The following is a 72089-nucleotide window of genomic DNA, read 5'->3' on the forward strand; positions in this document are numbered from 1 at the left end:
CAATATATCTTCCACCTCCTATGAACGGTCTCTTTCTGGCAGAGCCCCCAATACAGTTAAAACAAAAAATACAGTAAAAAAACTAGAAGACAAATAAAAAACGTTAAAAAAAAAGTTTTATTGCCCGATTTTATGAAAACATAGACAAAGCACTTTGTCTAGCCAAATCGGCGAGGAAAAGATCAAGTGTACGTTTTTCATAAGGATAACGCTTGTATCCAGGCTCAAATCTTGGAAAAACTTCAGCATTGAGTTACTGAATTTGCAAAAAATTGCAAAAATCATGCAAAATGAATAAATTGCGCCATTACATAAGGATGGCCGGGTAGCTCAGTCGGTAGAGCATTCACCTTACAATCTAAGGGTTGTGGGTTCGATCCCCGGTCACCGCCAACTCAGCGGATGAGTAGCTTAGATTGGGTAATCTGCTCTAGGCGGTAAGTTACTGGGAGCTGAGAGTAGGTGTGGCGCTCCACCTCAGCATTCGATCTCCCAGGTCTAGCGCAAATAGAAAAGGGGATAGACTCCCTCACTCCCGGCTCCGCCGACAGCCACCAGATGAATATACTTACTTTACTATAAGGATGGCATAAGCATATTCTAGGCTCAAAAATTTTCCTTTGGCTTATACATAACGTGTACACAAAAACAAACAAAAAGACCGGATAAAAGTTTAAAAGAATAGACCTTATCGAAGATTTTTCTAAAAAGGCGATGCATTTTGAGATTGTTTCGAGTGTATTACAATAAAATTTCCTCGAGGAATTCCTAAGAGATTTCTATTGTAATACTCTCGGAACAATCCAACATTGCATCGCTTTTTTAAAAAAATCAAAAACTCCGATATGATCTATTATTCAAATTTGACCAAATTCCATTCTGAACATTTACAAGTGATATTGGCAGATTTTACTCATACTTAAATGTTTGTCTGCTTAAAACAAAATATTCCCACAATGCCATTCAATAATCAGGTGTTTCTTCTTTAATTTGGTCTAAAGGTATCATTCCATCAACAAAAGTTGAAATTTTTTCTACGGCGTCGCTAGGTGGGTCCGACGGCTGGGTCTCCGCACCCATATCTAAAAGCGTGTTTTCAAAATCACTCATTTGTATGTAGCGAGGGTCCCCGGACCCATCTTCACCGTCGGAAAGCGGGTCTCCGTTACTTATAGGTGACGTGACAGGGTTCTTATGTACATTATTAACATGTTTCAAATACGCCGTCCGTGTCGGGAATGTTAGAACACAGAAATTACATTCGAATACATCTTGAACGTCAAAAGTCACCGTTTCACGTTTTTCATTATCTAACATGAAACTATCTTCTAGATCCTCTTCTTTTATTTTAAACATAACTTGATCTAGATCCGTAACCGGAATTGCTTCTTTTCGTTTAAGTGGACGTCCTTTCCGTTTTGATTTGGTCGTGCTTGATTGTCCGGACGTCTCGCCTTCCGTAGCTTGATTGGCACCGTCTGTGCGCGTTTTCGTAGAATTACGCGGTTTCTTTTTGTTAGGTTCTTTACAACTAATAGGTCGATCAAAAACGCCATTTTGTATGTGTCTTTTATGGTGGGAATTCAAACCCGACTTGTGGCGGAAAGGGCGGCTGCAAAACATACATTTAAACGGAAACTCTCCAGTATGAATCAACATGTGATCGTTCAAGTGCGCCTGCGCGAGAAACTTCCTCGAGCACACGTTACAAGTGAATTTCTTCTCTTTACCCGAACGAAAGCTGCGCCCGTGTGTAACCAAAGAACCATTTTTATCCTTAGCTGCTTTCTCTTCCCTTAGGCTTTTCGCCACTGATTCTTCTATACTATTTTCCACCTCTAACGCGCCATTATGATTAATCAGCGCTTTTTCGATAACTTCTTTACCGTGTATGTCGTCCAAGATATTTTTCGATCCACCACTGGAGTCGGAGGATGGTGCCCCAGTTGCATTATAATGTCTTGGTTTGGGTCCTCTCCTGTTCTTATCATCATAACATTGTATCCGTTCCAACATAATCCCGTTCGCTATGTTATCAAGCGGAAAATCGACCCAGTCCCCACCCGGATGGTCACTGACGAAAATCCGTGCTTCCACTTGACCGACAGGGTCTAGAATATAGGCGAACTCCGACTTTTTCTCATGATCCGTATCACTAGTGCTTGTCGATATTCCCGTGGTTAGATCACCGTTATCAATGACTCTGATCATGAAAATAACACGTCCGTCCATCGTCTTCACTTTCTTGCATTGGAACTTGGCCCCCGTAGAAAATTCAGCGCTCAACGTCTTGGAGCCAGCAAATCCTTCATGTGATTTCGATATAGCGACCATTATTTTTGGGTCAATAACAGGTTCTGAAGTTGGTATAGGGCTGTTCATCATCTGGACGGTTTGAGATTGATCTGGAGATTGAGTCGGGATTAAGGAAGGTCCAGGCTGGACAAAGACGGTAGGTGTCATTTGTGCAGGTTGCAGTATCTGGATGGTCTTAGGTGGCAGGGGTCCAGCTACCGTTCCAGGAGGGGGTGGTGCTCGGATTAGTACTGTGCCTGCTGGCAGCGCGTTTTCAAGATTCTTCGGGAAGCGATCCGGAGAAAGAATAGCTGGTGACAGGGGGATAGCGCCAGCTGGGAATGAAGTCATTGGCTGCATCACGTTGATGTTGTGAGGGTACGGAGCAATGGGGACGAAACGTTGTGTAGCTACTGTCGGTGTAACTGCTAAAGGTGTGGTCGCCATAGTTGGTGCAGACGCTAGGTGGTTGTCTTCTAGTTTCTGACGTTTAACTCTGGGGTGATCACTTCGTTCAGAGTGACTGTATGGAATAGGACCTTCAAAGACTTCGTACTTGTGGTGAAGCTGTAATATGAAAATATAAAACATTTTGTATGGTAATGGCGCAAGCTGTGGATAATAGTGAAGGTTAAAGGCCGGTCTCCACTTTCGCGCGAAATGGGCGACAGTTATTTCCTTAACTTTTTTTTGCCTAAAGAAAAGATTACGTCATAAAAAAGTTTCGCACCAACAAAAAAAAAAGTTGAAGGAAGTTCTACTTTTTTCATCCGTTACGTCAACTTCGACCAATGGAATTGCTTCATTTTTAAATCGACCAGTGACGTCAAAAACGTCAAAAAGTTTTCGTCCATGTCGCGAGAAAGTGGAGACCGACCTTAAGTATCGATAGTCTTTTTGCAACGACGAATGTATGTTCCCTCTAGCCTTCGTTCGCAAAACGACACTTTTCTTCAGGCTAACTTTAATACAAGGCAGACTTACCCTACAAAAGGGCTACTTAGACTAGTAGATGTTATGTTGTTTGAGGGGCGTCACTCTCGTTGTGAGAGTCTTTGCCCAACAAAAGGGCTACTTAGACTACACAAATGACGAACAATATTCAATATGGTTTACGGACCGTAATGTACAGAGTAAACAACAGGTGCTGTATTACAAAGAGGAATTTTTTTTCTATATTGTTGGAATATTGCAAATCGAGCTGAGAATGTATTGCAGACACCTTTTTCAATATATTGCCGGCATTCAGCAATATTTCATCAATAAATTGCCTGACAATATATTGTGCATTGTTTTATTGTTTGTATTAGGATTTTATCAATCAGTCCAAGAATGAACAGAGTCTACGGGTACGCGAAGACTTCTGGATTAGCAAACTCACGACCTTTGAGCCTCAGGGGTTGAACGAGGGGGGAAGTGACGATTGATTATGGTTAGGTTTTTACCCTTTCTTTGTTTAGTTCTTTCCCTTGTGTATATAGATATAGTATATAAACCTTGTCGAATAAATCTATTTTTATGTTGAAAAAGGCCATTTGGCCGAAATATTCATTAGAAAGATGATGTTTTATCTCTGACTACGTTATGTAGTGTTGTAGTCCTTCATAATTTCTCCAAATGGTAAAAAGGTTACCTTGATGTGTCTGTTCCATCCAGATCGTTGAGCAAACCTCTTATGACAGAATTCGCATTCGTACGGCATTTCACCACTGTGTACGTTGAAATGTTCTCGATGATGGAACTTGTTGTAAAACTTCTTAGTGCACAGTTTGCATTGGTAGTAGTAACGCTCACCTGTGAATTATGAGCGGATAAAAAGGTTGTTAGTTTTCAACTACTGCAATTATAGCGTTCTAAAGGCCAGTCTCCACTTACGCGCGCTGTGATCGCACCGTTTGGCTTTAATCCTTTTTGCTTGGAAAAAAAGATTACGTCATAAAAAAATAGCGCGTGCTCAAAAAAAAAGTTGAGCCATGGCGTTCTAAATACATGAGTTGAACACATGTCAACTGTTTTCAACCGTTACGTCAGATCGCACCAATGAATTTGCTTCATTTTTCTTTTGACCAATAGCGTGGAAGCTTTGCTCGAAAAAGTGCGATCGAAGTGCGCGCAAGTGGACACCGGCCTTAAGTCTCAGGCCTAGCAAGCGTGCAACGATTTTGATTTTGTGGGGCTCAATTTTTTGAAGTCACTGCATTGATGCTAGTACAAAATGTACCACGGAGCAAAAATTTTTATTGATTTTACTGATCTTGTGACCCTGCCGATGCCTCAACGTCACCCTGGGTTTGGAGACACGGCTAAAGATCCCCGCCAACCTATTTTTTTTTCTATATATTTATGAGCCCCTGTCTCCGATCTGTCAAAAAACTTTTTTTCGAAATATCGAATCCCTGGATATCCTATTTTATTAGTAAAGACCCCCTGGATATTCACTCTTAAAAATATGCTCAACCCCTTGGATATCCTCTCTTCTAAAGATGCTTACACCCTGGATATCGTATTTTTTACTTGAAAAGACACTTTACCGCTCCCTTGCAGATATTTAATCCCCTGGATATCCACTTTTGAACAAAAATCGTTAACCCTCTGGATATCCCACCAGCCATTTCAAAGCCCCGCAAACGCCAGATTAAAAGTAAAATTCATTACCAGATTTCTAAAAATAAGCCATGCGAAAACAAAGAAAGTGCTACATTCAATCCCTCATTCTTAATGCGGCACAAATCATAAGGCTTCACTTTACTTGCTTGGGAAAGTTTAAAGATTTCTCTCTAGTCTCTTCGGGGCTTTTAAACTCAATGGTTGATAAAGCCCGAAGGGCTAGATGTCGTGCTTTTAGCCATGGCAGAAAAAAAAATGAACATCGGAAAAAATATTGTTGCTATTGTTTTCGAAAACCTGCGAAGCTTTTGATTGGTCAAGCGCTAAAAATTCTATTGTAATGTCACGTGAGCAAGGTAGGATTTCCTACCGAAATACGGCACACTTTACAGCCAAAGTAAGCCATGTAGCCCTTCGGGCTTTATAAATCTATGTTTTAAACTCAATGGTTGAACCGGTTACGCAAAAACAAAGAAAGTGCTACATTCAACGATCCCTCTCTGGTTTCTTCAGGACTTTAAACTCAATGGTTAAAATCTCTCACCTTCCTTTCCAATGATGGGTATTGATTCTTCACTTCTGTTGAGCTCCACATCAACACCGATGGTGTGTGCAGAATGTTTGATCGGTTCCTCCTGTGTCTGATTCTCTATAATCCTCCTCAAAGTGTCTTCTTTACGTCTCTTACTAACTGCTTTAATATAATGACGGGCGTTTTCTAACACCTCGGGCGTAAATTCTGACACCCCTGGTAAAGCACCCTCTTCAGGTCTTCCCGCTTCGTCTATTGGAAAATTAAGATGATTGTTACTTGGTCCAGCAGAGCCTGGATCTTTAGGGATAGGTAGTCTTTGAACAATGTCGTTTAGCCTGTGGACTATGCTAACGCTCCCTGTTTTGCGATTCTCAAAGTTCTTTTTGGAACGGTTTAGAATCTCTTTCAATGACGTCGCATTGAATCTACGTATCAAGTTGACGTGTAGTTTTGTATGTACATCTAAAGCTTCTTTAGTGGTGAATTTCCGTTGACAGATTTTACAACATAGCTCTGAATCATTGCTCACTTTATCTGTTGTAGTTGTTGTGAAGTTGAGAGAACTGGTATGAAGTTGTTTGTGTTTGTTCAACGCTTCTAAAGACGTGAATCTCTTCTTGCACGTGATACAGATGAGATGTTCCCCATTCTCTTTCTCGTGCGCACGTTGATGCAGTTTAAACGTTTTGAAGCTTTTGAATTTCATACCGCATTGCCAACACGAGTATGTGATTGTACCGGGATCTTTCCGTTTAATGCCTTCCCCGGTAGGTTTTGCGGTCCGTAATTTGACAGTGTTTGGAGAGAGAAGAAAGAATGATTTTCCGTCACGTGACTTTTTGTTTATCATGTTTGAAATTTGTTGAGCGGATGAAGCGGCCGCGTGAACGTTCGTAGTGTGTGCTTCAGGTAACGATTGAGTGTCTGGTTCAAGGTTACATAACGTACACGATTCTTGATTGACGTTATTGAGCTCCCCTGAAATCAAAAGATGATTTGGAAATAGTACTTAGTACTTAGATCATGTTCAGACGTTACGGTTCCGTATCGTTCCGAAACGAAACGGTTCCGAAACAAGTGTGAACGTCAAAATTCGAAACGTCAAAATTCGAAACGTCAAAAAAGAAGACGTTACAAAGTAAAACAGATCAAAACGGTTTTGCTCCACTTTTTTCATCGGAACGGAACACTGCTCCGTTTTTACTTGCTCCGAAATGTTCCGAATCCAATATGAACACGCTCGTTCCGTCACGAAAATTATACCGGAGCGAAACGGACCTGTAACGTGTGAACACGGTTTTATTTATCATTCTTTTGTGACAGTCCCAGGAAAGTTAATCTCTTAAAAATACGCTTTAAAATATCTATCTTTGCATAAATAAAAGCAATAAACTAAAAATCAGAAAACTTTAATTCATGATATTCATGACGTAATATTTTCTACGGAAAGACCCCGGTTTTAGCGAGTAGTGGCAAATTTAAACTGGGCAAAAGTTGCATAAAATTTGCCACTACTTGCAAAAGCCGGCGTCTTTCCGTAGAGAAAACCATTAAGTCATGAATATCACGAATAAACAAACAAAACATAAACGAAAGATAACAAAAGAATACCTGTTAATATCTCATCTGACTTTTAACAGCGTTGCTCAATTATCTTGATTGCTCTTGATCGACTTACTTCTTTCTAGCTTTTAAATTCTTCAAATTTTCAATGCAGACTTTTAGTAAGACATGGATTATGACATTATAAATAATTTAATCGTTTAAAAATTGACAACAGCACAAAATCTCATTGACTTTTACTGGCTTCTACATCTTAGTGGCTGACTAAAAATTGATAAAACAAGCAATACTTTAATGGACCTACCTATTTATAAAACGAATAATTAGAATTTAATGGAAGTAATGTATAATTTTAAATTTCGAATTATATATCTATTGGAACGGAGAAAGCAATTAAGAAACACCTTTTCGGCAGTACTAATGTGCATCTATGTGCAAAAAATCGCAAAAAACTAATGATAAAATCTCGAGAAAATCTCAAAAAACCACTTTTTTCGGGACATTTCCGGTTCTACCGGCCGGAAAAATTTATTTTTCGAAAATTGGGCTCTGTCACATTCGAGGGTTTATAGTAATGCACCTTTGTGCAAAAAATCAGAAAAATTGAATGAGCCAATCTCGAGAAAAGTTGGTAACTAACGAACGAACGAACGAACGAACTAACTAACGAACACGGGTTAATTTATAGGACCTTCACCCCACCGGGGTAGGTCCAAAAACTTGGTATATTTTTTAAAAACAACACTAAAACTTTCATGGTGATATTTTAAGCTTTATCCACCTATTATATTAATTCGAAATTAAGGGTTTTTCCCCTCTAACAGCCTCTCCACATCTCTAATAAGTTTCAGACTTATTCAATTTCCCAGACTCTTGGAGGAAAAACCAAGTATCCTTTTTCCCTTCTTTACAGATTTCTTGCGAACCATTTTTTTGAGGAGCCCTTTTCCATGGCGCTCCAGGCTTTTTCAAACCAGTGAGAACCCTGCTCTCCTAAGAATTTGTTGAATCTTTTAAATCTGAGGCAATAAGTCAAGACAAAAAAAAATTGAGCATACCATTTTCTTGTTTGACTTGTACGTTCAATTCTTGGGTCTTTAAAAAAAGCAAAATAATCAAATTAAGTTCTACATCAAAGGTTTCGTTCTTAAATAAAAGTGATATTAATTCACTGGATGTGGAGAGATTGGTCAGAAAAATGAAAAGAAAAACATTTTTTGCTTATATCAGCATAATATAACAATAGGCAGACACTGTCATCCTGATATGAAACATGTGTCTGATATGAAACAGGAACACTTATGTAAAAAAAACCTTTAAGCTGACCCTGATAATGATAATTGGAATTAATGACAGCAAAATTTAGCAACGAGATCACACTGACACTGAGTTTTCGTAAAATAATACATAATACAGAGATTTTTCTTAGCACTTTGAGTTGGGTCCGTTTTGGTGAATATAGATCGAGTTTCTAATATGTCTGAAAGGGCTTGCTGTGAATTGATGAAGCTGGGGTCTGGGGCACTTTACTAAGCTCCCGTCCCCCACAGCGGGTCCATGGCAAACTCTTGATGACGGTTAAAAGCAAAGCTCCCAAAAAACTTTGCTTGAAATTGTTTTCTTTCGGCTGGTATATTGACATAAAAGAATGCTTAAGAAGAATCCCATTGACAATAGTGGAAAAGATGACTGTGAAAACACAAGAAACAACTCATGTTCATGTTCTGAGTGAACAAATACTGTGTTACCTTTTTGTAATTTTCAATAAGTTCTTTCCAACAGGTCAAGACATCTTGGTGAAGCCAACAATCATTCCACTCCACTTTGTAAAAGTGGACGTCATCCTAACAAAAATAAAGAAGGTATAAATGGATAATTAGATGATGGGAGAACTTTGGCCAACAAATTTCTGCTATTGTATGCATAATGCGGAAAGGGGTCTGATTCCCCCCTTCTTGCCATTCCCCTAAACTTTAAAAATGCCTATCCCCCAAGGATTTTGGACAAAAATAACTAACAAATATATGTGAAAAAACTTTAGAGAGAGAAAGCCAAATAATAAACTTCATTCTTCTTTTTGACTCAGACTACTCTAACAGAAAACTTCCTTTCATGAAGACCAAATTTCTTAACAGTGCTTGAAAAGAATCTACAATATGTAAGCCCCCCTTCTTAAATTATCCCCCTTCCTTACCCCCCTTTTATTCATGAAAATTTCTGATCCTCCCTTCTTAATTTTTTCGGAAGGTGTCATCTCCCCTTAAGAAAGGGGGGAGGGCGAACTATGATAGGATTCTTAGCAAAAATCTCTGAATCTTTTTGCCTGTCCGCAAAAAACATCCATTCAATTACACATTTCAATAAGCACACAAGGAGTAAAATGAGAAAGCACTCTATGGATTGTGATAAAGTTTCTTGAGCAATTCATGATTTATATGTCACTAAAGGATGAACAACATTTAATAGACCTTTCTGGACCTTTTGCTAGTCAGGATACCATTTCAACTCTAGTATAATCAGCGATGAAAACATTACATGACCCCACACTAGGCTAGATTTAGCAAGTATCCTAAGATATTGAGAAAAAAAAGGTTCCCAATTCAAGACATTTCATAGTGTGCAAGGGGGTTCCAGGTCCTACCTAAAAATTTAGGTCCCACCTTACCCTAAAATTCCCACCCTCAATCCAAACTCCCAGATCCCAGCTAAAAATGCTAGCCACACGAAAAATTATACTAATTTGAGGAACTAAACCCCTAATCCCCACCTTAACTTGTTTCTCCCACCGAAAACCTGAAAATTTCCAATTCCCACCTGGAAATTTCTGACCCGAAACATCAAACCCCCCCCACTATTCTGGGCAGGGGGGGGCACGCAGTTACTACAAGACATGATGTGTAGTAAGTGCTTTTTCAACACTTTTTTTCAGGACCACCACCCTTTGCAGTTCCTACACCTTGGTAGTAACTGTTTTCAGAAAATATTTCCAGGTACCACCCCTGTTTTTAAGTGATATCATCAAAAACATGCTCGAAATTACCCTAAATTGCGATTATTTCTCAACCTAAAGCCATTTTTGTGCTAGATTTTCTTTTAATTAACTTGGTTAACAGCTGTTGAGAACATTTTAATGATAATTAGGGAAAGCATAATTTCAAAGTTGGGGTGAGAAAAAGTTCAAAAGTTCTTTAAAAAGAGTTAAAATATAAGCACTTACTACACCAAAAGTGTTCGTTTTAGTGTTTGGCACTGTTAATCTCTACCTTATAGATGAATAATACAAAGTGATAAACAATAATATATGATAGCCAGTGGGGCTTTATGTGTAATCTGTAAATGGTAAACGTTCATATTGATTCTTGTGTTGGTTCAAGTTGGATTGTGTTCATCAAGTCTTCTGTTGGGAAGACTTATTATATTGGTTTATATTGCATCCGGTCAAGCAAGGATCAGCAATCACTAGGTTGGTAAATACCTATTTAACATTTGGTAGCAGATGGGAACAACGATCCACTATGGCAAACAAGAATGATATCAAAAGCCCCGCGGCATTGATGGAGGATGTTCCTTACGAAAACTGGAAGAAGGAAATAACCATTTGGCAGCTCTCCACTTCGTTGGAGAAGAAGAAGCAGGGCTTGGCAATTTTATTATCTCTTGAAGGCAAAGCAAGGGAAGCTGCGCTGGAGTTAGAGGTGGACGAGTTAAATAAAGATGATGGTGTGAGCAAGGTGCTTGCACAACTAGATAAACTGTATCTCAAAGATAAGCTGCAACTCTCGTTTCAAGCATATGACAGTTTTCGGAAGTTTAAACGACCCAATGATATGCCAATTGCAGATTTTGTTGTCGAGTTTGAACGCCTGTACAACAAAGCCAAAGCTTACGAAATGATTCTTCCTGATGGTATCTTAGCTACGAGTTCCTCAATAATGCAAACATCTCAGATTCACACGAAAAGTTAATTAGAGCAACAATGACTGAGCTATCTTACAATTCAATGAAAGACCAACTACGCAAGGTTTTTGGAGATTTGAGCCTCTCGGTATCTTCAAACAAGAGCAAGGATGTAGGTGCTGTAAACAATCAGGTGAAGTTTGAGTCGCGAGATGAGATGATGACATTTGAGACAACAAGCAGAGACGAGGAAGCAGAAGAAGTTTACTATGGAAATTACCGTGATAGATCAAATCGTGGTGGAAGATCTCGACCTAATCGTGGACGATTCAATTTTAGAGGTAGAGGAGGTCGTGGACAGCATGGTGGTGCGGAAGAAGACAGCAAGATGGAAAACCAAGACGAACCCATCTGGACCAGACGGTGCTCCTTCAACTTGTATGGTTTGTGGATCAGTGTTTCATTGGGCCAGGGATTGTCCTGATTCATATGACAATCTAATGAAGCACAAGAACAAGAGCAAAGAAGATGACGAGATAGCCTTATTTAGTGACACTTTAAAGCAGTTTGTGGGAGAAACCCTTGGGACAGCAGTGTTGGACTCTGGATGTACAAAGAATGTATGTGGAAAAACGTGGCTTGGATGCTATCTAGAGACACTGGACAAAAATCAACTATCAACTGTGAAGGAATTCAAAAGCAGCACAAGCTTCAAGTTTGGCAATGGAGATAGTGTGGAATCCTTGAAGAAAGTAAAGGTACCAGCATACATTGGAGGAAAGAATGTATTTATCGAAACTGATGTCATCGATGGAGACTTAACTTTACTTTTGAGCAAAGATGCCATGAAAAAGGCTGAAATGAATATCGATTTCATCCACGACAACGTCACAATTTTTGGACAAACTCAAAAGCTTATGTTCACTTCCTCTGGTCACTATTGCATCCCACTCGGATATTGCACAAATGATCTCGACAGCAACAGAAAATCTGAATGCGATAGTTTGGCTTTATTTGGTTCTACAAACTCAGTAGAAGAGAAGAAAGGAATGATGCAAAAACTACACAGACAGTTTAGTCATGCGCCCTATCACCGAATCAAAAGTCTTTTGAAAGATGCTGGCGTTGATGATCAAGAAAATATTGACGTTCTGAAAAAGGTGTGCGAGTCTTGCAAGATATGTCAAGTGTACAAAAAGACACCCCAAAGACCTGTTGTTGGTTTGTCGATGGCACATCACTTAAACGAAAACTGTTGCTATGGACTTGAAGGAGTGGAAAGAAGGATCCTCTAAAACATGGTTTTTGCATCTAGTTGATCATGCAACTCGGTACAGTGCATCATCGGTCATCAAGAGCAAGAAGAAAGAAGTTATCGTTGGACAGTTATTTGACATCTGGATAAAGATTTTTGGTTACCCAAATAAGTTTCTTGTTGACAATGGGGGTGAGTTCGACAATCAATAGTTCCAAGATTTTTGTGAAAATCTCAATATCAAAATCAAGACTACAGCTGCTGAAAGCCCATGGAGCAATGGATTGGTTGAGCGACATAATGGAATCATTGGAGAGAATGTTACCAAGATTGTGAGGGATGTAGATTGTGAGGGATGTAGATTGTGAATTACGAATCGCATTATCGTGGGCAGTTAGCGCAAAGAATGCATTACACAATACCCATGGTTTCAGTCCTAATCAGCTTGTTTTTGGTAGAAATCCGAATTTCCCATCAGTACTTACCGACAAACTACCTGCGCTTGAAGGAAAGACAACAAGTGAAGTCGTACGTGACAACTTAAACGCCATGCACTCAGCAAGAAAGGCCTTTGTAGCTTCTGAGTACAGTAATTGGGCTAGATGGTCAACAGGTGTTGGTTAAACATGGAAGTGTGTATGTGCGTGTACACCCTTGCCGACTCATGCTCGAGAAGTCAGAAGTTCAATACAACCCACCAAGAAATCAGGAGGATGTACCAAATCCAGATGCACCATCAACTCCTAGACAGCTCCCTCAAGGTGTGGACAGCGATTCCGATGATGATGACACACAGGAAATAACACCGACAAACAATGTTGAGCAACAAACTGAAGAGAATGGTATCGCTAGATCAGTAGCTGGACAAATGCAAGATAGTGTGGTACAGAAAAATGTCACACTACCGAAACCAAAACAAAAAGTTAAATATCTTCCAAGGGGATGATACCAATTGGAAAACTGTAGAAGTCATTTCTCGGGCTGGTAAAGCAAATGGAAAATACAAACATTGGCTCAATATTAGAAATGAAGACAATACAGTCGAGTGCATTGATTGGAAGAACAGTGTTCAAGAATGGCATCCAAATGAATCAAGTGATGAGGAGGCTAATGGCACAAATGGTGCAATAATTGAGGATTCCCAAGAAGCTGAAACCGTCTTTTACTCTGTCAACGGAATGGATGTTGACCCAGTTTTGCTGAACGAATCTAAAGAAAAAGAGCTGGCAAATTGGAGAAGAAACAAACGTTTACCAAGAAGTTCCCGATGCTGGACAAAAGTGTGTTGTCAACAAGATGGGTGTTCACTGAAAAGTTTATAGATGGAAAGAAATCAATCAAATCTAGATTAGTGGCAAGAGGGTTTGAAGAAGACAGCTCGTTTCAAGTCAATTCACCAACCTGTAGTAAAGAAGCTTTGAGACTTGCTTCAACCTTGATGATGACAAATGGATGGAAATGTAACAGCATCGATGTTCGTGCAGCCTTTCTCCAAGGCAAACAAATCGATAGGGATGTGTTTTCATTAAGCCCCCACCAGAAGTTGAAAACAAAAACATCTGGAAACTGAATGTTTGTGTGTATGGACTATCAGATGCACCAAGAGCATGGTACCTTCGTGTCAAAGAGGTTTTGGCCTCACTTGGGGCTCGATGTTGCAAAACACGATGCAGGATTATTCTACTCTCACAAAAATGGAAGTCTACAAGGGATAATTGTCATTCATGTAGACGATTTCTTCTGGGGTGGCACCATGGATTTTGTGCAGAAAGTTATCCAACCATTCAAACAAACGTTCGAGATTGGAACAGAAGAAAACTGGTTCGTTCAAGTATCTTGGACTCAATATCACACAGACAAAGAATGGAATCCAAATTGAACAAACACGATACTGTCAATCAATAATAAAGCCTATTCCTGTCAGCAAAGAGAGAAAAACCCAAAGGAATCTACCACTAGGAAGTGGTGATGAAACAAAGCAGCTACGTATGCTGGTTGGTCAGATGAATTGGGCTGCTACGCAAACCAGACCAGATATTTTGTTTGATTGCTGTGAACTTGCATCAAAGATGAAGAATGCTACTGTAGCCGACATCCTAGATGCTAATAAAGTGTTGAAGAAATTGCAAAATGATGTCATGATCAAGCTCCCACCATTGAAAGACATCAATCACCTAAAATTTGTTGTGCATTCTGATGCATCCTATGCCAACCTTAATGATGGAGGATCACAAGTAGGCTATATCATACTGCTATCAGACGATATCTCAAAGAAACTGTCACCAATTGCTTGGCAGTCAAAGAGGATCAAAAGAGTGGTAAAGAGCACTCTTGCAGCTGAAATGCTGGCACTTGTAGAAGCAGCTGAATCGTGCTATTGGCTCCAAAGCATTCTCAATGAGGTTTTGGGAACTGAAGGTTGTAGAATTGAGTGTTATATTGACAGTCAATCACTGTATAATGCTGCTAATTCAACAACGTCGTTGTCTGATAAAAGACTACGAGTTGACGTTGCAATCATTCGTGAAATGTTGCAAAATAATGAGATTTCAAAACTTGTTTGGGTTCCCTCAAAATCTCAATTAGCTGATTGCTTAACGAAGAAGGGTGCTAATACCTCTTCGATTGTCAATGTGTTGACAACGAATCAGCTTTAATGTAAAAAATTTACCTGTTAATAATGATGTTGTATATACTATTCTCTTCTTTTATGAAAAACAACCAACAAAAATGAGTAAAAAAAAAAAGAAAAAGAAAAAAAGAAGAAGATATGAAGAGAAGAAACGAAAAACGAAATGGTAAAATGTTCAAAGATGTTATATAATGTATATATTGAAAACTTTGTCGTTCAACTATCCTGCCAAGACACGGTAGAAACCTGCACTTTGCAGGGGGTCACCAGGGATGGGAACGAAATTGATTTTGTTGGTTGAATATGACTTTGTCAAAAATACAAAAAGACAAAGAAAGGGGAGATTGTTAATCTCTACCTTATAGATGAATAATACAAAGTGATAAACAATAATATATGATAGCCAGTGGGGCTTTATGTGTAATCTGTAAATGGTAAACGTTCATATTGATTCTTGTGTTGGTTCAAGTTGGATTGTGTTCATCAAGTCTTCTGTTGGGAAGACTTATTATATTGGTTTATATTGCATCCGGTCAAGCAAGGATCAGCAATCACTAGGTTGGTAAATACCTATTTAACATGGCACCACCCCCAAACAGCAGTTACTACACTGTGTAGTAACTGTTTTCATAACTTCTGAATACAGTACCACCACGGTAGTAAGTGTAAGTGTGATACTGTCTTGTAGTAACTGTGCCCCCCTGTTCTGGGGGGGGGGTGCACACTATGTCATTTGCACTCTGTGAAGCCATATATTGAAATGGCAATTTTAAAGTTTGACTTCAAATTTTCTGGCATTTTTAATCCATATTAGGTAAAAATTAGAGGACTGGATCAAAAATCAAAAGGCCTTTCTCAGTGCTGCAAATAAGGAAATTTCTTTTAGCCGGTAATTTTGCGAGCGTAACGAGAATGATTTGAGCAGGGCGGAACCACCTTAGAAAGTTTTTGTCTGAAATGACCTTTACTTTGATTGACTAAACACATATTACAATTTAAAATCTATTCATCTTTTAATCAGAAGCGCTATTAAGTATTTATCTAAGCATCTAGTCTCATAGGGTCCTCCAGGCTTCAGGTACCCCCAATAAAATTAGGTACCCCCAACGATTTAGGTACCCCCAAAGTTGTTTGGATTCTTAGGTAGCCCCCAGGATTTGGTACCCCCATTAAATTATGTTTTTTAGGTACCCCCTTTTATTACGTAGCCGATTAGAAAAATTTCTTTTTTTTGCATTCTATTCTCTGTAATGATAATTTTGTGTCAGTTGTTGAAAGTATTCAAAGAACACACAAGAGAAAGACATGTCTTTTCCCACAAATCCATGTGAAGAAAGAAATATCCAAAATAGGTTAAAATTATTAATATGAAAACAAATTAAAAAATAATACTAAATTACATACAATCAAATAACGTACACGTTTTTTTTTTTTATAAGGAACCTTAACTTTGCTCTGAGCCTGGAGTTCCTTATTTTTACATAGAATTTCAGTCTCAAAGTTCCTTATCGAGTTCCTTACTACATAGGAAATTTTGAACTTTTTGCCCCTTGAAAGATCAAAATTTGGTCAAATTAGTCCCAATAAGGTACATTATTTTCAAATCCACTTATTCTCAGCCTGAGCAGTTCTTTTACAATTCCTTATTTTCTGAACCATTTTCAGCCTCGAGTTCCTTATAAATGTGTTCCTTATAAAAAAAACGTGTATATGGAACTGCATCCAAAAGATTTTCGCAAGTTATAAATAAATATAACAACTTCAAGCTACCATGTTTGTTATGATAGAAACGCTTGGTCAGCAAAAATACAATATTGTTATTTATTTATTTATTTATTCAAATTGAACCACTCCACGTCCGTGGGCAAACTACAAATTTCAATTTATAAAAAAAAACAAAAACAAAAAAATCGTTGAATTTTAATCTCCTTCACTGGGGTTACTGTAAAATGTAAAGGACACAAGAAAGAAAGAGTAAAACGAAGGTAAAAACGAGGGTTGGTTGGTTTGAAAATTGAGAAATTGAGTAAAGTTAAGAAAAATATCTCACACAGAAAAAACAGCTCCCACCCTCACTGACGAGATTACAGGTCCCCCCAAACATATCAGGTACCCCCTGAAAGTGGGAATACTTCCAGGTACCTGGCTTTTTTAACACCTTTTTTTTTTAGGTACCCCCACTTAAAGTGGGGGGGGGGGGGGACACCATGAGTCTTCAGATTTTAACTGGATAAAATTAAAAGCTTCAATGGCCAGTAGAAACTACGAAATCACTGGTATTTGCCGGTTACCGGCCGTTATTTGCAGCACTGCCTTTTATGGTATATAAATCCTCTCATGTGCCTAGTTGTTGATCATACTAAAATAATCAAGCTCAACTACAGGTCTCCTTCTAGCCTGCTGTCAATGATTTAGTTTGATGACCAGCTGGTATGAGCAGAAGTTTTCCAAATTCAAATTTCTCATGTTTATATATGGCTTCCACAGAGTGCAGATGTCTAGAATTTGGAACTTTGGATGGTGATATCTTGGAATAGAAACCTTGACAAAGTTTTATTTTTCATGCCAGAATCCCTTTAAGATAATCGCTCTTTTTGCATTTTGGCAATTATTTCTGAAGACAGCAATTTTTTCAACAAGGTGTTTGAAAATTGTAAAATTGCATTGAGAAAAAGGTTTTTCGGATTTTTAAAAGTGAATTTTTCAATTTTTCAATTTTTCGTTGCTCACTAACATGAAAAGTTTGAAAATAATATTTAAAAAAATTAAAGTATTAAATAAAAACTTGCATGCATAATTTGCATTATATTAAAGTGTAATCTTGTAGAAAAAAGATTAAATTTGCTTACTCTTGAAAACTAAAAACAAGCAACATGCTGAATGGACCTACCTGATGATGAAAGTTAGTTAGCAATGCGAAAAGAAAAATGAAAAAAATCGGTCAGAAAATATAGCATTTAGCAAAAATACACAACGCAATAAATTCATCATTGATTGTTGATGGGGGGAGAGGGAAGGGTTGTAGGGAAAAATTAATAGAAAGTTCTGGTCGCAAAAATCAGTTTTATTGACAATTGAATCATGCTTGATGGTGAGCATTGTTATCAATAATGTTTTTGTGTGAAAAACATAGAAATACAAGGAAAAAATCCAATGAAAATCTGCAAAAACGGCGATTTTCAGCAACCGGAAAAATTTTTTTCTCAAAAATCGAACTCGGCCATTTTTTGAGCATTGCTAATACGCATCTTTCTGCAAAAAATCAGAAAAAACTAAAAATGAAAATTCGAGAAAAAGTCAAAAAACCGGTTTTCCGGCATATTTCCGGCATTTTCGGCCGGAAAAAAATGTTTTTCGAAAATCGGGCTCCGTCACATTTTAGGTATTGTCATATTGCATCAGTGTGAAAATTTCATAAAAATATATAAGTACAGCTCGAGAAATTCAAGAAATACTGTCTTTCCGGCGAAAAAAGGTTGTTCCGGCGACTTTTAAAATAGTTCCGGCTTCAAAAATCAATTTTATTGAAAATTGAAACATTTGATGGTGGGCATTGCTATTGATAAATGTTTTTGAATGAAAAAACAACCAATTATATGGAAAAAGTCTAATGAAATCTAGAAAAAACGGCGATTTCCGGCATATTTCAGGCATTTTCCGCAGGAAAAATTTTTTTTTTTTCTTAAAAATCGGACTCGGCCATGTTTTGGGCATTGTTAATACATCTTTGAGCAAAAAATCAGAAAAAAACTAATGATGAAATCTCGAGAAAATGTCGGAAAAACCAGTTTTTCCGGCAATATTTCCGGCATTTTCGGACGGAAATGATTTTTTTGAAATCGGGCTCCGTCACAATTTAGGTATGACATTTTGCATCAGTGTGCAAAATTCATGAAAGATATAAAGTACAGCTCAAGAAATTCAAGAAATACCGTTTTTCCGGCGGCGAAAATCGGCTGTTCCGGCGATTTTTAGAAAGTTCCGGCTTCAAAAACAATTTTATTGAAAATGAAACATGCTTGATGGTGGGCATTGCTATTGATAATCTTTTTGAATGAAAAAAAAAAACAACCAATTATATGGAAAAGTCCAATGAAAATCCAGAAAAACGGCGATTTCCGGCGTATTTTCCGCATTTTTCGGCCGGAAAAAATTTTTTCCAAAAATCGGACTAGACCATGTTTTGGGCATTGTTAATACGCATCTTTGAGCAAAAAATCAGAAAAAACTAATGATGAAATCTCGAGAAAATGCCGAAAACCAGTTTTTTCGGCATATTTCCGCCATTTTCGGCCGGAAAAAATTTTTTTTGAAAATCGGCTCCGTCACATTTGGGCATTGCCATTTGCATCATTGTGCAAAAAATTAGAAAAAAACTAATGAGCCGATCCCGAGAAAAGCTGGCACAGACGAACGAACGAACGAACGAACGAACGAACGAACGAACGAACGCACGAACGAACGAACGAACGAACGAACGAACGAACGACGAAACGAACGACGAACGAACGAACGAACGAACGAACGAACGAACGAACGAACGAACGAACGAACGAACGAACGAACGAACGAACGAACGAACGAACGAACGAACGAACGACGAACGAACGAAACGAACGAACGAACGAACGAACGAATGATACGAACGAACGACGAACGGAACGAAAGGAATTTAAGGTAGGTCCAACGGTATTTATTCACTCATCTCTTAGAACAAGCACTTCAAAAGACCATAACATTAGACAGAAACTCAAACTGAAAAATCACCCGCGAAGGTAAAAAACAATCCTTATTCGGCTGACGGCAAATTATTCTCCTGGGAATAGAGCCGCCAAATGATCAAATCAAAACATTGATAAAATGTGACGTCATAATTATTGCTTTCAGTTTGCTTGTTTTGAAAGTTTGATGTGTGTACTCCGTCTTCGTGGAATTTTTTAATGGCATGAAAACAGAATATGCAATGTTTTTAAGAACAAATTCCTAAAAGGCTTTTGTTGCTCTGTAAGTATTTCCTTTTGGATTAAGAAATTCCATCTTTAATGATTATAATATTTATTTATAACAGTGTAGCTGGAACCTCGATATTCCAGGATTAGAAAAAGCTATACCTGTTATCTTTTTTCTTCAAAGAATCAACAAGCCATCAACATCGATAAATTACACACATTTCCTCAGAAACTTTTAAAATTTATCTGCCATTATGACTTTCTTGAAGCCGTTCCGAAATTAACCAATCGGGTTATGTATCGGAATTCCTATGGGAGTTCTTTTCCGAGATTTGTAAAATAGCTAAGTCGGCAAAGGAAATTTTCCCGGGGGTTTGAGGAATAAACAGAACTGCTATCATTTGTTTTTATTTAACCATATATTTAAATTTGCACTCAAAAATACTTAAATAAATAAGTTAATAATATTCAATATACTATTTGTATCTCTCAGAAAATAAACACTTACAGAACGACATAGTTTATCATTTGGAATACCCCCGTATTTGGACCATTCTATCGTGGGCGCAAAATAGGGCGGAAGCTAAGTAACTCCCTCAGTGCAAGATTGCCGCCTCATCTTTATTCGCCCGCACGAGAACGCGAGCTAATCATTTTTTCTCGCGCGCTCAAGGGGAAAAGGAAAGTGATTGATATTCTTTGAAGGAAAAACGTCAGAAACAAACCCAAAGACCAAAAGATGTATTTTGTTGTTGAAAATCGATCCTGTGAAGATGAAAAAATTTCTGCTATGCGTTTTTTTCGGAACGCTGAAAAACTCTAATTTCGATCTTCCTTAAGGTAAAGAGGTTGCGAGATTTGGGTTAGCAAGGCAAAAATCGCTAAAAAGCTGGTAAAATTGTAATCCTCAAAAATCGAAGTTCCAGCCTCACTGTATAAGATGCTTCGTTGTCTTTTTAATCTTTGTGTAAACTTGCATATGTTTTGCATACATTTCAACTAAATCCACCCACGTTCCTGTATTTTTGCATACAATTCAAGATAGCGGACGGAAAGGCGAAAAGGTCTATTGATGCACTCAAAGTCATGCGAAAACCATAATCATTACTTATTGACCAATGGGCCAAAATGACGTCAGGGCTCGAAATAACGATATTTAGGTGGTCGGACACACTGTCCGATCAAAAATTGATTTGGGTCGGACATGTCCTAAGGCTTTTAAAGTAAAATGGGTCGGACATGTCCGATTGATTTTTATGTGGGGTATACTTCAAGTCTAATACAAGCTTCTGATAGAATTTTACATTGATCACGAATAAGCTAAACAAATGTCAATTAATGGTCAGAAGCCAATGATTTTTACTTGAAGCATGCTTTCATTTGTTGAGAAAAAGCATCACACAAAATGAATATCTAACACTAATGATCGTAACTTTGAGAGTTTTTGTGTGTAAATATAAAAGAAGTTACTAATTCTATGTAAATTACAATTTCTTTTGGAAATTTCACAACGCATCTGACAAATTTTTCGAAGGCACCGAAAGTAATTGGGTCGGACATGATGTCTGACTAGAACCGATTTGGGTCGGACATTTCAGCAATTGGGTCGGACAATGTCCGATGTCTGACCATTATTTCGAGCCCTGGACGTCATCATCACAAGATTCGCAGTATTTTGAGCTTCGTGCATAACCCCTTTTACGATTGATGTTTTGAACTAGCCATGTCAATAGACCTTTTCGCCTTTCCGTCCGCCATCTTGAATTGTATGCAAAAATACAGGAACGAAAATGCCGTGGTTGGATTTAGTTGGAATGTATGCAAAACATATGCAAGTTTACACAAAGATTAAAAAGACAACAAAGCATCTTATAAATAAATATTATAATCATTAGAACCATAAAAGACGGAATTTCTTAATCCAAAAGGAAATATTTACAGAACAACAAAAGCCTTTTAGGAATTTGTTCTTAAAGACATTGCATATTCTGTTTTCATGCCATTAAAAAATTCCACGAAGACGGAGTACACACATCAAACTTTCAAAACACGCAAACTGAAAGCAGTAATTATGACGTCACACTTTATCAATGTTTTGATTTGTTCATTTGGCGGCTCTATTCCCAGGAGAATAATTTCCCGTCAGCCGAATAAGGATTGTTTTTTACCTTCGCGGGTGATTTTTCAGTTTGAGTTTTAGTAGGGGGAATTTTGTTCGATTTTTTGGAATCGCTTGACCATAGTGTCCTCCTGGGTTGGTTCCCCCCACTAAAAATCAAAATTTTTCTCCATTCCCCCCTCTTTTATTTCCCCCACCATATTTCAAAATTTTTCGGTTCCCCCCTCTTTTTGGATTCCCCCAGCTATTTGAAGATTTTGCGGTTCCCCCATTATGGTTAACATAAAAATGCCTTAAATCAAGTTTGAAATTTTGGAAAGCTTGAAAAAATAGCCTTGAAAGTGCTGGAAAAATGAAATTGTATTGAAAAGTTGGTTTATCCCAAAAGATTTGCTGATTATTGCTTAAACAGGTTTTGCAACAAGATCACCTTGAGATCAGTGAAGTTTCCCCCAGTCAAAATCTCCTAAGTTTATGGTTTTCCCCCCTCTTTATTTTCCCCCAGCAAATTTCAAATTTTTCATTTTCCCCCATACTTTAAAAAAAGGGCCAAAATCAGAATCCCCCCCCCCTTTATAAAGGGGGGGGGAGGACACTATGTTGACTGTTTTGCTAGAAGCACTTGTTATACATTTTTGGAAAGCTAAGGGGTAGGGGAATCGAAATTACTATGTTTCCAATTTTTTTTCGGACACTTTGGTGTGATTTTCGGACAAATATGACGGTCTCAGGCAAAAATCATAGGGTTAAAAATTAATGAAAATTTTAGCTCGAGAAAACGGAGACCTGTTGTATATTTTTGGAAAGCTCTCAAAAAATTAAGATTAGAGATATATTGCAAGTATAGGTGATTTCTGTACTTAACTCGNGGTCGGACATGATGTCCGACTAGAACCGATTTGGGTCAGACATTTCAGCAATTGGGTCGGACAATGTCCGATGTCCGACCATTATTTCGAGCCCTGGACGTCATCATCACAAGATTCGCAGTATTTTGAGTTTCGTGCATAACCCCTTTTACGATTGATGTTTTGAACTAGCCATGTCAATTTCTACAAAGTTTCTACAAAAATTTCTACAAAAAAGAAGAGAAGAAAATACTGTGTTCAAAATTAAAAAAAATTTACCTTGCTTTTGCAGGAATCAATTATCCTTTTGATGCCTAATTTTACACTCATGTCCTTTAAATCACGTTTTAAATCATTTTGATATCAAATGGTAAGTCAATGTCAAAGTGAGTTTCAGGAAGACTATCACAAAAACTCACTAAAATTCAAGTCTTTGGCTTCCATCCATTTTTTCCATTTCCTTGAATAGAGTAGCCCGTGTGCTTATTTCAAAGTTTATTTAAAGCTTGATGGAATAAAGCCTAGATAATAGAATGTTATTGGAGCGCCAAAACAGTTTTTAAGCAATCGGCGCATGGCGGATCATAATGGCGGAATGAGTAATCAGATCCAGAAAATAAAACAATGTGGTGGCGGAGTGAAGATCAAAAGCTGAAAAAAAGTGAAGAAGTTTATTCTGTAAAGATTTCTGGATTTATAAATAGCTATATCTTCAGGTAAAGTACTGACTTACCCAAAAAAAACAATACAAAAGTTCCCTTCACAATCAAAATCCCAAAAATTTGGATAGTGCTGTTGTATTGCCGTTTTGTGAATGCTTTTTTAATAATTGTTTTAGCTCTAGAGCTAGGAGGGAACTTTTGGATAGACCTTTTTTTAAAGAGGCTACCCTGTTGAATAATTATGTACTCCAGCAGATAAACAATGCATTAATTATTACAATATGCATGTACAGTAATTATGCATGGCTGTATCATTGTTTTTCTGCTGGAGTACATAATTATTCAACAGAGTGGCCTCTTTAAAAAAAGGTCTATTGTTTTGGCAGTTTAGTCACACTAGGAAAAAAGCTTTTAAAAAAAGGAACATCAGTCATCTACAGGATGTATTTGCATCAGCAAGTATGAGAGTTACCTGAATCAAGTTCAAGTTCCCAAGACAATTAATTAATTAAAGGACCATCCTGTCTGTGTGGCGCTCCGGAAACGTCCGGAGCAAAAAGTGCAATTTTTTTCATGCTACGGAACACTGGAAGAACACATTTGCCATATTGAATTGCATGCAAAAATTATGGTGGCCGCTGAATTGCCGTGGTGAAATTCCCTTAGGCGGCTTCCAAACTAGAGATTTTTAAGATTTTACCAGTTTTTTAGCAATTCTTGCCTCGCTAACCCAAATCTTGCAACCTCTTTACCTATAGGAAGATCGAAATTAGAGTTTTTCAGTGTTCGGAAAAAAACACATAGCAGAAATTTTTTCATCTTCACAGGATCGATTGTCAACAACAAAATACATCTTTTTGGTCTTTGGGTTTATTTCTGACGTTTTTCCTTCAAAGAATATCAATCACTTTCCTTTTCCCCTTGAGCGCGCAAGAAAAAAATGATTAGCTCCCTTTCTCGCGCCGGCAAATAAAGATGAGGCGGCAATCTACTTAGTTTTCGCCCCATTTTGCGCCCACGATAGAATGGTCCAAATACGGGGGTATTTCAAATGATAAACTATGTCGTTCTGTAAGTGTTTATTTTCTGAGAGATACAAATAGTATATTGAATATTATTAACTTATTTATTTAAGTATTTTTGAGCGCAAATTTAGATATATGGTTAAATAAAAAACAAATGATAGCAGTTCTGTTTTTTTTCCTCAAACCCCTGGGAAAATTTTTTTTGCTGACTTAGCTATTTTACAAATCTCGGAAAAGAACTCCCATATGAATTTTGATACATAACCCAATTGGTTCATTCCGGAACGGCTTCAAGAAAGTCATAATGGCAGATAATTTTAAAAGTTTCTGAGGAAATGTGTGTAATTTATCTATGTCGGTGGCTTGTTGATATGATTCTTTAAAAAAAAAAAAAGATAACAGGTACCTTAAGTGGTCCTAAATCCGACAGCCCTGCCTAAATCCGATGGGGTTTTTCAAAGATACAAACTAAAATAAAAACAAACCTTCGCTGTGATGCAATGAAGATACCAAAGTGTCAACTAAACTGAGAGATTTGATACACTATACCGTGAGTAGTCCTAAATCTGACAGCCCTGCCTAAATCCGACCCTCCAAATAACTGCTATGAAAAAAATTCTATGTTTACAAACATTTCCTTCTCCAAGTTGAACAATAAACTATTGCAAGAACTCTCCAAACAAAACATCTAATAAGACAGAATAAGATGACCATAATGTCAAGGTGTCAATAAATGTGATAAAAAATGTGTGAGTTGTAAAAGTAATTACCTCCTATTATTCTGAATTTGTTGCTCGTGTTTAAAACGTTAACAATTTTGTAATAAAAAATTATGTTTTGTATTAGAAGCAATTATTGTCATTTTGGTTCAATTGGTTCAGCTTTTCTAATCTTGGAATATCGAGGTTCCAGCTACACTGCAAATGAATGACCTGGCTGGTCATTAAAATACAAAGTTAAATCAAAACAAAAATGGTAGAGTAGAGCTGCGAGCAGAGCTGCATAGTTTATTTGTTTTGAAATTTTGCTGCTTTGATTGGTCAGTCATTTGATGCCTATGCAAGTTTTCCTCCACTGATGCAAGTTACCCGACTTCACTATGAGTTACCCAACTTTACAGTATTAAAGTGTAATCTTGTAGAAGAAAGATTAAATTTACTTCTCTTGAAAACTAAAAATAATTACATTCGCTCATCTCTTAGAACAAGCATTTAAAAAAAACCATAACATTAGACATATAAACTCAAGCTGAAAAATCACCAGCAAAGGTACAAAAATAATCCTTATTCGGCTAATGGTAAATTATTCTCCTGGGAATAGAACCACCAAATGATCAGATTAAAGCATTGATCTGAACCCCCTGATTTACAACGGTTTTTACTAACTTGTTGCAGTTGACCTTGTATATCAAAACGGGGGTTTTAATATTTTCTTGCACAGGAAAGAATGTGTGACGTCATAATTACTGCTTTCAGTTTGCGTGTTTTCAAAGTTTGATGTGTGTACTCCTTTTTTGTGGAATTTTTTAATGGCCTGAAAACAGAATATGCTATGTCTTTAAGAACAATTTTTCCAGGCTTTTGTTGTTCTGTAAATATTTATTTTTGGATTAAGAATTAAGAAACTCCATTTTGTATTGTTCTAATGATTACAATATTTTTGTTTTGATTTCAAAAAATGTCTCGTCACAACATTCTATAAATTTTTTAGTGTTTTGTTTCTTTATTCAAACGTTTTGAAGAGATTTGAATTTTACGATAAACATTCAAACTATATTCTCGATATTCTCGACAGTCAATAAAAAGAATAGACACTAGATAATAAAACTTTTTGCTGTCATACATAATGCCAGCAAACGAAAACAGATTAAAAGCGGCCAGCAAAAAACAGCAGCAGGGATCGAATTAGTGTATCGCATTTCGCAATTCGCGATGCGTTTTCTTACAAGCTAAAAATTGAAAATTATTGATCCATTTTAGGATGCAAAATCATGCTTATCAAAAAATTGTGATATACTTTTCCATCCCTTATTTCGATGCCTGAGCAGCCCGGTAAATTGACCACTTTATAAAGCCACTAAGGCTGCTTTAATAAGACGCTTTCTGTTGTGGACTTTTATCCGCCTTTAATATTATCGGAACAGCCTAAGCGGTGTAAACGGTTTAAGAAAAAGCCGATCACAGATCGGTAAAGGAAAGTGTGATCTTTGGGCTGATTAGCTTTTCAGGTACTTAAAATTACTTAGGAGTCACTTAGGTCAACATCCCTCATCTAATTCTGACACCCTTTTTAGAGATTGAAATAATCAGATTTCTTCCTCTCTACTGCTAAGCAAAATCAATCAGCAATTTTGAAAAACCTTCCTTTTATTCTCAACTCTAAAGTAAAGAGGGGTGTCGGAATTATATGGGGGGTGTCGGAATTATACTACTAGGGAAGTACATGTATGAGTTATGGAAATAGTCACAACACAATATAGCTTTTCTTAATATTAGATTCTCTTTATACTCATTTGCACTGGGCGAAATAATGTCTTTCAAATCGTCGGAAAGATGTAGGAAGGTCACATTTCCACACCTTTCGACAGAGTTGAAAGTTGGTCTTTCAACAAAAATTGGAAAGATGTGCACCTTACCTTTCAACATCTTTCGACCAGATCATCTTCCCATCTTTCCAAAAAAGTTGAAAGACGACCTTCTCAAACTTTCAAACAGGCTGGGAAAATGAAATTCCCAACTTCCTAATATGTTGAAATTTCATATTCTGACATCTTTCGACAGGTTTTAAAGTTGGTATTTCAACAAGGATGGGGAAGTTGTGCACCTTACCTTCCAACATCTTTCGACAAGATCGTCTTCCCAACTTTCCAAAAAAGTTGAAAGACCACATTCTCAAACTTTCAAACAGGCTTGAAAAATTAAATTCCTAACTTCCTAATATGTTGAAATTTCATATTCCGAAACTTTCTAAATACTTTGGAAGATGATTTTTGCTTTTTTCGAAATCTTTCATTAACAAGTCTTCAAAAGTAAATGAGAGATCTTTTAAATAATTTGTGTTTATGTGCGGATAAATTTTTTCTGTGACATTAAAACGAACAATTCATTTATTTACAAAGCATAGAAAACAGAAAAAATGAAACAAAATAGTACGGTAGTGATGACTTTTTGCTAAAAAATTAAGTAGTCTAAATAAAATAATTCTGAATGACAAATTACACGTTTTGTATAAGAACAATTTTATTAGAACACGAGGCTGAAATTTGGCCAAAACCTAAGAACAATTAAGAACAATCTGAGCCTCAGCTTTCAGAAATTATCAAGAAAACACTTATTTTAATAGATTTTAACTGATTTTTAAGTAAAGAAACTAAGCGGCTAAGAACATCATAAGAACATTTAAGCCTGGAAAATTGCAAAAATTAAGAACAGCCCAGCCTGAGCAAGAATTTACTGGTTCTTATAAAAAATGCGTGTAATTTCTATAATTTAATTTCATTTTCAATAATAAAATAACTAATCTAAATTATAAGTTTTTAGAATCTTCGTCCCTATCAAGGAATAGATTGGCCATAGGGCTTCAAAGGACATTAAAGGATACATTGAAATTTCTATTCCCGTAAGTGCGAAATCCTCGTTAAATACTTTGGGAATGCTTTCTACAATGGAGATCAATTCTACTAAATTATAGACATTTTTATAAGCATACTGCTAACAAGCATATCCAGACTGATCTCTTGGAAAAATTAAACATTGCCTATAAAGCATATGCTGAGCCTCAGTTAACAAAGTTTCAAATAATTTAATCTCCTAAATCACAAAAAAAAACAAGCATAATATCCGAGTGGTAAGTCAAACTTCCTAGAAAAAAGTCAAAAAGTTTCTTGAATGGGCGGATGGTGGAACAAAATTATGGGCGGTGGGGTTTTAGGGAAGATTTGGGCGCCTGGGGTATTAGCCGGTATTATAAATATAAAACCTAACATAATGAAGTAAAAAATATGAAAAATATAAAAATATTGTATAATAAATTAAAAAATTATGCAAATCACTCTAAAAAGATGACACTATGAATAATGAAAGCTATGCCAAATAAACTCTTTTGTGCTCAATTAGGGGAGGGTAGAAAAACCATAAAGTACAAGTCATTATTAAAAACTGATATTAAGATGATTTTCCCAAAATGCCCTAGTCTGAATAAACGTCCCACCTACTTTGTAATTTTTTAAAAAAAATTGTGGACTCCGACATTTTGACAAAATTAATTTCAGGGGTAAACCAAAAGTCTCTCCATTTTCTCAATTTAACATATTCTGGGATATTTTTGAATGCTTTTGAAGAATATTTTCAAACCTTAAACACATTATCCAACGAAAAATCTACACAGTAAAAGAAGCATAAATCTGAACCAGACCGAAAATTTTTAAACTCCACCTTGTTATTCAGACCCCCACACTTTTATTAGATTTTGCAATATTTTATCATAATTTATAATATACTTGGGACCTAGAGTACTTTAGGCGTACAAACTTTCGCGAGCAGAAACTTTCGCGAGGACGAAAAATCGCGAAATTCACGACATTTACTTTCGCGAATTTAACGGAAAAATATTTTTCGCGAGCATGAACGAAATATTTTAAACCAGTATGTTTTTATTCTGAGCATGAACTTTCGCGAATCAAGACGTAAAATTGAGAATTTTCACATGAAAAAATGGCTTAGAGGGACAAGTACTTCTTGGATTAGCTTGAAACATTTGTCCTTTGACTTAGTAGTCTTTTAGCAGGCTAAAAAGTGCCATAAAAGTTACATTTTATTCAAAGTTGGAAGTTTTACAGATTTTCTATTTTGTCAAGAATTTTTCGCGAGCATAAACTTTCGCGAATGGCCCTTCCTAGAATTTTTAAAGACATTTACTTTCGCGAAAAGGGCCAAAATTCGCGAAAATCGCGAAAGTTTCTGCTCGCGAAAGTTTGTACGCCTAAAGTAGTCAAAAATGAAGGTTTTTAAGCCCTTTTCAGAAAAAATTCATAAAATGGGAGGGAGTCTTATAAAATTATATTACGGTAATATTTTCCAAAAATATGACCCACAATCTCACTCCAGTCCTCAGTTTAGTTGTTCACTTATTAGACTGAGGTTATTGTGCTATACAACACGTGATGGTACAGTATTGTCAATCCTTTGAAGATGGTACAGATTGACTCTTACAATTAAGCATTAAAGAGTGCAAGAATACCTTCTATCATTCAGCAACCAATTATTGCAATGAAAATATTACCAAGTTATTATTTTCGAAGTTGAAACGAACTACCACATGAAGCATATAAATATCTTGATTGCATGGCAGCAACATACATTTTTGTTTTGCAGCATCGTTTTTCAAGTGCATTTCAAAATCAGCCAGTAACTGTCCTTACATCATGAGCCTAATAAAACAAATAGAAATTGAATCAGTATTGAAATCCAGGCATACAAAATGGTGTATAACTAAAAGAGGTTTGTAAAATTGTTGATAAGTTATTTACAGCTTTCAGTAGACTATAGTAGAAAAACCCTTTAGTAAGACAAATTATTCAGATTGTTTCTATTTCTAAAGAGTTCTAAAAAAGGTTACAAAAACCTATTTTCAAAAATATTTTGAATTTAGGTCAAGACTTTGTGTACTGTAACAAAATTTTAGCTTCTTTTGATGTACAATGGAATAGTATCATCAACAGTCTTGTATTACTGGATTATATTACAAAAAATACTTACCGTGTTGTATTTTGTTCCTTGTTCAATGGATAAAATGAATCTATTTTCAATGAAATCCCCAAAACTTCAATGGCTCAATGTCGACACTCATTCAATGTATCCTATAAACATGAAAGTTTTATGAAAATTTGACACACTGTAAAGCTTGCCACTTCAGAGTTTAAAAAGTAATTTCTCTGTTCTACACATTTTTTATAAGCAATCAGGCTGCTAAGGCTTGAGGCCTCAAATTTGTCAATATTTTCCACTATCTCGAAAAGTGACAGCTGTTTTAGATGATCTAACCATGGCAAACTATAGCCCTTTGACCCAATACACATAAATATGGTATAATATTAGGGGTATTCAAAGCAATTTTTTCAGAAAATGGACCAGAATGCTAAGTAACCCTAGGCCTGACCAGAAAATTGGAGTTGCTTATTAAAAAATGTGTATTTAATCATGTCATCTTTTTCAGTTCCATAGCAAAAACAAAAACGTCAACATTTCTTTGTTTTTAGACTAAAAAACTATGTCTAAAAGGCCTACCTTCAGCTATGTTATCATTTGATATTATTCCACGTTGAGTTTAATTTGACATCATTTTTTACTTCAACCATGTTATGACAAAATCTTCATTAATTCTAACAGGGAAGTCAGAATAAGATGATCTGACAGCTTGCATTCCAACCAACCAACTTTTATTTTATCTCCTGAAAATGGAAAGACAACTAGTTAAAACAAAAGTGACCAGCTTTGGTCCAGGGGGATCAAGCAGTTAGTACAAGACATCATACCAGTTGGTGCCTGGTGGTGTGTTATGTGAATTTGATTTCCTTACAAAAATCTTAAAATCGGTTTTCAGGTTGTCAGAGAAATTTATTATCTAAAATATTTCCTAAAATGTTGTAATCTCCTATTGAAAGATGAAAAAATTCAAAGGTTCTAAAGGGACCAGATATTATTTTATCTGATTATATATATTCTTTTTATCTGTCACTGTAACGGTCAAAAACCTACTTTCAAGGGTAGTACTAAGTGTATACCGTGAGTGGTCCTAAATTTGACAGCCTTGCTTAATTCCAACTCCCCAAATAACGGGTATGAAAAAAATTCTATGTTTGCTTCAGATGCATACGGCCGCGCGGGACGCACGCATATACCGCGCGGTATATGTATATTGTTTTCATTTTAGTTTGTATCTTTGAAAGACCACGTCGGATTTAGGCAGGGCTGTCGGATTTAGGACCACTCATGGTATGTGTGATGATGTTACCAGCTTCTTACGAAAAGGCATTTAGATGACATGTCTTGTACTAGCTGCTTGACCCCCTACTTGGTTGATTATCAAGAAGAATTCCTGTATATACATTACACATTATAATAGATAAAAAATTGGTATTAAAACGTCCTTGGTGGAAAACTTTTGAAAAGGAGGCTTTCACCTAGGGGGTGGGGCACTGATCTAGACAGCCGACAGGGATGTGCCGTTGGAGTTTGAAAAGTGGACCCTGTCAGATATGAATTTTCGGCAAAATTGGGACCCTGTCAGAACGAAAAATTGAAAATTTTTCCCATTTTCACCCTGAAAAGTGGCAAAAATTAATAAAAGTAGATGAAAAATTAAAAGATTTTCTGATTTCCACCCTGAAGATTGTCCAAAATAATCAAAAATCTAAATTTTTGGGAACCTGTCATATACCGTGAGATTGGGCAACTTGCATCAGTGGAGGCTAACATGCATAGCTCTCGAATGATTGACCTGGCTGGTTTGGTCATTAAAATACAACATTAAATCAAAACAAAAATGGTAGAGTATGAGAATGGTAGTAGCAGAGCTGCGTAGTTCATTTGTTTTGAAATTTTTCTGATTTAATTGGTCAGCCGTCTGATGGCTATGGAGCCTAAAAATGTGACCCTGTCACCAGCAGCGAAACATACCCAATTTTGCCTAAGTGTCTCCCCCTCTGGGAGGCTAATACCCTGAAGTTTTTCAAAAGTAAATTGTTGTGGAAAATCCACATCGTCCACTTGGGTTTAACAGACTATAACTGGAACTGCCCATAGCTTTGAAAAGCTGTGGTGTAGCCATGTGTATGTGTATGTATAGTCATACAGACACATACCACACTTCAATCATACTTTTTGTGTCCAGTGTGGTTGATAATTAGAAATATATAAAAAGGAGCTCACCTTAGCATCTTTTAATTCCCATTTCATATCTTTAGAATAAAGTTTCCATTTGCACTGCATTTTGGCTTTGCTTTGGTTTGCTGTCTTCCTCATCACACACACACACTGCCTTCCACTCCACAGCTTCCAGTTTCAAAATTACAAAAAGAAATTTGCCGGCAATCATAAATCATAACATTCGAAAATAATCTAAGTTTTTTTCCGGGGGTTTGCAAAAGTACTTCCAATGATGTGGATATTATATTTACAGTATTTAACCATAAACTGTGTATGTAATACACTTAGAACTATTTCATTTTACAAGAAATTTAGATATTTTAGTATCTTCTTGTGTTTTAAACGTCAAAAATTATGCTTCAGATAGTCTTTTTGATCCCCGGTAATCATCAGTGCGGACTTTGGTTCGTAAACGTTTTGGCGCGTCCTTCTTTCAGCAACATGGAAAAACCAAGAGAAGTTCATCTTTCGAGAAGTTGAAAGACGTCGAAATACGAGCGTCGAAATTTTTGCTTTTTTTATAAGAAGAACCAGAAAATTTTGGCTCAGGCTGGGCTGTCTGGACTGTTCTTAATTTTTCGAGGTTTTTAGGCTTAAATGTTCTTACGATTAGTTTTCTTCCTTAAGAAATTAAAATGGCTTAAAATCTATTAAAACCCATTAAAATCAGCAAACTCGTGTTCTTTTGAAATTGTTCCTATATAAAAAAGCGTGTATTTAAAAAATATTAAACATTAAATATTAAACGTAAAAGTGTAAAAGTTCGCCTTTCGAAAAGTTGGAAGACGTCGATATACGAGTTTTAGACATCTTTTTGAAAAATTGAAAGTTTCTATTTCGAAACTTTTGAAAGACAGAGAAGTTCATCTTTCGAAAAGTTAAAAGACGTCGATAAACGACTTTTCAACATCTTTTTGAAAAATTGAAAGTTCATATTTCAAAACTTTTGAAATACAGAGAAGTTCATCTTTCGAAAAGTTGAAAGACGTCGATAAACGACTTTTCAACATCTTTTTGAAAAATTGAAAGTTCAAATTTCGAAACTTTTGAAATACAGAGAAGTTCATCTTTCGAAAAGTTGAAAGACGTCGATAAACGACTTTTCAACATCTTTTTGAAAAATTGAAAGTTCATATTTCAAAACTTTTGAAATACAGAGAAGTTCGTCTTTCGAAAAATAGAAAGTTGTTGGAAGATGAATTTTCAACAAAATTCAACAAACTTGTAAGTTCGTCTTTCCAAATCTTGGAAAAATAGAGAAGTTCATCTTCCTAAAAGTCGAAAGACATCGAAAGATGAGCTTCCAATATCTTTCAACAAATTTGAAACTTCATCTTTCGAAAATTTTGGAAATTTGTTGAAAGTTGATCTTCTCAACATCTTTCGAAAATGGAAAGACAAGATTTCGCCCAGTGTTGCTCCTTTGTATTATTAATTAGATTGAATAAAAGAAATCACTCTATGATAGATTTCTAGAGGGGATTTTTTTAGGTTGAAAACTTTTATCAAAAATATTCTTTTAATTTAACTTAAACATAAAATTCTAGGGGGCTATAAGATATATATGAGTTTTGATATTTTTCTATAAGCTTGATAATTTTAGTTTGTGTTTCGTGCTTTCAGGAAATATATGGGTTGCTGTTTTCAGCAATTGTAGATGATTTTAAATAATCTGTTTTGAATTTCAACAGTTTAAGACTGGTTAATTTTTTTTTTTCAGGAACAATACATTGGAATTTTGAGAGTTTTGACGTTTTTGTACTTTTTCAGATCTTTTTTGTTTAATATGAAAACAAATCAGTAAAATATAGATATAGTATCTCTTAAAATTACATTTTCTTAACTACAGTAATCATTTTAAGAATTAGATTGATTTTAATCTTTTTAGAAAAGAAAAAATGAAATTTGAGAAAATACAAAATGTACGTAATAGCAGTTTTAATATTGAGTTTGATAATGACTACACAAATACATGGAAACTGTTTAACATCTTGCCAAGATGAAGCTGGATGTGTGGATAATTTGGATCCTATCTCAAGAAGTATAGGAATTAACAATGGTTTCATCTGCTATCAATATAATACATGTTTCAATAAATCATCGAGCAATAGTTCAAAAGTTCCAGTCCAACAACATCCATTAGAAATATTATATGGACAAAATATAACTTTCAGTATCAGTGATTTTGGATTCAATAATTTCACTTTTAGAGTTTTTCAAAGTTCACGCTACACAGATTTTGCGACATGCAATTTATCCATACCTTTGCAGTATAGCATCATAAACAATAGCTTAATAGAGCTACCACCTATGAAGTCAGGCATTCATTATCTTATGTTTGAAAGTAACCATATATTATACACTTGTCAGTTTGGTTTTCGTATACAGTTGACGATTTATGAAAATGAATGCCATTTTCAGAACAATAAAGACCCTTGTTCTTTGAAAGGATTATGTAAATTAAATCGAGAATATAATAAATATCAGTGTCACTGCTGTGAACCTTATTACGGTAAATCATGTCAAGAAATAGATGGTTGTCTACTACAAACATCACCATGTTCTAATAATGGAGAATGTAATGATTATGTTGCAGGATTGATACATCCAGGCCTTAATTGCTCTTGTCATGAACAGTTCCATGGTACCACGTGTGATCAATGTATTTCTGGTTATACAGGAGCTAATTGTTCTATTGATATAAATGAATGTAATCAAACTTCAACCATTTGTAATTATGGGCAATGTAACAATACTGAAGGTAGTTTTCTTTGTCAATGTCCTGTCAATGTTACGGGGAAATTATGTGACACAGATTTATACGATAATTGTCTATCATCACCTTGCCAAGGAACAAATAAGACATGTATTGATAAATATGGTGGCTTTGAATGTCAATGTCCTGTGGATTTTACAGGGAAGTTTTGTGAAACAAAGATTGATAATTGTAAAGATGGGAGCTGCGATGTTGAAGGTACTTTGAATTGTGTTGATGGCTTTGGTGATTACAAGTGCAATTGTAAATCAGGATATACAGGTATATATTATATAACCTAATTTTAAGTGTTCCATATTCCCCATAGGCTGAAATTTGTCTCAATAAGATCCAAATTTTCAACTTTCCATTTTGTCAGTATTAGGTTTTCCACCACATAACCTTCTCTTCTAGACCCCTTGCTTATAGCCACATAAAGATAATTTCTTAAAAGTTCTCAATGTTGTATTGACAGCTACAGCACCCAAAATCTGCTAATCTTTAATTAAAATCACTTGCTACAGTTTTTCCAGCTATCATAAAGAATTACTGTGTGAAATGTAATTTTATTATTTGTTATTTTAATTTTTCAGGAAAAAACTAACTATCATAAATACAATTTCTAAATAGTGTTTCACTCTGGCGCAAACTTCAGACAATGCAGTATATTGTAGATTTTAATTCAATTTTACATTACATATTATTACTTCTTGCATTATATTATTTGAATTTAATCTGCAAAGGGCTTTTCCCGAAAAACTTTTTACCCCGCCCATTGTTGAGGATATTGATTTTTCGAAGTATCAAACCCCTTGGATATCCTCTCTTATCAAGATGCTTACCCCCTGGATATCCGATATCCGATATCCTCAATACACAGCATTGTCTAAAAATTGCGCTAGCATGAAGCACCATGTAGCAAGTTGATTGTTAAAATCTGATATTTTGTTCAAATCTTTTCAAATTTTCTCGAACACTTTGTGATTTTGTTTATTTCACTATGATTTTCTAGGACAACATTGTGAGCAAAACATCAACGATTGTATTGAGGTGAATACCAAAAATAGTAGTAAATGTCAAAATGGTGGCATCTGTATTGATTTATTGAACGGCTTCAATTGTCATTGTTTACCTGGGTACGACGGTGATCAATGTCAGAATATAGCCAACAAATGTCAAGCCTTAGAACCATGTAGAAATGGGACTTGTGTACGCATTGGAACCAATAAACGAGATTATGTTTGCAATTGTTTCGAAGGATACGAAGGACAGAATTGCACTGAGATTGTCAATAAATGTCGGATATTTCCCTGTCAAAATAATTCTACGTGTAATTTTACGTTTAACGATTATACATGCGACTGCTTGCCAGGCTGGGAAGATAAGAATTGTAGCTCTAATATAGATGCATGTGAATTGTTGAAACCATGTGAGAATAATGCAACTTGTGTTGATTCTATACATGATTTCGATTATGTTTGCCAATGTTTGACTGGTTTCACAGGGCAGAATTGCTCCGTTAATATTGATGATTGTATTGGCGTGAATTGCATTAATGGGCAATGTATTGATGGTATCAATTCAAGTTATTGCCAATGCGATGATGGTTGGTTTGGTGAAAAATGCAATGTTGATAAAGATTATTGTGGATTGTCACCCTGTGTAAATGAGATTGAATGTATTAATGTACCAAATACACCTGGATTTAAATGTATATGCAAATCTGGATATACTGGTCAAAGCTGTGTTGAAAATATTGATGATTGTATAAACAACACGTGTCAAAACAATGCAGTATGTCGTGACTTGATAAATGACTACAATTGTACATGTGCACCTGGTTATCAAGGACAATTTTGCGAGATTGATATAAATGAATGTGATAATGACCCATGTTTAAACAATGCGACATGCCAAAACTTGGTAAATCAATATTTTTGTGCATGTAAGCCTGGCTTTGAAGGTAAAAATTGTGAAATTAACATTAATGAATGTATTTCAGACCCTTGCCAACATAATTCAACTTGCATTGATAAAGTTAATGATTTCGAGTGTAATTGTACTGAAGCGTATTCTGGAAAAGATTGTGGTATCCATATATGTTCTTTGAATGATACATGCTTGAATGGAGGGCAATGTGAGGATACCGGTACTGGTTTCAAATGTCATTGCCCACAGGAATTTACCGGAAAATATTGTAATATCTCAGTCAATGAATGTGAAAACTCTACCATATGTTTACATAATGGGGTATGTGTTGATTTATATAAAGGATACCAATGTCGTTGTGTTTTTCCATTTAATGGAACCAACTGTGAAACTCATGAATGTGATACAGACATTTGTCAAAATAATGGATCTTGCATTAAAAGTAATACAAATTTCACTTGTGATTGCGTTTATCCTTGGACAGGCCGTCATTGCCAAGACCTCATTGATGTTTGTATTGATAAGAAACCTTGCTTGAACAATGGGTCGTGTATTTCGGGTCCTGACTCTTTATCTTACACCTGTAATTGTACATTTCCGTATAACGGTACCGGATGTCAGTATCACGTATGCGATATAGCGTTTCCTTGTCATAATGGGACCTGCATGAAAACCCATGGTGGCTTTCAATGTCAATGTAACCCTGGTTTCACCTCCCAAGATTGTTCAACAGATATAAATGAATGTTTAGTAGATGATGTTTGTCAGAATAATGGAGCATGTGTGAACATGGTTGGTAACTTTTCTTGTGTTTGTGGAGAGGAATATACTGGCCGACTTTGTGAGAAGAAAATTGAATATTGTAATAGCACAACCTGTTTGAATGGTGGTGTTTGTATCAATGATTATGTGAATCATAAATTCAAATGTATCTGCAATGGAGATTACACAGGATCGCAATGTGATGCAAAGGTATGAAAACCTTTTAAATGTTTGATTAAGACCGTGTTCAGACGTTACGGTTCCGTTTCGCTCCGAAACGAAACGGTTCCAAAACAAGTGTGAACGTCAAAATTCGAAACGTCAAAAAAGAAGACGTTACACAGCAAAACAGATCGAATTGGTTTCACTCCACTATATTCATCGGAACGGAGCTGCTCCGAAACGTTCCGAAACTAATATGAACACTATCTATCCGTAACAAAAATCACACTCTTTTATCTCGACGGATTTTCGCCTCAGTGAAGTTTAAAAGGGGTTTTCATGCACCAATTCTGCAGAAATTTGCAAGAATTTGAGGGATTGAGGCTAATTTGTTCCCTTTTTGGTCTCAGACGAAAAACTTTGATCACGGTTTTAAGAGCTATTTCCTATTTTCAATGAATATTGATTCTTTTTAAATAGCAACAAGATATACTTTAGTTGTTAAAAAATCGGCCAAATATTAGTTACAGTATATTATATGCTTCCAATTATGTTCAAGTTTAAGTTCCAAAAAATTATAAGAAAATAAATATAAGAGTTTCTTCTATCCGTAGACACGTGTTTCGTCCTTCCAAAGACTCGTCAGTGCGGCTCGGGTAAGAGAGCATAGACTGTTGTTCTCCCCAGAGTGCTCAAAACACTAAGTGTTGAGCTTCACATAGTCGCTTGTGGTGAATGGAGAAGCAGAGTCTATAAGGTGCTCAAAGAACCAAAGTTCTGAGCGTAATAAAAGAATTTCTTCAAATTTTCAGGTATCTATTTGTATCAATCAAACTTGTAACCATGGAGATTGTTTCGACCACAATAATGGCTCATTTTCTTGTCATTGTAATTTTGGATTCTTTGGTGCAAATTGCCAGCAATTCGAATGTCCATGCTTTGAAGATGGTGGTCGATGTGTTCGGGAGAATGCCAGTGAACCTTATCAATGTCTTTGTAAAGTAAGTGGTTTTTTGAAAACTTTTCTTTACACGTTTTTTATTGGAACCCAGTTTATAAGAACATTTACGCTGAAATTTTGGTAAAAATATGTACATCGTAAAAACATGACCAGATTTCTTCGACTTAAGGACCAATTTTTTTTATATCCAAAAGTAGTTTTGTATATTCAAGTGAATTAATTTCAAGGCTCCAAATTGTCAAAAAATAAGCAGCCAAAATTGTAAAGGCTTGGCGACACGAGAAGTTTTTCTTGCGTTGGCGCAATGCAACTAGCCAGTACCTTCCCACAAACCAAATTTTTTCTTTGTTTTATGGTCAGTTACACTTTGAAGCGCTTTTCGAAAGTTATCGCACTGTGGTGGAGGGTGACGTCGATCCCGTGCGGAGTGCATAAGGGCGGGAAAACACGGAACTCGAAAATAAAGACTGGAACGGACAATCGAATAGGTAAGAGAGGATGTGCGTTGATGTTCAATCTAGTCTCAATTTTTGAGTTCCGTGCATTAAAATCAAAACAAAAGAATCCTCGGGATCGGGATGGAGTTTGGTGAGCTGAAAATGTTTTTTTTTGAAATTATTTTGATACCCCCCTATTATAGTTATTATAACGAAAGAACTATAGAAGCAAAAAAGTTTCCAAAGGTCTTCAAGCAGCTCCAATTAATGGTATTGTCAACAGGCTCTTAATTTAGAAAGGTAATGAGATAATCCCACTTCTTCAAAAGGTTTTCTTCCTTGTAAGTTGTAGAGAAAAGCAACCAAAATCAAATAAAAGAAAACTCTCAACACTAGCCATAGCCAGTTTTTGAAACAGGGATGTAAAATAAAAAATAATGAGGATTCCAAGACTATCATTTGATGGAAATGAGTCGATCTCGTGCAATTTCAGGATTAAGAGGTACAAATAATAGAAATATATCATTAATGTATTTACCATAAAAATTTAGCAAAGTTCTAAAGTTGTAATATAAAACTATGTCAATGACTATAACATCTTAAAAATATAAATTTATAGGAAAGTTAGATAAAACTAATAAAATTTAGGTAGATTCCTCTCACAATTCGAAGCAAAACCTCCACATTTTACTGGCTTACTATCTAGTTTCCAAAGTTGAGAAATTCAAATCTAAAATCTGCTCGAGATCTCAAAATTAATTAGCAGTTTTAACTCTGATTATACAGGACCAAACTCTTCACATTATGATGTAAAAATTCTAGAATAATATCATGAAAATAGTGTCAAGTTTTGGCAATTGTCCAGAATTGTCAAGACTTGTCTATGTCACTGGTGAAGACAGCTGTGAAGAAAGTTTTTCATTTCCATTCCCAGCAAACTTTCGAATCGAATACAATCAAATTTCACTTTACTTTCAATCATATGTCAATTTACTTTCCACCATTTTATTAATGAAATATTTTCAAACTAGCGACCAGATAGAGAGACCACATCGAACAGCCAATAAAAACAATAACAAACAAACAGTTCTTCTTTCCACTGGAATAGGCCAGGAATAAACAAAATAAATTCTTCCTGGTTTCATGCCATATCCAAAAGATATTCGTTGCCATCCCAAAGCATACAAAAAGTACAAGTTCGTCTTCCTTTCAATCATCATTGGATTGCAGCACTTATGGTTCTAGGTAGGATAGGATCTAATCTGATTTGATAATTTTCATTCTCAATGTTTACAGTCTCTGGGATTCTTCAATCCTGTTATGGAAATAACCCAACAACTCTGCTGCTGTTGATGCAAAAAAAGGATTTCCATCTTCTTTTCTCCTCCATCCACTGATACTGTTTCTTTTTCGTTCGGTTTCAATTTTTCAAAACAAATGATTTTGGTTCTCTCTCAAAAAAATTTCAAAATTCGAATCACAAAATTCGAATTACAAAATTCGAAAGTTCGAAAATCTATTTGAACTTTACCGATCGAAGCAATGCAGCGACTTCTTAAAAAACGAAAAAAGCACACGCGATGGAGTGCAACTTGTCCAAAGTCACGGCAAAATGAGCTGCGCCGAAGAGAAAATCTTGGACGGACTTTCCCGTCCAAGAACATTCGATTCCACGGCAAAAAGTAACAGACGTTAAATTGCGATAAAAAAGCGGTTTTCGTCTAACAGGCTACAATGCAACTAGCCTGTTAGACGAAAACCGCTTTTTTATCGCGATTTAACGTCTGTTACTTTTTGCCGTGGAATCGAATGTTCTTGGACGGGAAAGTCCGTCCAAGATTTTCTCTTCGGCGCAGCTCATTTTGCCGTGACTTTGGACGAGATGCACTCCATCGCGTGTGCCTTTTTTCGTTTTTTAAGAAGTCGCTGCATTGCTTCGATCGGTAAAGTTCAAATAGATTTTCGAACTTTCGAATTTTGTAATTCGAATTTTGTGATTCGAATTTTGAAATTTTTTTGAGAGAGAACCAAAATCATTTGTTTTGAAAAATTGAAACCGAACGAAAAAGAAACAGTATCAGTGGATGGAGGAGAAAAGAAGATGGAAATCCTTTTTTTGCATCAACAGCAGCAGAGTTGTTGGGTTATTTCCATAACATGATCGAAGAATCCCAGAGATTAACTGTAAACATTGAGAAATTATCAAATCAGATTAGATCCTATCCTACCTAGAACCATAAGTGCTGCAATCCAATGATGATTGAAGACGAAATTGTACTTTTTGTATGCTTTGGGATGGCAACGAATATCTTTTGGATATGGCATGAAACCTGGAAGAATTTATTTTGTTTATTCCTGGCCTATTCCAGTGGAAAGAAGAACTGTTTGTTTGTTATTGTTTTTATTGGCTGTTCGATGTGGTCTCTATCTGGTCGCTAGTTTGAAAATATTCCATTAATAAAACGGTGGAAAGTAAATTGACATACGATTGAAAGTAAAGTGAAATTTGATTGTATTCGATTCGAAAGTTTGCTGGGAATGGAAATGAAAAACTTTCTTCACAGCTGTCTTCACCAGTGACATAGACAAGTCTTGACAATTCTGGACAATTGCCAAAACTTGACACTATTTTTATGATATTATTCTAGAATTTTTACATTTTGATGTGAAGAGTTTGGTCCTGTGTAATCAGAGTTAAAACTACTAATTAATTTTGAGATCTCGAGCAGATTTTAGATTTAAATTTCTCAACTTTGGAAACTAGATAGTAAGCCAGTAAAATGTGGAGGTTTTGCTTCGAATTGTGAGAGGAATCTACCTAAATTTTATTAGTTTTATCTAACTTTCCTATAAATTTATATTTTTAAGATGTTATAGTCATTGACATAGTTTTATTACAACTTTAGAACTTTGCTAAATTTTTTGGTAAATACATTAATGATATATTTCTATTATTTGTACCTCTTAATCCTGAAATTGCACGAGATCGACTCATTTCCATCAAATGATAGTCTTGGAATCCTCATTATTTTTTATTTTACATCCCTGTTTCAAAATTGGCTATGGCTAGTGTTGAGAGTTTTCTTTTGTTTGATTTTGGTTGCTTTTCTCTACAAGGAAGAAAACCTTTTGAAGAAGTGGGATTATCTCAATACCTTTCTAAATTAAGAGCCTGTTGACAATACCATTAATTGGAGCTGCTTGAAGACTTTTGGAAACTTTTTTGCTTCTATAGTTCTTTCGTTATAATAGGGGTGTATCAAATTAATAAAAAAAAAAACATTTTCAGCTCACCAAACTCCATCCCGACCCTGAGGATTCTTTTGTTTTGATTTTAATGCACGGAACTCAAAAATTAAGACTAGATTGAACATCAACGCACATCCTCTCCTACCTATTCGATTGTCCGTTCCAGTCTTTATTTTCGAGTTCCGTGTTTTCCCGCCCTTATGCACTCCGCACGGGATCGACGTCACCCTCCACCACAGTGCGATAACTTTCGACAAACGCTTCAAAGTGTAACTGACCATAAAACAAAGAAAAAATTTGGTTTGTGGGAAGGCACTGGCTACAATGCAACATGCTCCATCCCACCAACACAAGAAAAAAAGCGTGTCCCACGGTTTCTTATTTTATTTCATGGGACAAAAAGTGAGGGAAATACCCAAAAGACACGCTGATTTTTTCCCTGGGACAAAGTTGAGATTTCACTTTTATTAGTAGAAAGACAAATAGGGTGGAGACACGAGAAAGCGTTTCAGGTTGGTGGGATGGAGCATGTTGCCTTAAGACGTTCTAATAAAAAAGCGTGTATTTAAAGTTAAATGATTTCTTTTAAAAACTACCTTCCAAACTTGGCACCAAACACTAAACAAAGATAGCGTTTCAACGGATTGAATTATTGGTAATGGAAAATGTATGGAGTCCATTCATTAATAGCATTACATCTATCAACCCGCCCTCAGCGGCGCGGTCGGCTTTTTTGGGGACTGGTAATGAATTTACAAGGAAGATTTATTCTCGGTGCACAGCATTTTTAGGCTACAACTAAATCAAACCAAGAAAATTGCTGTCAGAATTTTAGATGTATTTTCTTGAGTCTCTGAGGTAGAGCGCAAACTATTTTTAGGATTCGAATTACTTAACTATATTGACGTTACTTAATTACCCTTCAACGCTAGTGTATATAACATCTTTTACAAGAGCGCTCTTACGCTTGTGTTTTCGATATCATCGTCGCGGAGAATTTTCCTTGTATTTTCGTTACCAGTCTCCTCAAAAGCGCTAAGGGTTGATCTAAGTAGGTGAATTATATGCGAGTAAAACTTTAATATGAGACCGTAAGACAGAATGATATAATATATGTAATATGTTATCGGCAGTTGCGAGTACAATAGGAAAAATATTTTACGAGTTCCGAGATTTTTCCGTAAAATATACAGAAAATCCGGAACGAGTGAAATATTTCCATATTGTACGAGGAAATGTATGCTAACTGGCTTATCGGTGACCCAAAAAATACACTTTTTGTGTTGGAAAAAAGCGCAGGGCACTTTTGTAGAAAATTGACGTTAGATTGCCGCTACCGCTACAATGCAACAACATCTTTTCGTCAATTTATACTTGGTACATGTAAAATACGAGATATATTGTACTGTTTTTTTTAACCAATCAGATTGCAGATATTGGATCGCTGATAGTAACAAAAACTGTTTTCTATTACTCCAGTGGCCGGGTAGCTCAGTCGGTAGAGAATTCGCCTTACAATCTAAGGTTTGTGGGTTCGATACCCGGTCACCGCCGGGTAAGTTACTGGGAGCTGATAGTAGGTGTGGCGCTCCACCTCAGCATTCGATCTCCCAGGTCTAGTGCAAATAGAAAAGGGGATAGACTCCCTCACTCCCGGCTCCGCCGACAGCCACCAGATTGATATACTTACTTACTTACTATTACTCCAGGCTGGCTTTACCGGAAAGTTATGTGACACATTCACAACAGATTGTCGTAACACATCAAAATCGTGTGTATTAGATTCATATTGCCAACAAGCAGATTATGGATATGTTTGTGTATGTCCGCCACATCTACAAGGTGAAAGATGTAATAAACCAGGGTTGTGTTCTTATGAACCATGCAAAAACAATGGGACGTGCCTCTCTTTAGAAACAGGTATGTTCTTATTTCACAACTTAGATAAATGATATATTACAATTACCAATAAAAATTAATTAAGTCTTCAACACTTGAGTTTTCGTTTGAGAAAACGACTTCAAAATTTTTCATTTCAAAATATCTTCAAAATTTTATAACGTCAGTTTTAAGTCATTCGAATGTCTTGAGGAGTAAATCGGGCTCCGCCTTGCGGGGCGTTTTTCGGTGCAACTACCCCCTGCGGAAATGACAACATGCTCAGACAGACGGTTTTGAAATGTGTATACACCTATCAAGTATTACAGCGTGAGGAAACTGGATTCGAGTTTACCAAGAAGGAATGACGTCAAAGTGTCTGAAGTCGTTACATTAACGTTTTCAATGACAACGCATTACCGAGTTTATGTATGTGTGTTTTTCTGCGACGGAGACGGTAAGGTTCTAATTTGACTAGATCTTGAACAACTGAGGACGACGGTAAACCAGCACTTTTCCTGTCCTCGATATTGCGGATCAGAACTGCGGGTTATTCCAAAACGCTTCAGTCACTCTACCGTCATCAAAAGTGCAAATACATAAACTCGCTATTATGACGTCATTTGCTTGTAAATTCATCACCAGTCCCCTCAGATGTTGAGCGCACAATCAAGGGTTAATAGGTGTATTAGTATATGTAATCACATGATAATGAGTGCAATTCAAGAATAATTGAACGGTTGATTTTTTTGTTATTAATTTTCCGAGTCTGAAAGGACGAGGAAAATTCGAAACAAAAAAATCACGAGTGCAATTTTCGAATTGTACGAGTTATCATGTGATTACGAGCTAATCGCACAATCGGTTTCACTGCTTTTTCCCGTCAGAAAAGTAAATTACAATGAAAGTTTTATATTTTTCTCTTCTCTTTATGTAATTTTCTTTTATTGCTGCTTATGGATTTTCTTTCTCACAAAATTAATTTCGAATGCAATTAAAATGTTCGATAATAAAAATGTAAGAAAAAACATTGAAATCAATTTTGTAAACATTGGCCCGCGTCATTGAAGAGTGTGATTAACGATTAATTGCTCTCTACAGGATGCAATTAACGATTAATTGCTCTCTTTGAAGGGGCGCCAAATGAGAAAAAATAACTCATCGTGCGATTAAAGGAATAATCAGATGGTCTAAGATTTTTTGCCTAAGAAACCCTCTGTGGTTTTGAATAAAATCACCAAGTATTTTTGTCTAACTATTATTCTAAGGTTGAGATATCACGATTTAAGATTTCTGAAAATGGGTTCTCACACGGTTCTTACGTTGAAATTCTATTGTTTTTTACTTAAAGTCAAAAACTTTTAACTTAATTATCTCGACTTATTTGGGGAAAAATATTTCGAGTTTTTGCGTTAAGGACAATAGAAGGATCCCACATACCTGATGTCTCAAACCACTCTGATTACATGTTTTTTCTTTATAAGCATTGCGCTTATAAGCATAACTAGGCTCATATATGGCAAAAATTTAAGCATATGCTAAACATTACCTTAAGCCTTCATACTCAGAATTTGTTTTTTTTTTGACTGGAATTTGACGGATTTTCGAAATTTCTCTAAAGCATTTTTCAGCTTTGTAAACCTCTCGATCGAAGCATTTCCGAGCCAGCTTTTAGATTTTTGTATGCTTATAAAAGAAACATGTATCCCTTTAATCTTTATATTTTTACAGGAGGTTATCAATGCTTGTGCAATGAGGAATATACTGGCAACCAATGTCAATACGATTTGAACGAATGTTTATCATCACCATGCCAACATAATGGTAGATGTGCAGAAGATGGGATTGGTTCGTTCAAATGTTATTGTCTTGAAGGTTATAATGGCACACAGTGTGAAAAGAGGCTTAATCCTAACAACAGTGCAACTAGCTTGTTGGTGATTGGTTCCAGCTCCAATGAACTTATCATGACTCCAACAATAGAGACTACCAAACACATGCAAACTTCAGGTAATGACAAATAATAATCATTGAATTGAAGTAAAGTATAGTATAGTACAACAATAATATTGGAGAAAAAAAATTGCGTTCCCTTACTTTTTTGCCCATGATTCTGCTTGGTTTGATATAGATACCAGAGTAAAATATATTTTCAAGTTGCCACGTTCGGCCTCTGAGATATATTCATTTTCAATAGAATCCTCACCCTTTTCTTTATTAAATAGTACCCATACTTCAAACATATACATCTCAAGACATTCAACTCGCAACAACCACAACGACTACACACAATACAACGGAACTAACACCAGCACAGTTAACGACATCTTTACAACAAACGCCAGTAATGACACCAACGGCAACGCTCCCAAACGTCCGATCTACACTTGAAATCCTACAAGAAAAAACCTCTATACTTCAATTTTCAATAGAAACGCTACTGGAACAATCTACGAATAAAATCGAATCAGCACCCTCATCCGTATCAATTTTTCCTGGAAACATTTCCTCTAAACTGGAAATACTTTCCTCATCAAAGCTACACAAACTCTCATCCTCTACTAGTAAAATTACATATCCAAAGACTACGTCAAAATCAAGCGACATTTTATCCACTAGTGATATTGATTATAGTTCATCCACAAAATTGCCAACTGCTATTTTATCGCCTGACCATATTTTACCAACTTTATCAGTATCACTATCCTTAAAACCTACTTACATCATGAACACGAACTCCAAAGCTCTACAGTCGACTAAAACTCTGGAAAGTATCTCATATGCACCAATGCAAAGAAACTCGTACTCGTCACCAATGACCCTTACCAGCACTGACCAACTATTGGTTCAATCATCATTTGAAATCAACCCACTATCTTCAACATCCTTTATACCAGAGATTTCAGATCTTGTAGAGTCTTCTAAACTCAAAGTTCAATCATCAGCTGAAATGAAATCTTCGACATCCTTTATACCACCAGAGACTTCAGATATTACTGAATCTTCAAAGCTTAATTCACCACCAACAAATACAAATATACAATCGTCTACAATTCAAACGTTGACGTCTGTGATCTCACCAGAGCTTAGTGAACCTTCATTAGTATCTCAAACAATACATCAAACAGTCTCACTAAAGTTTACAACAGACTTATCAACACCGACAAACACTGACGGACAAACACAAACGATAAAACAGACATCGAATATACGTCCACAATCCTCATCACGGGACGCTTTGACAACAACTTTTCAAACGGAAACTACTGGTAAAATATTTTTCTCCATTTTCACTTTCCGTTTTACTATCAACAAGCGAACAACGAGAACAAGAACTTTGAAATGAGAAATTATCTAACCCACACTTGAAATATATCACTGACTCTAAGCTAGTAAGATTCTTAATACTCAAGCTTCTAGCAATAGGCCCTTCCAGAAAATTATTCTACGGGGTTGTTGAGAAATTACGGCCGACTTATGTATTTCTGTAACTCCCCGGATATCCGATATCCGGACACCCCCATGAAATAATTTTCTGGACGAGCCCATGATGTATACTAGAGATGAACCCAATGAAATTCGTAATCCTCAAGCTTAGCAATGTACATTACACCCTAAAGGCTGGTCTCCACTTACACGCGCTTCAATCGCACTTTTTCGAGCAAAGGTTTCACGCTATTGGTCAAAAGACCCCGTTTACGTGATCTGACGTAACGGTTGAAAAAAATTTTAAATGTATTCAACTTTTTTTTTCGAGCGCGTGCTACATTTTTATGATGTAATCTTAATACCAAGCAAAAAGGATTGAAGCCAAAAAGTGCGATTGCAGCGCGCGCAATTGGAGACCAGCCTTAAAACACTATAACTGATGTTTCATTTTTTTACAGCACAACCAACGCACACCGAGACAACTCAATCATTCGTAACTCAAACACTTTCCATAGCTGTACCTCAAAACTCCATCCAATTACAATCATCGCCACAAGATAAAATACAACCATTTACATCTCTGGGAAGTCTACCAACGCAACTCTTAACATATTCATCAAGAGTATCAGAACTAGCTTCGTCGACATCTTATAAATACGACCTTACACAAACCCGTTTACCATCAGACTATCTACCCATTGAATCAACAAATCAACTCGTATCTTCATCACCAGAGTTCCATCAAACCTATATGGTCACAACAACAGAGTCTCCTACCAATTCTCATCTGCGACCATCCTCATCTGTGGACAATCATATAACCAAAATTATGTCAACTCCTATCACCAATACTGACGTTTTACCATCAATAGAAACTCCATTTTCTCCGAACACCGACCTATATACCTCATTATTATCATCGTCAATTTCGACATCTAAGGAGACTTCTTCAATGGAAAACGGTGTTTTTGAATCAACTTTCTTTTATAAAGAATCCTCAAACATTTTAGAATCGTCACTTGAAATGAAATCTTCAGCATTGCCCATAGACCCTACGGATAGTCTTCATCTCTCTATGACTTCAATCGTACAAGAAACTATACCTTCATGGTCTACTGGTGGCTCTTTGGCCACGTCATTTCTTGAAGAAACATCAATTTTACCAACAAAGTCAATTCCAATTGGTAAGAATTTCACAGTTTTTAATTCATGATATGCACCATTGCAATATCTTCAAAATATCTTCAATATATGCAAAATCTATCTCAACAGCTGATTGGTTGAATGTGAGGTATTGACTGATTTTACGTCACTTACAACCAATCAGCTGTTGGGTCCGTGATGTAATATCAGAAGACATTGCAAAGGTGCATATCGTGAATATGGGCCTAATGATATAAACAATTTTTTTAATTCTTTTACTACCCTCGCTTTTCAGGTTCAGGTAGAACAAAAGATTTAACTATTCCAAGCTACGCATATTATGTCCGTGTATATTAACTCTGCAAAATATTAGTCTACACTATAGACAGCTCCAGGCTTCTACGCTCGAAACGAAGGAAGATATATGACGTAGCCTAAGGAAATAAATGACCACCCCATAAAAAATGCTTTGAAACGTTATACATTAAATAAGTCTTCGTGACTTGAACCCCTATAACTCTGAATGTCTCCATAACTCGAACAAGCTAAATGGTCTCTTTAGTTAACAATGCCTTATAAACCTTAATTCATAACTTGAACGAAAACGCGAACAAATTTTCCCATGCGTGTTCGACATGAATTACGGAGACTCCAACGTAGAATCAAAGGACTCAAATCATTTAATTTTTTTCTGTTTTACAGATTTTCCATCCTCATCAGTCGTGGTACCAACACGACGTCCTCACATTAATTTGACCTGTGACGACCAACCGTGCAATGGGTATCCGTGTTCTAATGTATCCGATAACGGATTAATGTTCCGTTGCCAGTGTCCGTTTCCAACTGTTAGTCCCAGGTGCTCAATCGGTAAATATATTTCTTTTCCCTTTGAACTTTATTCTGGGGTCCACTTAAAGCTTTTTTATAGACTGGATGGTGCGACTTAAGTGTGCTAGAGTATATGGTGAATCTCGATCTTAAGCTTTTGCTTAGGCGAACTGGAAAACAGTCAGTATATTTTCAACTCTAAATAGTTTTTTGTTCATATTGGAAGTTTATCGTGGCTTAAGATCACGAGATTTATGTTTGGCTACGTTTCAAGAGATTCTTCTCCAATCGTTGGCCAAGTTGGAGGATGTTTTCTTCACTATTTGTAATAAGACCTTCTGATTACTCATTATTAGTTTTTTTCGTTGTTTGGAACTTTCATTCTTTTTCGTTCAAAATGGCAACCCCGTCAAATTCCTCTTGTCTATAGTCTAGCAAGCTAGACGACTAATTTATACATAGTAGAAATAAAGCAAAAAGTAATGAAGGGAGCAATTTTAGTTGTCTAGAAACCTTTGTGCACTAACTCCAAACAAAAGAAAAGTGTCAATATTGCAATTATAATCTTTTCGCGCTCAAAAAAAATATTGAAAAAAAAATGTGTGTGGATTTATGTACTAGCCGGGGTACTTTACAGTAATGGGATAAACTTTTGCGGGGATTAAATTTCGCGGATTTCGCGGATTAGGGTGTCATCCGCGAAAATCCGCGAAATTAAGTCCCAATGGAAATTTGGAAGGGCCTCATCCGCGAAATACTTCTAAACAAAACTCAAAATATGTCAAATAAATACTATTTAAATGGTTACTTGCACCAAAGAAGCGCAAATAATGTGTATTTCAACAACCAACATGTATGATTTGACAGTGAAAGTCAAAAAATCGTGAAAATTATGACACCCAATAGTGCCACCCGCGAAATTAAGTCCCCACGAAATTTTTGAATTTAACGGATAGGCCTAACCGCGAAATTTAATCCCCGCGAAAGTTTATCCCATTAAAGTATCTATAAGGCTGGAACACCGGATTCTTCCAGTCGTTTATACAAACTAAATCCCGTATTATTATTAGTAGTAATGGTATTATTAGTATTACACGCATTATAAACGACTCCAGTCAGCTCCAGTCTATCTTGTCTACTTCACAGTCTACTCCCACTCGTCCGTTGGGCTTTTCCGTGATATCGGATATCCAGGGGGTTAAATATCTACAAGGGGCGGATATCCAGGGGGTAAAGTGTCATTTCAAGTAAAAAATACGATATCCAAGGAGCTGAGCATATTTTTAAGAGTGGTCTTTACTAATAAAGTAGGATATCCAGGGGGTTCGATACTTCAAAAAATCAATATCCTCAACAGTGGAAGTAAAAAACATTTCTGGAAAAGCCCATTAGTTCGTCTGCTGCCAGCTTTGCTCGGGATCGGCTCATTAGTTTTTTTCTGATTTTTTATACAATGTTGAAGCAAGTCTAAAAGTGGATTAATCCGTTTGGTCGTAAAAACCGGGTTTTCTTTATTGTTGAACTTCCCTTTTGTCATTTTTAGGGAAAATGAGCATTTCTTGCGTGTATACGTGTCCGATACAGTGTGGCCGTAAAAAAAAGTGGAACAATTATTTTGTATATTGTAATCCTTGATTTCTTACTTAAATTGAGATACTATATATATCACAAGAATTAGCAAGAATTAGCAAGAACTATAAGATTTGAGTTTATCGACCCAGTGATATTCATATTGAAAGTTTATCGTGGCTTGGATCACAGATTTACATTTGGCAAAGGTAAATCTCGTGATCCAAGCCACGATAAACTTCCAATAAGAATTATAAGAGTTTATCTCTCTTAATTCTAGCTTTCAATTTGTTTACTTGCCAATTTTTATAAAAAAAGACAACTTCTAAAGATCTCAATTGCAGTTTACTCTTTGATCGTGGATATTTCTTTCAAACGAATTTTTATCTTCCGAAGGACTTTTCCGTCTACCTTGAAATTTATAAACCTTCCGTTTACCTAAGGTTGAACTACCACTGGTACAAAAATGAACGTTGTAGCGTAAGTAGAAAAAAAACCCTCTTTAAAAAATCCCAAATTTAACCGCTAAAAATAGTGAATTTTTCAACCAAAAATACATTTAAATATAGCGCTTTTGATTCTCTAAAACAAGCAAAAAAAATTTCCACAATTATATTTGACTATCAAAGGTTACAGGCATTCTTGTTTCCACTGCCAGCTATTTGAATTTCGTGGACCTCGTCGTGCAAAAAGTGCGCAGGCTCGGATACAGAGGGAGGCTATAACCAATGGAGGAGAGTGCACTTTATTATCGTATTACCTTATATGGAAAATAATTACTCTCCATGAATAAGACAGCCTACCTCCTGTATCCGACCCTGGTGCTATCATCACGTCCATCCTTCCTTTATTATACAAAGTCTAAATTTTCTAAGTCTCCGGGTCTCCTCAGTTTTTTTTGGAACACGACGCAAGTAATATCTTTCTACAAAAAACTTCGGGACCATACTCTACAGACATAAATGGAACATTTACTTTCACAAAAGTACATAGATACGACACAAAAGAATAAGGGAGAAATATAAAAAAGACAATCAACAAAGGTTTTGTTGACCCTGTTTTCAGTACCTTACACCCTAGACAGGAGACCCGTCTTGTGTTTTTTTATAAATCGATGTACACAAGACGGGTTCGAGCTGTGAGTCCATTATTGGACTCACATTTTTTACAGTGGGAAATTCGAATTTAGCGCTGTCCTCACTTACTAAGATAAAAACCAAATTTCGGAAGTTGCGCTTTATCTAAGAAAGTGTGACCAGTAAAAGAACAACAAAATTTGATTGGCTATGTTTTCAACCGTTATTAGGATCTGAGAAATTCAAACTCTCAGCCCATACCATGCTATACATTTCGCCATCAGTTTATCAAAAAAGAAATCATAGCATGGATTCCCTGGCTACTAACACCCGGGAAACTGTGTAATTCTAAATAATCAACAAAGCTGCAAATAATTAAAAGATTGGCAAGATGAAGGCATAGCCTAGAGTCAGATGTGGCTCTTCTATCTAGGATATATGCATTATTCAAAACACTTACAAAAATGCTGAACATCTTTAAGAACATTTTCAGATTTAAACCCGGGGGAGAGGAACTCGATTCAAAAATGACCGAAAAGCTGCCGAAAATTAGGCCTTTGAAATCGGACCCTTAAGGGTCATTTAGACTACACATTATATTAACGAATATTTAACAATATCATTTTCGGACCGTAATGTACGAAGTAAATAACAAGTGCTCTGTTTTAAAAAGGAATTTTCTTTCTGTAAACAATCCCCCTATATTGTTGGAAAATTGCAAATCGAGCTGACAATATATTGCGGACACCTTTTCAATATATTACCGTCACTCAGCAATATATCAACAATGAGGGAAAAACTTAGCAAAATTTGAGAAAATAAGACGAATACCAATTCTTGTATTTTCTCTTTCAGCATCGGTGATTCATTTCCCCCGTTTCAACGGACACTCCTATTTGGAATTACCACCAATCACCATGACAACGAAACAAAACACTATTCACATCATTTTCCATACAATAAACAAAGAGGGATTACTTTTATACGCCTTTCACCAGAACTTCAAAGATCATCTAGAAATTTTCATTCAAAATGGTAAACTAGCTGTGTCGTTAAGTACTGGAGATACAGCAGCTATGGTAACAACACATCAACGGATTGATAATGGACAGACTATAGCTTCGAGTATAAAGTAACGATTTTCTTTTACATTTATAATTTTCAAATTTTCGCTGCTATAGTACTTTCTGTTAAAAGTTTTTAAGGTTTGCTAAGAGCTTAAAAGATGACTCCACGATAAAACTCTGATTTAGCCTCCAGGCCCATGCCATCAGAAAGCGTTTTTTAATCTCCCTCAACTCCCTCTCTCTGTACGGATATATGCCGTACTTAAGGGTACCTTTTTTGGACCTTTAAAGACCCTCTAAAGGGTCGTAAAAATGACAATATCTAATGTCAGTCCCCCTAAGGGTTAAAAACTAAAACTAAAATCCCGGTAAGGATACTAAAATTCACAAAACTTTGGTTGTTCCCTCGATTTTAGACCCTAGAATTTCTGATTTTCAAAAGTCGGGTGGCATCCCCCCCCTCTCCTTCTGTAATTCCTAGTACCCCCGGGGCTCAAACCCAATTTGTTAATACTTCAACACTTCCCTTTTAATCGATGTTATTTTTCTCAGAATCGATGCAGCTGCAAGACTAGTCACCATATCAATCGAAAATGGAGAAACGGTGAGTAAAGCTATATCATCAAGTTTAAAGAGTGTCCAGCTGACATCTTCATGGTTCCTTGGAGGAACACCAGATGATGTGTACACAGAAAGTGGAATAACGAAGTTCAATGGATGCGTGAAAGAGTTTACTGTCAATAGTAAACCGTATAGACTAGCGGGTATGTTTCTTGTTTTCTCTCTAAATCGAATCTCTATAATTTGAATCTTCTTTCTGTAAACTAAAACATTTGGTCCCCTCAGCTGGAAAGTATTGTAAAATTTTCTCTATAATTCGAATCTTTCTCTAATTCGAACTAAAACATTGGCCCTTTCACATGGAAAGTAGTGTAAAAATGTTCTCAATAATTCGAATCTTTCTCTGATTCAAAGAAAGGTTTTAGTCCCTTAAAGATCGAATTAAAGAGAGGCAATTGGTATCAATGCAAAATTTGAACCTTTTCTAGTATGATCATCATCGATACAGCACGACTCTAATGTCGCGAGCACAGAGTACAATGTCTGGTAATCGCTGTGATCTCCCTATCTAGGGGTAGGAAACTATCCCGGGATAAGGCCCGGTCCGATGATATCGGAGGTCCGCTTCTCTCTCTTCTCTCTTCTCTAAATCATATATAATACGTTTTCAATAAAGTTAGATCTCTCTCTTTCTCTCTTCTCTAAATCATATATAATACGTTTTCAATAAAGTTAGATAACTCACGCCCAGGATAACTAAAGTTTCACCCCTCTTTGTTTTGATGCGAAATGTTGAGTTCATACCTTTCCTTCAAGTTGCACTTAAAATTCCGAGCCTTCATATGAAGTTACTTAAATTTCATGAACACATATCAGGAGTTACTTTAAGAGAACTGGAAACTAATTTTTTTTCGCGGTAGAAAAAAATCGAAAAATCACATTTCGCGGGAATTATATAATTTCGCGGTTTCGCGGTTTTGCCCTATTTTTGACACATTTCTTTCTTTTTTCTAGGGATTTTTCAACTCTTTTTGTTGAAAAATGGCCAAATTTATGAATCTCGGGTTTTAATTTTAGTGGTTTCGAAAATTGGTTCCCACAAAAATTGGTTCCCTTAAGGTATAAAAAGAAAAAGAGATGAGTGCGGGCTAAACACTAAAGCCATGTGTCCACTCCGGATAATTTTCAACGGATCGGAACGGTTTCTATTGTTCTGGGGATTATCTTCAACCCATTTGCTTCATATTTGTTTCACGTGAACGGTTCGAATGTTCACGTTTTTGGTCCAAACGGATAGAAAAAAAGTTGGATTTTTTCAACTTTTTTTGCGATCCGTGTCGGATCGAAACGGTTCTATTGATTTCAAACAATGGAACATATCTGTAGAAGATTAAACTAATTAAACTTTCTTTGTATAAATATTGTAAACAGAAAGAATCTGGTTCAGAAAATTTGAAGTGGATATTGGAAAACTGTCCGGATCGGTTTTCCAAAACATTCCGATCCAAACCGAACCGTTGAAAATTATCCGGAGTGGACACAAGGTTTAAGACAATAAGACAGAGTTAGCTACCTTTTAAAAATTTATTTCATATAAAAAAGAAGCTACTAAGTTGTATATAATATAAAGAATTTAACGTTTACATCTTGTGTGTGAAAAATGCTTCAAAATCTGACCTGATTATAAGCTCAATTGATCATTATAAAAAAATTAAACTCTATTTATACAAAATATTAATCCTAAAAAATATATAATGGTTTATTTACATAATGTTGGATGTATTTAAAATGGGTTGGGAGCCTAAATTGAGAAACTTCAATGTTATAGGGAAGTGTAAACAGGTTTCCATGAGACATGGAAAGGATTTCAAGGTTTCAGTTTTACAAGGTTTTACATGTGAATCTGCATTTCTTTTGATAATGAAACTTAATATTTGAAATTCATAGCTTATAGATATAAAAAATCATTATTTTATTATACCAAAAATGATGACAGAATTTTTATTGCCATAATAAAAATGGTGATCTACACCATATTCTTTATACCAACCGTCATAACTTGTATTCCTTTCGAATTTCGGAATCTCCAATTTTTTAGATTGATCGGTTGGATGAAGTAACCATACTTTCCCTTTATTCCAAAGATCACCATGAAATTCATCAACAGCAATGGTCCATTTTGCCCATCCACATTTCTCCCTCTCTGATACAAAGTATATCCTGTCAAATCGTACGTCCATCTCTTTCCGACAAAAAAAGTATTTAGCATTGTCATAGTACAATTTTCCATTCGTCATAAACGACAAAATGTGTTCATACCATTGCTTATAGGTTGGGGATGGGTTCAATTTCTTGACTACCAACCCTTCCATAAACTTTCCTGCACCCCAAACGAGGCTCTCTATTTCTGGTAATACATCAATAGAAGTTCCCATTATCTCTATCACTTTTGCTTCCAATTCCCAACGTGATTTTTGTGATTGTTCTTCCAACTCAGTCAATCTCTTCACAATGTCATCATCTGTCTCCTGCATCTTTTCTTCAACTTCTATCATCTTTCTTTGAATAGCAACTAGATCATCGTTCTTTAGTTTCGCTTCCACTTTTTGAATTATGCCTGTTTTCATTGCAGCAAGTTTGTCATCGACTTCGGTTTTCAATTGAATGATTTTGTTATCTTTTTCAACGGATTGGTTGTTGATTTCAACAATTTTTGCATCAATCATGGCAAGTTTGGCGTCATTTAAGGTAATCTTGTTGTCAAATTCTTGAAAACGTAAGTTCTCATTTTGAAGTCGTTCAACTTCTCTCTCCAAAGTCTTAAGTTTTGATTTGCCCTCATTTTCGTCGCCATTGTCAGTCATTTTCGATTTAACCTCGAATTCTTTCTGCTCCATTTTGAGTTTCTCGATTTCGCGTTGGTGCTTCATTGTTTGAATAATATTGTCTTTTTCACTCAAATTTTTCTCAAACTCCAACACTTTAATTTGATGCTCATAATTCAAGACTTGAATTTTGCGTTCATAATCTTCTTTCATTTTTGACATTTCAGCTTTCAATTTTTGAATTTGGTCGACATTTTGATTTGGTTTCAAACGTAAAGGATCGGTAGCACAATGAGCAGAATCCATTTTTGATGTCTTTCTCTCTTCAAGAAAATATTATCATCTTAAAAGTTGTCATGCTTTTTCTTGCAATAAAGTACTGTCTGTGTTCGTTTTTTAAATAATCTTTTTTTTTTGCATTGAAAAGAATGTGATATCTGTCTGTGGTTTTTATTATTTGCATATAAAAAGCTCATTAATTAGATTCATACTTTTTATAAGAATATTTAAAGAAGCACATGCTTATTCCACTTATTATACAGGTTTTTTTATAAGAACAAACTATATAAGAACATATTGCTTTTGTGGACAAAAAATCTTAAGAACAAGTTAAGAACATTTTGAGGCTTCGCAAACATCTAAAACATCTGATTTCTTAGGAAGATAGACACAAAATGGTAAAAAATAAAAACATGTTAAGAACTGGATTCGACATTGAAATTTTCGAGTGTTTGTTTCTCTACTGGATTACTGTTATGCTGTTATGTACATCTGTCCAGACCCAGAAGAAATATTGCAAGGATTGGTAAACTTGAGCAAGTATTGAGGGACTAATAGCACTTGTACTAATAGTACATGTTTGTTCAAATAAATTTCAATCTCTTACGAAGACGGGATAACTTATGGAAACTTAACATATAATTTGTTTATATATCTTACACTCGAAAGCTGGGAATTATTTTTTCTATTGAATTGGAAAAAGTATTCGAACTTTTTACTTTTTCGAGATGAATCGCTTTGCAATTTTAATGACCTTAATCTCTTAATAATGCTCTTAATGCATTCGTTCACAATTCAATAATTGATTACGTCGCTATTACAAAGAATGAAACCTTTTGTAAACACAACTCATTGAAAATCAAGAGAATGAAATCGCCTGTTAGTTATTGCACAAACTCAGGTGCTATCTGATGTTCCGATGGCGGATTGGCGGTCGCCCCACGCTAAAGCTCTAAAGGGAGCGGGTCAATTTCCCATCGGAGAGGAATGGCAGTCGGCCTTTAATGTGCCGCATCCCCAGTCGGGTTCAACAGCCCTTTCCCGTAAACCTAAAAATATTACGGTTGGACCCGCCAATCCCCGAAAACGAGCGCTGGGTTACCAGACCTCCCGCTGCAAAATTATTGACGCGGTCTCGCAAAATTCCGTATAATCTAAACCTTCCATTGATGTTGAAAATTTTCCCGACCTTCAGAGCTTTAGCGTGTCGGATGAAAATTTCATAATCTGGGTGCTAGATAAACTTTTAATATTGTACTATCTGGTGATATTGAAATCAATCCCGGGCCGGCACCAAAATTCACTAAATGTGTGAAAGGAGTTGGGACCAACAGGAAGCGCCTTCAATGTATCAAATGTCACTGCCTTCCCCATGCATCATGCTCAACCATCTCCAAATACGTACAAAAACATATGGCATCTTGCATCATAGTAGAATGGACATTTGCACTTTCTTTGGTTTGAGAGATTTGAATATTGATGAAAGCTTCTCAAATGACGAACTGATAATCGAAAACACTCATTTAAATTTATTGAACAAGAAACGTAATTTGACTTCGATCACACACACAAGCCCAGTTGCTTCTCTTTACAATTACCGAATATTCCACCATGTTGACTCTTTACCAATTCGACATCATTACCGTTAATGAAACATGGCTACAACAGCTGGAATACAATCCTATCTTCAAACACCGAGGAAGCCGAGGATGTGGTGTCGGTATTTACGCCAATTATAACCTTCATTTCCAACCTCGTAAGGATTTAACCAAAAACTCAATGTCACAAATTCTCGTTGCTGAATTCCGTGGCCTAAATAAAAATACATCGCATTTTCTCGTTACCGTATACCAACCAAACTTCAAAGAAAAGGATAAGTTACATTGGCTAGGTCAATTCGATACCGCGATCGTTGAAATTTGTACCAAGTGGAGTGGAATTATTATTCTGACAGAGGATATGAACTTTGATCTCTTTGGTCAATAAAAGGAGTCAACCAAACGCTACAAAGAACTTCTATCATCGAACAACCTATTCCAACATGTTACGAAACCAACCAGACACGGATCATGTAATCACCAATCACCAACATAACAAGTAAATTCAACTTTACGGACGTAAGTTCTACAGATGTTAAGCGATCATGACACCCCCTACATTCTACTGAATATGAAGAAAGGACGCTTTGAACCTTGATACAAATTCATTCGTGACGTCAGGAATCTTGACATGAACTCAATGAAATATCTAATTTACAATTCAGCACCATTCATGCTTTTGATGACCCTGAAGACCAAATTGATATCCTTAATAATCTGATCCTCAGCTGCATCGAAACTCATGCTCCGCTCAAACACATAAAATGGTCCAATTGCATCATTGATGCGGGATCTAGCAATCGCAGAACTAATCTTGAGCTTTTTCATCAGCATGCTCGAATAGATCCACAACGCAAAACTTCATACAAATAGAGGCTTACTCTCAGGTACCTAATAGCCGGGGGTTTGGAAAAAATCTCAAAACTTAATAAGCGGGGGGGGGGTTGGAATAGAAATGTCCTGGGTGGAAAACTTTTGAAAAGGAGGCTAATACAGCAGAATTAGGACAAAAGAGGGAACTTTCAAAAACATTTTCCCAAAAATTAATAAGCGGGGGGTTGGAAAAAGAATGTCCTGGATGGAAAATTTTCGAAGAATTAATTAGCGGGGGGGGAGGCTATTAGGTACCCGAGAGTACTGAGTTATAAAATGAAACTGGAACAAATCAAAAATAATTTTCTCAAGAAATCTTTATCTTTGAAAGATCCTAAATATGTGTGGAACATCCATCGAGTACTAAACAACCATCCATCGCTGTACTGAACAACCAAAAGTTGAGGATCAACCACCATTCATTCAGATCTCACTGGTAAGTAGACCTACCAACCTCGAGGCATTAAATGACCAAACTTCGCTCAAAATTCAACACACAACGTATGATCAAGGGAATCAGATTCTAAAGAATATAAAGAATGACTGTTCTTGTGGCTCTGATAAAATATCTATTAGATTTGTTAAACCAATATCAGAGTTCATCACCTCGCCAATTGTTCACGTTATTAATAACTGTGTATTGACTAGTAAGTCTTTCCTCGTCAATGGAAGGTAGCTCGAGTATGTCAAATTCCAAAGATCGATTCACCTATCAAGATTAAAGATTACCGTCCCATATCCGTACTTCCTGTATTTTCCAAAGTATTGGAGAGAGTTATCTTAGTCCAACTTTGCGAATTCATCGAAGACAAAGCGCTCTACCACCAAACACGCAGTCTGGATTTCGTAAAGGACACTCCACCACAACCTTACTGATTAAACTGCGGAATGATGTCTAAAAAACAATGGTGAAAAGTGAAGTTCCTTTATCCATCCTAATAGATTCTTCGAAAGCCTTCGATACCATTGGCCGCAAGAATTTGCTGCTGAAGTTACGAAATATGAATTTTTCCATCGATTCTCTCCAGTTATTATCAAGCTATTTAAAGTCCAAGTTCAGGATAAAACTTTATCGATTAAATCTATGTATACTAGGCCCAGTGTTATTCAATCTCTACGCCGTTGAACTTTCGACCAAATAATATCCAGTAGTATTCAGTATGCCGACGACACAACACTACAAAGTTAAAGACTTATTGTAAACAATCAAGGAAATGGAGAAAGATGTCGAGAATCTTCCATCCTGGTCGAAGAATAGTAATCTTATTTTTAACAGTGATAAACATTATCTTACTTTATCATCTTTTTCGATGCTCTGGGAAATTCATCGAACACAAAGTTAATGTCAAACTACTTGGAGTTCAACTCAACGAAAACCTTACTTGGTCGATACACATAAACGGTTTCATTAAATCATCTCAAGGTACTCTACGCTCTCTTCAAAAATTCAGTCATTCCACACCCTTTAGGGTACGTAAAACTCTCGCTGAAACATTAATACTGACAAAACTGAATTATAGTAATGTTGTCTTTGTACAGATTCCGAAATACCAACTTGATCGGCTACAAAAAATTCAAAATATAGCAGCTGGTTGTAATGTAACATCAAAAATTGTTCACAAATCCCGTCGTGACGATAACCACCCAAATTATCTGAAAGTTGAGTTTTGTGATCAAAGTAAGGATTTTCGATCCACGATAAAAAAACGAAAATATTAAAATCTTTAGAAACTCTAGATAAATTTACTCCAGAAGCAAAAAACATTTGATTATTTTTTCTAGGGATTTTTCAACTTTGATGGAAAATGGCCAAATTTGTAATTCTAGGGTTTAAATTTTACTGGTTTCGCTGGATAACTGCGAAAAAAGCGAAAATTAGTTCCTACAAAAATTTGGATAAAAGAAAGGTATAAAAAGAAAAAGCGATTAAGTGTTCCGCAAAAATATGGCGGTAAATTATACAGCGAGTGTTATAAATGCAAATTATAGAAAAAGTATATAATTACACCATAACACGAATTACCATATTACTTTTGCAAATCAAAACAAACAAAATGGCAGACTGGTTATGATGATGAGCTGATTCTTTCGTCTTTGACTGGAAAAAGTGTTTTGTATGTCTAATTTTGTATAAATAAATACTGTAATTTAGTCAGAAGTTCATTTCAGCAATGACTTCAATTCTTTTTCCGGAATCTTTAACCCTATTCGGACTAGGGGGGGGGGCTCTTTCTGTTCGGAAGTCAAACTATTGGTAATAGCTCCTGAAATAATAGAGCTTTTGCCGTGAAATTTTCTGTAAATTCCTAACTTTTATTTTGCTTCAAAATAAAAAAAAAATAAAAATTTGACACCTAAATATTTTCACACCTTGAGCATGATGACATTTCTGACAGTAAGGTGTCACAAAAATAGACACTTTTCCAATACAAATTTATTTTTAATGTCAAATATATCGTTTAAGCCGTAATTTATTGAATATTTAGGATAAAATAAGCATTTTAAACTCAGGCAACTTTTTTCTAAAGCCTTTGTTAAAATACAATAGCTAATTATAAGAACATTGAAAAGTTCGGTTTTTGCTTACTTTGGGCATGATGAGTGACGTCATCAAAAAAATTTTTTGTCAAAAGTTACCTTACGTGACAAGGATCTTGTGAGCCAAATTTCATCCAAAAAGACCCACTAGATCAAAAGTTAAGGGGTGGTACAGGAAAAGCCCCCCCCCCCCTAGTTCTGAACCGCCCCTAAAAGCCTAGTTTGAATAGGGTTGAAGAAATTTGCTCAAGTTTTCAAATGTACATTTTGTTGATATTTTTGTTCAAACTGTAATTTATCTTTGTTTGTTATTTTATTAATAACTACCTTTACTTTATTGTTTATAGAGCTTCTTGAGCTTTAAAGACCATTATATGGTCGTAACTCGAGAAAGTCCTTCTTAACTTGGTAAAACAAGATACCGGCAAAGTACAAAAAGTAGAATGTTTGACCAACAACATAAAAGATTTTGCTTGAGAAGTGCAATCACAGCGTTTGATTGATTTCTATTTCGCCCTATTTAAGATGGCGCAGAACTTTTTGATAAATTTTATCCGCAGTATACTCTTGACTATTGTTTATTAGGCAAAGTAGCAATAGAGAATCAATCAATCAATCAATAATCAAATCAATTAATTATTCCTGATTATTTTTTATGTTTCAATCTTTAAAGCATTAAAAGCTTTATAAGTGCATGACATGACCTTTCAGTGGGGGCATTTAGTGAAAGCTATGACTAGTATAAAGAATTTAACGTTAACATCTTGTGCGTGAAAAATGCTTGAAAACATGACCTGATTATATACTGAATTGATCATCATAAAAAAAGTAAACCCATATGTACAAAATATAAAGACAGAGTTAGCTTACTTTTAGAAATTTATTTCATATAAGAAGCTACTAGTTGTTTTCAATATAAAAAATTTAACTTTTACGTCTTGGGTGTGAAAAATGCTTGAGAACTTGACCTAATTATAAGCTGAATAGATCATTATAAAAATAATTAAACCCTACAAGAACGTCAAAAATTTTGGAAGCCTTCGAATGTTCTTAGTTTTTTGGATTTGAAGCCTAAAAATGTTCTTAAAATGTTCTTATTTTCAGCACTTTTTGAGCATTTCAATGTAATTTCTTAAGAAAATGTTTTTAAGTCTCCAAAGCCTTAGAATGTTCTTAGAATGTTCTTAAACTTTTGGGCTTCGAAGCCTTATGTTCTTATATAGTTTGTTCTTATAAAAAAAAAACGTGTATTTATAAAAAATATTAAAACAGAGTTAGCTACGTTTTAGAAATTTATTTCATATAAGAAGCTACTAGTTGTATACAATATAAAGAATTTAACGTTTACATATTGTGCGTGAAAAATGCTTGAAAACTTAACCTGATTATAAGCTGAATTGATCATTATAAAAATAATTGAACCCTATTTATACAAAATATTAAGACAGAGTTAGCTACGTTTTAGAAATTTATTTCATATAAGAAGCTACTAGTTGTATACAATATAAAGAATTAAACGTTTACATCTTGCGTGAAAAATGCTTGAAAATCTAACCTGATTATAAGCTGAATTGATCATCATAAAAAAAGTAAACCCATATGTACAAAATATAAGGACAGAGTTAGCTAATTTTTAGAAATTTATTTCATAATATAACGTTTACATCTTGTGCGTGAAAAATGCTTGAAAATCTGACCTGAATATAAGCAAGCTGAATTGATCATTATAAAAATAATTAAACCCTATATTTATACAAAATATTAAGACAAAATTAGCTACCTTTTAGAAAGTTATTTCAGAATTTAGAGTTTACATCTTGTGCGTGAAAAATGCTTGAAAACATGACCTAATTATAAGCTGAATTGATCATTATAAAAATAATTAAACCCTATTTCTACAAAATATTAATCTCAAAAAAATATAGAATGAACGGTTAATACATAATGCTGGATGTATTTAAAATGGGTTGGCAACCTAAATTGAGAAACTGCAATGTAAGTAGGGAAGTTTAAACAAGATTCCATGAGACATGGAAAGCATTTCAAAGTTTCAGTTTTACAAGGTTTTACATGTGAATCTGCATTTCCTTTCATAATGAAACTTTATAGTTGAAATTCGTAGCTTATAGTTATAACAAATCATTTTTTTATCATACCGAAAATGATGACAGAATTTTTATTGCCATAATAAAAATGGTCATCTACATTTCCATTATACCACCTGTCATAATTTGTACTATTGTAGCATTTTAGAAGCTCCAATTTTTTATATTGATCGGTTGGATGAAGTAACCATACTTTCCCTTTATTCGGAAGATCACCATGAAATTCATCAACAACAATAGCATGTCCTCCCCATCCTCCTGTCGGTTTTATCCTCTCTAGTGCAAACATTATTTGGTCAAATTGGTTGCCCATCTCTTTCCGACAAAAAAAGTATTTTGCATTGTTGTAGTACAATTTTCCATTTGTCATAAACGACGAAATGTGTTCATACCATTGCTCATAAGATGGAGCTGGGTTCAATATCTTGACTACCAACCCTTCCATAAACTTTCCTGCACCCCAAACGAGACTCTCCATTTCTGGCAATTCATCAATAGAAGTTCTCATCTCTTTCACTTTCGTTTCCATCTCCAAAAGTGATTTTTGCGATTTCTTTTCTAACTCAATCAATCTTTTCACAATGTCACCATCTGTATTCTGCATCTTTTCTTCAACTTCTATCATCTTTCTTTGAATAGCAACTAGGTCATCCTTCTCTAGTTTTGCCTCGACTTTTTGTATTATATCTGTTTTCATTGCAGCAAGTTTCTCATCAATTTCGGTTTTCAATTGAATGATTTTGTTATCTTTTTCAACGGAGCGGTTGTTGATTTCAACAATTTTTGCATCAATCATGGCAAGTTTGGCATCGTTTAAGGTAATCTTGTTGTCAAATTCTTGAAAACTTGCAACCTCACTTTGAAGTCGTTCGACTTCTCTCTCCAAAGTCTTAAATTTTGATTTGCCATCACTTTCGTCGCAATTATACGTCATTTTCAATTTAACCTCGAATTCCTTCTGCTCCATTTTGAGCTTCTCGATTTCCCGTTGGTGCTTCATTATTTGAATAATATTGTCTTTTTCACTCAAAGTTTTCTCAAACTCCAACACTTTAATTTGATTCTCATAATTCAAGACTTGAATTTTGCGTTCATAATCTTCTTTCATTTTTGTCATTTCAGCTTTCAATTTTTGAATTTGGTCGCCATTTTGATTTGGTTTCAAACGTAAAGGATCGGTAGCGCAATGAGCAGAATCCATTTTTGATGTATTTCTCTCTTAAAGAAAATATTATCATCTTAAAAGTTGTCATGTACTTCTTGCAATAAAGTACTGCCTATGTTGTTTGTTTTTTAAATGATCTTTTTTTTTTTTGCATTGAAAAGAATGTGATATCTGTTAGTAGTTTGTATATTTGCATATGAAAAGCTCACTAATCAGATTTCATACTTTTTATAAGAATATTTAAAGAATCACATGATTATAAACAAATACACACGTTTTTTAATAAGTACATCCAAAAATTTGAAGCCTTTGGATGTTCTTAACTTTTTGGGTTTTAAGCCTTAAAAATGTTTTTAAAATGTGCTTATTTTCTCCATTTTGATACCATTTTCACCCATTTTCCTAAAAAATTCGAACATCTATTATTCAAAGTTTTATCTAATTCAAACTAAAACATTGGTCCCTTCAGCTAGAGAAAGAGTGGTATAAATTACTCTCTGTAATTCGAATATTTCTTTAATGGAGATCGACTTGTAGAGTCAACTGTACTTCGTTAGTCTATACAAAGCAAGGTGATTAATTTGGCTGAAGTCCAAAACCTTAATACTTTTTTTTAGTGTCAGCTTTCAGAGATGTCTTTCTAGACAACAGAATTTCGAGGACGTTTTGATACTCTTTCTCACTGATATCTAACTATTTGACTGGATCGGGCGTCCTTTCAGGCTTTAAAATAGTCTAAATCGCAGACCTCTATAGATAATACTTCCTTCTCTATAAGAAACTCTTTTCGCCAGTGGATGAACAGAAACTTATAAAATAAAGCGTGGCCAGTGTTAGATGTTACTAGTCCGCTATCTTGTTTTCAATTCTGGTCGTTAACAGCGCGACTTGAATGATTTAAAGTTTAGAAAAACAACTTGGTGGATACGTCGACTTCTAAACTGGACACTTTCCACGGGAAGTCTGTGCGCAGTTAGTATATGTAATTACATGATAACGAGTGTAATTCGAGAATAATTGTACTAGTGGTTTTTTTGTTGTTAATTTTCCGAGTCCGAAAGGACGAGGAAAATTCGAAACAAAAAAATCACACTGCAATTTTCTAATTGTACGAGCTATTATGTGATTACGAGCTAATCGCACAATAGGTTTCACTACTTTTCCCAACGCGCCAAATAAGAAAAAATAAACCAGCTGCGCTGGAAGCTCCGGCTTAAGAGATTAAAAGATGAGCTTGTTGAGTTAGCTGTGTTAGAATGTTGCCCACCAACTACTAATCAAAACAGATCAGAAAGCAAAGTAACAATTCTATTGCAGAGCAAGTATGAGAAATACTTTAGGCGTACAAACTTTCGCGAGCAGAAACTTTCGCGAGGACGAAAAATCGCGAAATTCACGACATTTACTTTCGCGAATTTAACGGAAAAATATTTTTCGCGAGCATAAACTTTCACGAATCAAGACGTAAAATTGAGAATTTTCACATGAAAAAATGGCTTAGAGACACAAATACTTCTTGGGTTGGCTTGAAACATTTGTCCTTTGACTTATTAGTCTTTTAGCAGGCTAAAAAGTGCCATAAAAGTTACATTCTATTGAAAGTTTGAAGTTTTACAGATTTTCTATTTTGTCAAGAATTTTTTGCGAGCATAAACTTTCGCGAATGGCCCTTCCTAGAATTTTTAAAGACATTTACTTTCGCGAAAAGGGCCAAAATTCGCGAAAATCGCGAAAGTTTCTGCTCGCGAAAGTTTCTACGCCTAAAGTAATCTTAACAAATAAATAAACCAGCTGGAAGTTTAGCTCTTCTAAGTGATTACACATGCACTTTCTTGCCTAAAGAACCAACCCCACCCCCGCCCACTCATCCTTGACTAAAAAGTTCAAAATTGGAGCTAAAGGAGATAACATTTAGAAGTGAATATTTTCAAGTTCTTATAAATTGAATTTTTTCTAAACTTGCCAATAGCGAAGCCATGATGCGCCGTTGATTTGATTGTTCGGATAAAATTTTGGGGAGAAAAATAGCCTAAATTAGAGGCCACGGCTTTTTGTCTAAGCTTAAGCATTATTTTTTCTGTTGGGATAATACTTGGAAAAGAGTAGGATAAACCAAATAAAATGGTACAATAGTGTGTATGTAATAAATAGTGGTATATTTGGAAAAAAACCTGTTTCGGGTTTGAAAAATCTTCGAAAGGGATGGTCGCCCCAGCCAATGAAATTACGACAAAGTCCAAAAAATATAATTTTCAGTTATAACACTGTGAAAATTTCTCCGATCTTGTTCAAATTTACACAGGAATTGTGTTTTAGTATCCTTTACTGAATTCTCATAGTAATATGTTTGTAGAAAATCTGTGTCGGGTTTGAAAAATCAAAAGGAACGGTCGCCAGCAGCGATGAAATTACGACAAAGTCCAAAAACGATAATTTTCAACCATAACACTGTGAAAATTTCTCCAATCTTGTTCAAATTTTCACAGGAATTGTGTTTTAGTATCCTTTACTGAATTCTCATAGTAATATGTTTGTAGTCGGGTTTGAAAAATCAAAAGGAACGGTCGCCAGCAGCGATGAAATTACGACAAAGTCCAAAAAACGATCATTTTCAGCCATAACACTGTGAAAATTTCTCCAATCTTGTTCAAATTTTCAAAGGAATTGTGTTTTAGTATCCTTTACTGAATTCTCATAGCGATATGTTTGTAAAAAATCTGTGTCTGATTTGAAAAATCAAAAGGAACGGTCGCCAGCCGCGATGAAATTACGACAAAGTCCAAAAACGATCATTTTCAGCCATAACACCATGAAAATTTCTCCAATCTTGTTCAAATTTTCACAGGAATTGTGTTTTAGTATCTTTTACTGAATTCTCATAGTTATATGTTTTTAAAAAATCTGTGTTGGGTTTGAAAAATCAAAAGGAACGGTCGCCGGGCAGAGTCATGATGAAATTACAAAACAGGATCATTTTCAGCTGACGATTCATGGCCAAAATTTCTCCAAAGTCTTTCCACATTGTTAGAGAGCCAGTATGCATCAAACTTCTCTTAAATCATGTCCAAAACATCATGAATAATGATGAAAATGATCAAATTTTCACTGAGATTTGCCAGTATTTGCTACACAGCCAGCTAGTCCACTTTCGGCAGCCATCTTTTTCTTAAAATACTTTCGGCCGGAATTTCCTTTCGGCCAATCAAATCACAGTATTATTGGAATCAGATAATCCGTTTTTATTAAATCGGAATAGATCATCGGATTAGATAAACAAACAAAAAATGTCTTGACCGTCGTCGTCGGACGAGAGAGAATTTAAGGCTCCTAGGCCGGAGCAATAACCCATTGTGCGATTATAGTTATAAGGAATATGATACATGTTCTCTATCTTTACAGGAATAAGCAGAAGAAGCAAAAAGAGATATCCCAGCTCGCACACAACGTTGTTTTAACGTTCATGTAACGTTATATGGACGTTGTGAACGTTAGATAAACGTTGAAACAACGTTGTGTGCCTGTTGGGATATTCCGCCCGTTTATCAATTTTTAGTGTTCTTTCCCGCTGGTCACACTTAGGCAAAATTACTGCCGGGTATGTTCGAGCCAAGGGTCTTTTTCACACTCTCGACAATCTCTCAGAGGGGAGACCATGAAGAACCTTTTATGTTTCTTTTAGGGTTTCTGATAATGTGAGAATGACAATTGAAGTGCTCTAAGGGTTATAAATTCACAAAATTTCGAGAAAAATTTAATAATTTAGGCTGAAATTTTTGGGAAAATAGTTTCTTCGTTTCTTCGGTTCGTAATACACATTTTTTTTTTTTAAGAAATACACTTTTAAGAAACATGAGGCTCAGAATGCCTAAAAACTAAGAAACATCTAAGAAACATGCTAAAAAAAACGAATAACGTTTTTTTGATTCGTTTTTTTTTAAGAACCTTCCAATCAAAACAAACGTTTTTTTTTTCTTTGCATGAAAAAACAGGCTGATTATGTCAAAAAGTTTAGAAACCTGTAAGAAATATTTAAGGCTCAAAAGTCCGATTCCTTAAGAAACATTGAGGCTGCTTTTTAAAACTAGTTTCTTAAAAAAAAACGACAAAATTGACCAACAAAGTTTTTCGGACTCTCAAAGCTAGATGACTGGAAACGAATTTTTAACTCTTATACTATTTTGTACCCCATCAAAACACAATTCACTAACGTCCATCAAAATCAATATTGAATTTCTAATGACTATCAACAGGTTTATGAATTTAAATATGAAATACGTAATTTATTATGATTAAAGTTTGACTAAGACTACTTTATCGGTCCTTTTTCCATCGGCCCTTATTGCTTGCGTAATTAGGGCCAGTGTACAAGGGGCTGGTAATAGTTTAAAGGTTCTGGTTTTTAAATAAAAGTGATATCATTTGCTTACTCACCAATTTTAATTCACAAGCTTTTTGACATTGGATTGACACGGGTGTGGTGCAAGATTGGTCAGAAAGAGGAAAAGAAAAACATTTTTTTGCTTACATCAGCATTTTATAACAATAGGCAGACACTGTCCTGATATGAAATATGTGTCTGATATGAAACGGGAACACTTGCGTAAAAATAAAACCTTTAACAGGTCTCATTTACTAGTTATAGTTTATGTGGTAAAATAATATTCGTTCAAAGTCGGTTTCATTTCACATTTGGAACCCAAATCCAAATCCAATAAAGTTTATCTCTCACTTGCACTGAAGCGAAAATATAAAAGCATCACACACAAAAGCTTGTATTTGATGGTAAACTTTAAAGTCAATCAGCGTGAAAAATTCTTCCATATCCGATAAAGTTTATTTCTCACTTGTGCTGAAGCGAAAATATAAATAAAAGCATCACACACGAAAGCTATCGGATAACACAAATCAATAACCCAATGAAAAGAAGTTGGGATTTGTTTTTTCGCAATCTGGTGATACCAATAATGGATCCAGTTTGGTGCCAACCATAGAACCACGAATGAAATGATCAATAAAAATGGAAAGAAGATTCGCTGCTTTCTACGTTTCTTCTCTCTCGACCCTTCCTCGTGTTGCATCGATGGTACGAATTCTCTCTGTTTTCGAATGCAATAAAACAAATACCCATACGTTAAACAAAATGCTAGGAAACATATTACATCAAGAATGGGTGGCATTGTAAAGACAGTTAACGTATTCCCGATATCGTCCAGTGATGAATTATCCTTGACAACAAAATTCAGTAACAGTGTGGTGCTCAATGATACAAAGGGTAGGACAGCTAATGCAATTCTTGCTCTCCTAGTCGTAACCACAAAAGTGTATTTCAAATTAAGATATACTGCTAAAAATCGGTCGGTTGTGATTAAAAGCATAATTAGAATATACCAAATAGTCATGAATGAGCCATAAATCAAATAGAAAATCATATAGTAGCCAGTTTTTGGTGCTTTTGTAAAGAATTTTAGAATAACTTCACTAATAATATGTGACAAAGCTAATAAGATTTCTAAAACGCTTAAATTGGTCAAGAACAGTTTTTGTATTTTGGTGAAAACACAATCTTCGCGTGTCCGTTTGAGAACGAATAATGCGAAAATGTGAAGTGTAATTGTTATAGGGTATACAATTAATTCTATTGCTGGTACTAATGCTGGTCGAGTCCAAGTCGTCATGATATTGTGAAAAATGGAATTTCTCTAAAAGGAATCATTTATAATCCGTATATTAAAGTAATATGGGTGTTATATCATAATATGATAATTTATTGGAACTAATTTTCGCGGGAATTAATTTAGCCTTTTGAACCCGCGAAATGCAACTTTTCTCAATTTTATCGAAAAATTTGAAAAATCCCTAGGAAAATGAAAGAAATTTGTCCAAAAAATGGCAAAATCGCGAAAATTAAAACTCGCGAAATGCTATTTTTTCGTCTGGTATTCTGTAAAAATTACACAATATCAATATGTAAGCCAACAATGAGATTCGATGTACACTTTCACGACGATTTTGACTTCTTTCCGTAAAAATTCACTTAATATTGCATGAAGATGTTCTTGAAATCAGCTTCTTTGGACTTTGAACTCCGTACTTACTCACTAAATGGCACATAAAAAGCTTTCTAAGAGAGGGAAGTGTGTGTGGCCAAGTAACTCACAATTTTACGTTAAAACTTTCATGTGTGCTAAATGAAACATGAACTTTAATTTGTTCCGCAAATAATGAATCGTAAAATTGTAAATTAAAAAAACTTTTTCTTTCCGTTTTATATTCTCACTTTTTCTGAATATCTGGTCAAGAAGTTTGACTGTTTATTTTTTATATCGAAAGTATAAAAATCACATCTTTACGATATCAGCTCATGAAATATTTTCGTAAATTGAACTAAAGCAAATACTGTTGAGGACCATTCCAGGTAAATTTCACACCCGAAAGGATATAACCTATACCCAATTGAACCACCTCTATGTGCGCTATCAAATGGGTCTTGACACTCCTTGGTCCCTGCTGGTGGTATCTAGTCAAAATTGAGCGAGACGTAGCCCCCCCCCTTCCTCAGGAATGGCCGTTGAGGCTTTTCAACTTGAA

At 35.6% G+C, this 72089-nt stretch overlaps 2 protein-coding genes and 1 long non-coding RNA gene across 3 annotated transcripts; 1 reads left to right on the top strand and 2 right to left on the bottom strand.

The window, feature by feature from the left end:
• Positions 1–817: 817 nt before the first annotated feature.
• Positions 818–23176, bottom strand: LOC136813425 (zinc finger protein 850-like). The gene is made up of 6 exons (XM_067069944.1): positions 22980–23176; positions 8749–8844; positions 8059–8095; positions 5447–6415; positions 3929–4089; positions 818–2862 (listed from the first exon to the last, which is right to left on the bottom strand). The coding sequence occupies exons 1-6, from the start codon at positions 23028–23030 to the stop codon at positions 964–966; spliced, it is 3213 nt and encodes a 1070-aa protein (XP_066926045.1). The 5' UTR covers positions 23031–23176; the 3' UTR covers positions 818–963.
• A 4982-nt stretch (positions 23177–28158) lies between these two features.
• Positions 28159–31093, bottom strand: LOC136813424 (uncharacterized). Its single transcript, XR_010847469.1, has 3 exons — positions 30672–31093; positions 30144–30244; positions 28159–29815 (listed from the first exon to the last, which is right to left on the bottom strand). It is a non-coding gene; the product is annotated as an uncharacterized lncRNA (long non-coding RNA).
• Positions 31094–34198: 3105 nt separating this feature from the next.
• On the top strand, positions 34199–55668 carry LOC136813341 (protein eyes shut homolog). The gene is made up of 11 exons (XM_067069853.1): positions 34199–35349; positions 36080–37968; positions 38733–38921; positions 44277–44487; positions 46177–46455; positions 46671–47714; positions 48333–49058; positions 49720–49884; positions 53346–53622; positions 54110–54321; positions 55550–55668. Exons 1-11 carry the CDS (start codon positions 34233–34235, stop codon positions 55666–55668), a joined length of 6228 nt encoding a protein of 2075 aa, XP_066925954.1. The 5' UTR covers positions 34199–34232.
• The last annotated feature ends 16421 nt before the right edge of the window (positions 55669–72089 follow it).

Source organism: Clytia hemisphaerica, unplaced genomic scaffold, assembly GCF_902728285.1.
Source record: "Clytia hemisphaerica strain Z4C2 unplaced genomic scaffold, Clytia hemisphaerica genome assembly, whole genome shotgun sequence".
NCBI classification, from domain to species: domain Eukaryota; kingdom Metazoa; phylum Cnidaria; class Hydrozoa; order Leptothecata; family Clytiidae; genus Clytia; species Clytia hemisphaerica.

What these genes read in the sequence shown, in the direction of transcription:
- LOC136813425 (XM_067069944.1), bottom strand. Translation starts at nt 23,030, where the DNA reads ATGAGTGTAAAATTAGGCATCAAAAGGATAATTGATTCCTGCAAAAGC. An exon ending in ACAAGTCAAACAAGAAAATG is followed by an intron (nt 6,416 to 8,058) that starts GTATGCTCAATT and finishes TTTTGATTTCAG; the next exon opens with GGGAGCTCAATAACGTCAAT. An exon ending in ACCCATCATTGGAAAGGAAG is followed by an intron (nt 4,090 to 5,446) that starts GTGAGAGATTTT and finishes CATAATTCACAG; the next exon opens with GTGAGCGTTACTACTACCAA.
- LOC136813341 (XM_067069853.1), top strand. Translation starts at nt 34,233, where the DNA reads ATGTACGTAATAGCAGTTTTAATATTGAGTTTGATAATGACTACACAA. An exon ending in TTGTAAATCAGGATATACAG is followed by an intron (nt 35,350 to 36,079) that starts GTATATATTATA and finishes ATGATTTTCTAG; the next exon opens with GACAACATTGTGAGCAAAAC. An exon ending in TAAACCGTATAGACTAGCGG is followed by an intron (nt 54,322 to 55,549) that starts GTATGTTTCTTG and finishes TATTGTAAACAG; the next exon opens with AAAGAATCTGGTTCAGAAAA.